Source organism: Triticum aestivum, chromosome 3B (genome assembly GCF_018294505.1).
Source record: "Triticum aestivum cultivar Chinese Spring chromosome 3B, IWGSC CS RefSeq v2.1, whole genome shotgun sequence".
Lineage (NCBI taxonomy): Eukaryota > Viridiplantae > Streptophyta > Magnoliopsida > Poales > Poaceae > Triticum > Triticum aestivum.
In genome coordinates, this window is record NC_057801.1 from 109810701 (window position 1) to 109882789 (window position 72089).

At 44.9% G+C, this 72089-nt stretch overlaps 1 protein-coding gene across 1 annotated transcript; it reads left to right on the plus strand.

Annotated features, from left to right (window-relative positions):
• The first annotated feature begins 26708 nt into the window (after positions 1-26708).
• Positions 26709-33988, plus strand: LOC123068894 (uncharacterized). Its single transcript, XM_044491577.1, has 9 exons — positions 26709-27438; positions 27816-28322; positions 28418-29500; positions 29601-29910; positions 29997-30240; positions 30329-30512; positions 31090-31171; positions 31273-31526; positions 33498-33988. The coding sequence occupies exons 1-9, from the start codon at positions 26722-26724 to the stop codon at positions 33900-33902; spliced, it is 3786 nt and encodes a 1261-aa protein (XP_044347512.1). The 5' UTR covers positions 26709-26721; the 3' UTR covers positions 33903-33988.
• Positions 33989-72089: the final 38101 nt, after the last annotated feature.

Consider the following 72089-nt stretch of genomic DNA (forward strand, 5'->3'; position numbering starts at 1 on the left):
AAAGAAATACACCAGGGGGCCCAAGGCCTGTCCACGAGACAGGGGGGCGCGCCCCCCCTGTAGGGCGCGCCCCCTATCTCGGCCCCCTGGACCTCCACCGACCTCAACTCCAACTCCATATATTCACGTTCGGGGAGAAAAAAAGCAGAGAGAAAGTTTCATCGCGTTTTACGACACGGAGCCACCGTCAAGCCCTAATCTCTCTCGGGAGGGCTGATCTGGAGTCCGTTCGGGGCTCCGGAGAGGGGGATTCGTCGCCGTCGTCATCATCAACCATCATCCATCACCAATTTCATGATGCTCACCGCCGTGCGTGAGTAATTCCATCGTAGGCTTGCTGGACAGTGATGGGTTGGATGAGATTTACCATGTAATCAAGTTAGTTTTGTTAGGGTTTGATCCCTAGTATCCACTATGTTCTGGGATTGATGTTGCTATGACTTTGCTATGCTTAATGCTTGTCACTAGGGCCCGAGTGCCATGATTTCAGATCTAAAGCTATTATGTTTTCATGAATATATGTGTGTTCTTGATCCTATCTTGCAAGTCTATAGTCACCTATTATGTGTTATGATCCGACAACCTCGAAGTGATAATAATCGGGATACTTCTTGGTGATGACCGTAGTTTGAGGAGTTCATGTATTCACTATGTGCTAATGCTTTGTTCCGGTTCTCTATTAAAAGGAGGCCTTAATATCCCTTAGTTTCCGTAAGGATCCCGCTGCCACGGGAGGGTAGGACAAAAGATGTCATGCAAGTTATTTTCCATAAGCACGTATGACTATTTATGGAATACATGCCTACATTACATTGATGAACCGGAGCTAGTTCTGTGTCACCCTATGTTATAACTATTGCATGAGGAATCGCATCCGGCATAATTATCCATCACTGATCCATTGCCTACGAGCTTTTCACATATTGTTCTTCGCTTATTTACTTTTCCGTTGCTACTGTTACAACTACTACAAAAACCCAAAAACATTTATCTTTACTTTTGCTACCTTTACCTTTATTATCATACCACTTTTGCTACTAAATACTTTGCTGCAGATACTAAGTTATCCAAGTGTGGTTGAATTGACAACTCAACTGCTAATACTCAAGAGTATTCTTTGGCTCCCCTTGTGTCGAATCAATAAATTTGGTTTGAATACTATACCCTCGAAAGCTGTTGCGATCCCCTACACTTGTGGGTTATCAAGTATATATTCCAAATTACCATGAGATCATGCAACTTCTGGAGACCGGAGGAATACCTTGTGTGCTATCAAATGTCACTTCGTAACTGGGTGATCATAAAGATGCTTTACAGGTATCTCCGAAGGTGTCTGTTGGGTTGGCATCGATCAAGACTGGGATTTGTCACTCCGTGTGACGGGAAGATATCTCTAGGCCCTCTCGGTATTACAACATCGTAAAGAGCTTGCAAGCAATGTGGCTAATGAGTTAATCACAAGATCTTGTATTACAGAGTGAGTAAAGAGGCTTGTTGGTAATGAGATTGAACTAGGTATGGAGATACCGATGATCGAATCTCGGGCAAGTAACATATCGTCGGACAAATGCTATTGCATACGAGATTAGCCAAATCCTTGACATTGTAGTTCAACCGATAAAAGATCTTCGTGGAATATATTGGAACCAATATGGGCATCCAGGTTCCGCTATTGGTTATTGACCAGAGAGGTGTCTCAGTCATGTCTACATGATTCTCGAACCCGTAGGGTCCGCACGCTTAACGTTTGGTGACGCTAGAGTATAATATTGGGATATGCATGTTGGTGACCGAATGTTGTTGTTCAGAGTCTCGGATGAGATCCCAGATGTCGTGAGGAGCTCCAGAGGTAAAGATTTATATATGGAAATGTCACGACCGGTTTTCCAATAAAAATATTTATTGAAAAGCCAATCTTTTAAGTCCAGTATGAGAGAAATCCTCCACACTGGCAGACAAATTCTTGATACAATAAGCCAGTAGCATAAAATATATTACAGGGTCAAACTACGGTTGCTCAACCAAATTATTACAAGTACGCCAATAATCATACATAATGGCGGACAGAACACAGTGGTGTGGAGACATACTACTGACTCAAGGATAGGCTGGTGGTGGAAAAACACAGCGGGGAGAGAAAGACAAGACTCTACGTCTGTCATCTCATCGAACGTCGAGGAGAGGCTCGATGAATTTATTTGGTAGCGGAAGCGGATATAAAACAGTGGCCAAATCCAGGGTCGCACAAGACTGACTGGGACTCCTCTAAGTGTCGGGCTCGCTATCGAACTCTTCATCCATGAGATCGCCTTCGTCAGCATCTGGCCAAATCAACAAGCCAGTGAGTACTTTGAAAGTACTCGCAAGACAGTTCGGACGTAAGATATAACAAATGCATGCATGGATGCAACAAGATTAATTCCTTAATGCACAATAAACAAAACTGGCATAACGGTTAAGTAAAAAGGGAAAACGGCGGTAGTCCACCTAAAATTCCACAGAACATAAATAAGGACCGATCGGGTGTCTGAAGCGACGCCTCGAAAGGTGAACAAATAAAAATAAGGAAAATGATGCCACAGTCGGGCATCTTAGCGACACCACATAAAGGGCTTTTAAAAGAAATGCCACGGTCGGACGTCTGAGCGACATCGCAGAAAGGGCTTTAAAAGAAATGCCACAGTCGGACGTCTGAGCGACATCACATAAAGGGCTTTAAAAGAAATGCCACAGTCGGACGTCTGAGCGACATCACATAAAGGGCTTTTATTCACAAGTAAATAATACTCATAATAAACATTCAATTCATGAAAACAAACGGGTTAGTCCATCCACAGGAGTGATCATTTAACCGGACTTAGCACTCATGCGATTCACCGGAGTCTCTGTCATCAAAGCTGACAATTGATTAGGATAAGAAGGAACGAAACTTGACATGGAAGAGATGATTTGGAGGAATATATGACTCTGCAGAGTTTGTACAAATTTTTTCCCACAGTCAACGGATTTCCGTAGTCTCGAAGGACTAGTTCCGTTTACGGTATTTCAGAAGAAAACACAGCTAACCGGTACACACCCATCCTACCTCTCGATGCTAGGAATCACCCTAGTCATCGTCCAAGAAAAACTTTTGAGACGGGGAGATCACAATCTCGAATAGCATGGGATCAAATTTATATACGCGCGCTCTAAGGGGTGCCCCCCTCTCGGTCCCAACCGGAAACACCCATGCCCCCTGACCGGATGACTGGCTTTAATCCAGGGCCATGGAACCATCATCACGGCCTCTCCTCTTTGGTGTGTACCATGAAAGCGGTTTGGAACTTACTAAACCATATTCCTTGCGGAAAACATGTGGTAGTACAAGGAAGGAAATGATAGGTACTGGACCGATATGGTCTGACACTGAAGTCACATAGTCTGGCGTAAGACTGGCGTGCTACAACACTGCCGTCGTACCCATCCTCATGCCAACACATGGCCATTCATATTCACATTCATCCACGTATGGATCATCGAACTCACTTACCTCATTATCACATAAAATAACGTTCATCGGTATACTCACCGGTATGCCATGAAACTAACTAAATGCAAAACATGCCAAGACACTCATCATATCAAAAGTTCAAACATGCTTGCCTGGTTCAGAGTAGTCGGAGCCTAGCTCGGTGAAGTTCGCGGCTCCGTCACCTCCTTCGGTATCTACGTTTAAAGAAGATATATGCGCTAACGTAAATACCAAGGAGAGCACAGAAGGTAAACCAAATATTTTTCAAATAAATCTGATAAAAAACTAGACAAAATTTTAAAGAGAACAGAAAAAGAATCAATCAAAAATACTTTTCTGATTAAAAGTTATAAGGGTTTTTGTCTAGGGACTTATCTGTAATGAAACAGAAAATTTCCAGGGGCTAGTTTATAAAAGCAGAAAACGCTTCGGTAGCGATTACGCCAGCCCGAAGAGAAAACGTATTTGGCAGAGAGCGTTTTCAGATAACGCTTCGTTTAGAAAGGACAGAGAGGCTGACAGCGGGTCCCACTTGTCATGTTTAAATTTCAAATGGGAGGGACGAGGCTCGTCGGCGCCCGAGAGCTGCTGTGGTCGCCGGCGGCGATCCACGGCGAGGCATGGGGATCAGAGGTTACCAATGTGCTCATCGTGTCCTTCCGCAACGGTGGGTGGTGGTGTTGGTCACCGGTGAGCAGCACGTCGACGGCGGTCTCAACTCCGGCGGACGGTGGTTCGGGCGTGGATGGAGCTCGTCGGAGAGGGCTGCAAAGATTAAATTGAGGTGGGGGTTAGACTACTGGGTGCAAAAGAGGGCTACGGACGAGGTTTGGGCGCCGGAGGTGGCCTCACCGAAGTGAATCGAGCTGGAGGCCGAGGCGAGGCGAGGTGGCCGGAGCCGGGGAAGGAGACCTCCTCGAGGTCCTCCCAGTGGCCTGGCGGGGTGTTGGTGAGTAGTGGAGGTGCTGCGTGCACGAGAGTGAGCTCGGGACCCCTTTATATAGGCGGTCCGAGGCGGTTGCCGTGAATGAGGATCACCGGCGAGCGATTACGGTGGCGCAGTGCTCGGTCGGGGTGGTTAGGGGGTCGAGCGTCATCACGGAGGTTCAACGGGTCCATTTTTGTGCTAAGCTGGCCGGGGTTTGGGCGTTTGGGTCGAGCTCGACGGAACGGGGTGGCGCGGGCCCGTCGGCGGCAGAGAGCGCTCTCCGTGCGTGCCGCGCCACGGTGACGGTGCCGCATGCGTGCGCTGGTACGGAGAAGGCCACGCGGAGCCACCAGAAGATTTGGGCGGTGCCGAACGGCGTTGCGCCGCCGTTCTCCTCCCTGTCGGCCGTTACGGGGAGCCGGCCGCCGCAAGACACGCTGGCGCAGGCGGGCCAGGGCGCCACCGACGCCAGGGTCGCGCCAAGTGCGCGTGTGAAGCTTCGGACAAGCAAACGAGGCCGCGAGCAACGTGCCAAGTGCACTGTGGCCGCGTGACTGAAACTGTCGAAACTGAAGATGACACTGAACTGAATTTCTGAACATTGAACAGTAACAGTGCCCACAAGGTGTTCGACCGAATGAAATTGGCCTATGGTGATTTTTCCTTGAGCTGATTTTTGGTGGGGTGGCTTCTCCTTGCTCCAATAGGCTGCCTGAATTTTGGTGGAATTTTTGGAGGAGTGTAGATATGAATTTCACCAAATTTGGCAAATCTGGTCCAAACTTGCAGAGACTGAATTTTGAAAAATTTGAAAAGAGGAGGAGTGGATCAAGATGGTTCTGGGTTGTGGGTTCAAAGGACAATCCAGGAGAATTGGTTTGAGGTCAAAACTCAAATGCAATAGGGCACTTGCTTTGAAAATCTCTCAGGCTCCAAATAAGTTTCAGAATTGAATTGAGGGAAAAATAATTGGAATAAAAATCCAAAACCAGTTTGGATTAGTTGGGACAGAGAATTTAGGTTGATCACAAGTTGTAGGGGAGGTTTTGGAGGGGTTTTACCACATGGGCAAGAATGCCAAGTCATGGTGGTTCCAAGATATGAAAATCCCAAATTTCATGGAGTTTCTTTTTTTTAACGAAAAAGATTAAACTCCCAAAAATAATTTAGAGAGAGAACCAACAGAGAAGAAGTTTCAAAAGGTCAAACACCAAAGTTTGAAGCCAGAATAAAAACCTTGCCAAAGAAAAGAAAGTCTCTTAAGAGGAAGGTTTTCTGGAAAATTTTAAATGGCCTCTTTTCAAAAACCACAAAGTTTTTGCTGAAAACCAAAGTAAAATTTTTGGAGTGTCACAACACCTACCCCCTTAGGAAAAATCTCGTCCCCGAGATTTCAGCTGATCCTTAAATAAGTGTGGATGCTCTGTCCGAAGAAAATCCTCGCTTTCCCAGGTTGCTTCACTGTCGGTGTGATTGCTCCACTGGACTTTGAAAAACTTGATGGTTTTCTGTCGGGTCCTCCTTTCAGACTCCTCTAATATTCTTATGGGACGTTCTCGATAAGTGAGGTCTGGCTGTATGTCAATGTTCTCATGAGATACTTGTTTCTCTGGGTTGCTTACGCACTTCCTTAATTGAGAGACGTGGAACACGTCGTGAATGTCGGACAAGTCTTCGGGTAAGTCTAGCTGGTAGGCTACAGTGCCTCTTCGTGCCACTATGCAAAATGGTCCAATGAATCTTGGTGCTAATTTTCCTTTAATCTTAAACCGTTGCAATCCTCTCATCGGTGATACTCTCAAGTATATGAATTCACCGGGTTCGAAGCTGACCCTACGATGTTTCTGATCATAATAACTTTTCTGTCGACTTTGAGCGGTCTTAAGTCGGTCCCTGATTAGCTTGACTTTTTCCTCGGCTTCTCTGAGCATATCTGGTCCGAAGATGCGGCTGTCTCCGGTCTCTGACCAATTTAACGGGGTACGACATCTCCTTCCGTATAGGGCTTCGAAAGGAGCCATTTGCAGGCTGGCCTGGTAACTGTTGTTGTATGCGAACTCGGCATATGGCAGGCTGTCCTCCCAACTGGTTCCATAGGTGAGGACACATGCTCTCAGCATGTCTTCTAAAACTTGGTTTACGCGTTCTGTTTGTCCATCAGTCTGAGGATGGTATGCGGTACTGAAGGCTAGTTGGGTTCCCAGAGCCTGTTGTAATTGCTCCCAAAATCTTGAGACGAACTGAGTGCCTCTGTCGGAAATTATAGTCTTCGGGACACCGTGCAGACATACTATGCGGGAAAGATAAATTCTGGCAAGCCTCTGAGTGATGTAGGTTGTCTTCACTAGAATAAAGTGTGCTACTTTGGTCAACCTGTCAGTGATGACCCATATGGCATCATTCCCGTGTCGTGACCGAGGTAATCCGACAATAAAATCCATCCCTATTTCATCCCATTTCCACTCAGGTATTTTGTTAGGTTGTAGTAGTCCGGCTGGTCTCTGATGTTCAGCTTTTATGCGTTGACACGAGTCGCAGCATGCAATGAAAGCGGATATGTCCCTCTTCATACCGTGCCACCAAAATCTTTCCTGAATATCCTTATACATTTTGGTTCCTCCAGGGTGGATCGTATATGGGTGGTGTGTGCTTCAGTTAAAACTTGCTGTTTAAGGTCTTCTATGTTTGGCACGCATAGCCTTTCTCCGTACCATAATATTCCTTCATTGTCTATGACGAATTCCGAGGCCTTGCCCATACTCAACTTCCTTTTAATTCCTTCAATGCTGGGGTGACCGGACTGAGCCTCTTTAATTTTCTCCACAAGGTGTGGTTGTATTTCCAAGTTTGATATGGTGCCTTCTGCTACCATTATCAAGTTGAGCTTGACAAATTCTTGATGGAATTCGGGCCTCAAGCTGTGCAGATAGTTCCCGTCGGAGCTGGGGTTCCGACTCAGGGCATCGGCCACTACGTTTGCTTTCCTTGGATGGTAATGGATACCAACATCATAATCCTTTACCAATTCTAACCAGCGGCGTTGCCGTAAATTTAGTTCCGGCTGCGTAAAAATGTATTTGAGGCTTTTGTGATCCATATATATCTCACATCGATTCCCAAGTAGAAAATGCCTCCATTCCTTGAGTGCATGAATAACTGCTGCCATTTCTAAATCATGAGTGGGATAATTTTCCTCGTGTTTGCGAAGTTGCCTTGAAGCATAGGCGACAACCTTGCCTTCTTGCATCAACACGCATCCGAGACCCTTTCTGGATGCGTCACAAAATTCTTCAAAATTCTTGTGTATATCGGGTACAATTAATACTGGTGCTGTTGTTAATTTCCGCTTTAGCTCTTGGAAGCTTTTCTCGCAGGCTTCTGTCCATTCAAACTTCTTATCTTTCTTGAGTAACTGTGTCATAGGCTTGGATATGGTGGAAAATCCTTCAATAAATCTGCGGTAATACCCTGCCATTCTCAAGAAACTTCGTATGTCTGTTACGCTGGCTGGTGACTTCCAGTCGAGTACGGCCTTGACTTTCTCTGGGTCCACTGCTATACCGTCTTGAGTCAGCACGTGGCCTAGAAAACCTACTTGTCTTAGCCAAAATTCGCACTTGCTGAACTTGGCATACAATTGGTGTTTCCTTAGCTCTCCTAGTACAATCCTGAGATGTTCTGCGTGCTCTTCTGGTGTTTTGGAGTATACCAGAATATCGTCGATGAATACTACGACGAATTTGTCCATAAACTTCATAAATACTTTGTTCATGAGGTGAACAAAATATGCCGGGGTGTTAGTTAATCCAAATGGCATCACTGTGAACTCGTACAGTCCATATCTGGAGGTGAAGGCTGTTTTGGGGATATCTTCCATTCGTACCTTCAATTGATGGTATCCTGACCTTAAGTCAATCTTTGAGAATACCTTGGCCTGAGCAAGTTGATCAAACAAATCATTTATCCTTGGCATCGGGTATTTGTTTTTGACTGTGACCATGTTAAGTGCTCGATAGTCGATACACAATCTCAGCGTTCCATCCTTCTTCTTGGCAAATAAAATTGGTGATCCCCAAGGTGAGGAGCTGGCCCGAATGTACCCTTTATCCAGTAATTCCTTTATCTGCTTCTTCAATTCGATCAACTCGGATGGTGCCATTCTGTATGGTTTCTTGTATATGGGGGTGGTTCCTGGTGCTAGCTCAATGCGGAATTCTATTTCTCGATCTGGTGGCATGCCTGGCAGCTCTTCAGGGAATACATCTGGAAATTCACACACTACTGGAACCTTGTTTAGCTCAGAAACGTCCACCTTATTTAATCTCGGTTGCCGGGGTCTTTTTCCTTCCTTGGCTGATACTCTTATTGTCTTCCCTTGGTGGTGTGTGAGAATCACGGTCCTGTTGAAACAGTCTATAAAACCTTTATTGGTGGTTAGCCAATCCATCCCTAGGATGACATCCAGCCCTTTATTTTCCAATACAATAAGATTTGCGTAAAACTCCAATCCTTCAAACTCAATGACCACATTCTGACAGTAATTCTGAGAAACTTGCTGAATCCCGGGGGACTTGATTATTATGGATTTCTCCAAAGGAAGCATCGAAAAATTATTTTGCAAAGCAAAACTTTTCGAGATGAAAGAGTGAGAAGCTCCAGAATCAAACAAAACCATTGCAGGTATTGTGTTGACAGGAAACGTACCGAGTACGATATCCGAAGCATTTTGTGCCTCCTCTTTGGTTACGTGGTTCAGATGACCCTTCCTGTGGTTATTGTTGGGATTGAAATTGTTTCGTTTGGGCGTTGAATAATTGCTGTCGTTGTTCGGCTTTGGGGTTGAGTTCCTTGGCTTGGGGCACTGTTTGGCATAGTGCCCTTCTTCTCCACAAGCGTAACAAGTAATGCCGGGGCGATAGGTGAATTCCTTGTCCCTTGCATGAAAATTCTTGATTGGGCGTGAGACATTGGATGAGAATTTGGGTGCCCCACCCTTTTTAAAATCTATCTTGCTTCGGTGATTGCGGGTGTGGTTAGTCTAGTCCCTTTTTCGCTTGCGGATATCTTCCAGACCGCGTCTCTCATTTTCCAGAGTAATGGCCTTGTCCACCAGCGTTTTAAAATCAGGAAAAGTGTGCACGACCAGTTGGCATTTAAGTGCGGGCGCCAGACCGTCAAGGAATTTTTCCATCTTCTTGATTTCAGTCATACGCTCCTCATTGGCGTAGCGGGATAATAGGGTAAATTGACTGTTGTAATCTGACACTGTCATGTTTCTTTGTTTGAGGTCATCAAATTCTCTCTTCTTGATTTTCATAATACTCTTAGGAATATGTGCACCACGGAAACCTTCCTTGAAATCATCCCAGGTTATGTCATTTTCGTTGGGATGCATGTGCAGAAAATTCTCCCACCACGATGCGGCTGCTCCTGTGAGATAGTGTGGAGCATATAGTACTTTCTCGAGATCTGAACACTTTGCAATAATTAATTTCCTCTCCATATCTCGAAGCCAGTCCTCGGCTTCAAGAGGCTTGTCAGTGTGAGAAAATGTTTGAGGACGTGTCTTCTGTAGCTCAGATAACTTGGAATGTTGCTGATACTGTCCATGGTGATTTCCCATGTTGATGACTTGGTTCATTATTTCACGATGTTGTTGCTGACTCTGTTCATAAAGGCGGCACATTTGTGAAAGTGCCGATTCATTTCCCGGTTGGCTTGACTGTCCCTGAGTGAACTCGTTGCTGGGTTGTGCATCATAATTTTCCTCTGATGGAATTGGCATGGAGCGAGTCCAAGGACGAGACATTTTTCACTCTGGGGATATATTTTGTAAAACCCATAAGAAAAGCGGAAAGAGTCGCAAAAAACAAAACCATAAAATGCATAAAGCTGGCAAATAGAATTAAATAACTCAGCTTACTTAAGAAAAAAAAATAAAACGACTTGCGCACGGAGAAGGACTGCTCATTACACATCTTACACGCGGGTGGTAATTATACAGTACATCACTCAGGATATACGTACCTAATCCTGACATGTTATTAAGGCTAGTGCACTTCTCCAGATCCTACATGATGCGAAAACAGGCTACTTCTCCCAGCCTATGCACATATCTTATAAAGCGGTACAACACACGGCAGCTAAGCGTACTCAGGCAGAAATGTTGACGACCTCCCTTGCCCTGCCGAGGGCGAGGCGTAGCGAGGTTGGGGACTCGACCTCCTCCTCGCTAATGGGCTCCATACGTGTAGTGTTGCGCAGAGCGGGCGGAGCGGTCGCCAGGGGCGGAGCAACACGTACAGGAGTGGGCGCGAAGGTTGGTGTAGTACGCGCCGGAGTGGGTGCAATGACTTGGTTAAATTCTTCGGTAGAAGGCAGGCGACGAGTAGGCGTAAAAGATGCTGATGACGAGACAAAAGTCGGTGGTGGAGCGATGGGTAGGAGCTCCCTCCTGTTGGCAGCACAGCCATGGACTGAGTCCATGCGGGTAGCTACGAAGTCGTCCACCAGGTTGTCGAAGGCTGCCTCCAGGGCCCGGAGATACTCAATGAGCATCTCAAAAGCCTCGTCTCGTTCTCCTCTGGGGCAGGAATATGCGTAGTGACAGGTGTAAGGCACATGGCACGGAAGATAACGGTAACGACGAGTCTTCATCACAGGAAGGACATCCCTGAGACGAGCTATCGCCTCGCGGGCTGCCATCTGCATAGCATGCCTCTACGTAGGCATGGCTCTTCCCACGAACCGGAAGCGGCATAACTCACCACGCCCTCCCCTGAACTGCACCGCGGCCTGGTGCATGGTCAGACTGTCGTTGACTCGGTGCTGGTAGAGTGTGAAGACTGGGCGCACGGATGGCCCCATCGCGACCTGAACGATGGAAGAAAGAAGCTTGACGAACCCATCGGGTACGTTGGCGAAGGTCTGAGAGTCACAGCTGACGTCGGCCATCTACAAAAGTAGGCAAAATTCTGCAGGGTCAGATCATAAATTTATGCTGACTAACAGAAAATGACTACCATTGCAAAAATATAAATTAGCTCTATCAGGCTAATAACCAATTAGCGATCGCACCTAGCGGCTTCCTACAGTCAGCCTGGCTCTGGTACCAAGCTTGTCACGGCCGGTTTTCCAATAAAAATATTTATTGAAAAGCCAATCTTTTAAGTCCAGTATGAGAGAAATCCTCCACACTGGCAGACAAATTCTTGATACAATAAGCCAGTAGCATAAAATATATTACAGGGTCGAACTACGGTTGCTCAACCAAATTATTACAAGTACGCCAATAATCATACATAATGGCGGACAGAACACAGTGGTGTGGAGACATACTACTGACTCAAGGATAGGCTGGTGGTGGAAAAACACAGCGGGGAGAGAAAGACAAGACTCTACGTCTGTCATCTCATCGAACGTCGAGGAGAGGCTCGATGAATTTATTTGGTAGCGGAAGCGGATATAAAACAGTGGCCAAATCTAGGGTCGCACAAGACTGACTGGGACTCCTCTAAGTGTCGGGCTCGCTATCGAACTCTTCATCCATGAGATCGCCTTCGTCAGCATCTGGCCAAATCAACAAGCCAGTGAGTACTTTGAAAGTACTCGCAAGACAGTTCGGACGTAAGATATAACAAATGCATGCATGGATGCAACAAGATTAATTCCTTAATGCACAATAAACAAAACTGGCATAACGGTTAAGTAAAAAGGGAAAACGGCGGTAGTCCGCCTGAAATTCCACAGAACATAAATAAGGACCGATCGGGTGTCTGAAGCGACGCCTCGAAAGGTGAACAAATAAAAATAAGGAAAATGATGCCACAGTCGGGCATCTTAGCGACACCACATAAAGGGCTTTTAAAAGAAATGCCACGGTCAGACGTCTGAGCGACATCGCAGAAAGGGCTTTAAAAGAAATGCCACAGTCGGACGTCCGAGCGACATCGCAGAAAGGGCTTTAAAAGAAATGCCACAGTCAGACGTCTGAGCGACATTGCAGAAAGGGCTTTAAAAGAAATGCCACAGTCGAACGTCTGAGCGACATCGCAGAAAGGGCTTTAAAAGAAATGCCACAGTCGGACGTCTGAGCGACATCACATAAAGGGCTTTAAAAGAAATGCCACAGTCGGACGTCTGAGCGACATCGCAGAAAGGGCTTTAAAAGAAATGCCACAGTCGGACGTCTGAGCGACATCGCAGAAAGGGCTTTAAAAGAAATGTCACAGTCGGACGTCTGAGCGACATCGCAAAAAGGGCTTTAAAAGAAATGCCACAGTCGGACGTCTGAGCGACATCACATAAAGGGCTTTAAAAGAAATGCCACAGTCGGACGTCTGAGCGACATCGCAGAAAGGGCTTTAAAAGAAATGCCACAGTCGGACGTCTGAGCGACATCGCAGAAAGGGCTTTAAAAGAAATGCCACAGTCGGACGTCTGAGCGACATCGCAGAAAGGGCTTTTATTCACAAGTAAATACTACTCATAATAAACATTCAATTCATGAAAACAAACGGGTTAGTCCATCCACAGGAGTGATCATTTAACCGGACTTAGCACTCATGCGATTCACCGGAGTCTCTGTCATCAAAGCTGACAATTGATTAGGATGAGAAGGAACGAAACTTGACATGGAAGAGATGATTTGGAGGAATATATGACTCTGCAGAGTTTGTACAAAATTTTTCCCACAGTCAACGGATTTCCGTAGTCTCGAAGGACTAGTTCCGTTTACGGTATTTCAGAAGAAAACACAGCTAACCGGTACACACCCATCCTACCTCTCGATGCTAGGAATCACCCTAGTCATCGTCCAAGAAAAACTTTTGAGACGGGGAGATCACAATCTCGAATAGCATGGGATCAAATTTATATACGCGCGCTCTAAGGGGTGCCCCCCTCTCGGTCCCAACCGGAAACACCCATGCCCCCTGACCGGATGACTGGCTTTAATCCAGGGCCATGGAACCATCATCACGGCCTCTCCTCTTTGGTGTGTACCATGAAAGCGGTTTGGAACTTACTAAACCATATTCCTTGCGGAAAACATGTGGTAGTACAAGGAAGGAAATGATAGGTACTGGACCGATATGGTCTGACACTGAAGTCACATAGTCTGGCGTAAGACTGGCGTGCTACAACACTGCCGTCGTACCCATCCTCATGCCAACACATGGCCATTCATATTCACATTCATCCACGTATGGATCATCGAACTCACTTACCTCATTATCACATAAAATAACGTTCATCGGTATACTCACCGGTATGCCATGAAACTAACTAAATGCAAAACATGCCAAGACACTCATCATATCAAAAGTTCAAACATGCTTGCCTGGTTCAGAGTAGTCGGAGCCTAGCTCGGTGAAGTTCGCGGCTCCGTCACCTCCTTCGGTATCTACGTTTAAAGAAGATATATGCGCTAACGTAAATACCAAGGAGAGCACAGAAGGTAAACCAAATATTTTTCAAATAAATCTGATAAAAAACTAGACAAAATTTTAAAGAGAACAGAAAAAGAATCAATCAAAAATACTTTTCTGATTAAAAGTTATAAGGGTTTTTGTCCAGGGACTTATCTGTAATGAAACAGAAAATTTCCAGGGGCTAGTTTATAAAAGTAGAAAACGCTTCGGTAGCGATTACGCCAGCCCGAAGAGAAAACGTATTTGGCAGAGAGCGTTTTCAGATAACGCTTCGTTTAGAAAGGACAGAGAGGCTGACAGCGGGTCCCACTTGTCATGTTTAAATTTCAATTGGGAGGGACGAGGCTCGTCGGCGCCCGAGAGCTGCTGTGGTTGCCGGCGGCGATCCACGGCGAGGCATGGGGATCGGAGGTTACCAATGTGCTCACCGTGTCCTTCCGCAACGGTGGGTGGTGGTGTTGGTCGCCGGTGAGCAGCACGTCGACGGCGGTCTCAACTCCGGCGGACGGTGGTTCGGGCGTGGATGGAGCTCGTCGGAGAGGGCTGCAAAGATTAAATTGAGGTGGGGGTTAGACTACTGGGTGCAAGAGAGGGCTACGGACGAGGTTTGGGCGCCGGAGGTGGCCTCACCGAAGTGAATCGAGCTGGAGGCCGAGGCGGGGCGAGGTGGCCGGAGCCGGGGAAGGAGACCTCCTCGAGGTCCTCCCAGTGGCCTGGCGGGGTGTTGGTGAGTAGTGGAGGTGCTGCGTGCACGAGAGTGAGCTCGGGACCCCTTTATATAGGCGGTCCGAGGCGGTTGCCGTGAACGAGGATCACCGGCGAGCGATTACGGTGGCGCAGTGCTCGGTCGGGGTGGTTAGGGGGTCGAGCGTCATCACGGAGATTCAACGGGTCCATTTTTGTGCTAAGCTGGCCGGGGTTTGGGCGTTTGGGTCGAGCTCGACGGAACGGGGTGGCGCGGGCCCGTCGGCGGCAGAGAGCGCTCTCCGTGCGTGCTGCGCCACGGCGACGGTGCCGCATGCGTGCGCTGGCACCACGCGGAGCCACCAGAAGATTTGGGCGGTGCCGAACGGCGTTGCGCCGCCGTTCTCCTCCCTGTCGGCCGTTACGGGGAGCCGGCCGCCGCAAGACACGCTGGCGCAGGCGGGCCAGGGCGCCACCGACGCCAGGGTCGCGCCAAGTGCGCGTGTGAAGCTTCGGACAAGCAAACGAGGCCGCGAGCAACGTGCCAAGTGCACTGTGGCCGCGTGACTGAAACTGTCGAAACTGAAGATGACACTGAACTGAATTTCTGAACATTGAACAGTAACAGTGCCCACAAGGTGTTCGACCGAATGAAATTGGCCTATGGTGATTTTTCCTTGAGCTGATTTTTGGTGGGGTGGCTTCTCCTTGCTCCAATAGGCTGCCTGAATTTTGGTGGAATTTTTGGAGGAGTGTAGATATGAATTTCACCAAATTTGGCAAATCTGGTCCAAACTTGCAGAGACTGAATTTTGAAAAATTTGAAAAGAGGAGGAGTGGATCAAGATGGTTCTGGGTTGTGGGTTCAAAGGACAATCCAGGAGAATTGGTTTGATGTCAAAACTCAAATGCAATAGGGCACTTGCTTTGAAAATCTCTCAGGCTCCAAATAAGTTTCAAAATTGAATTGAGGGAAAAATAATTGGAATAAAAATCCAAAACCAGTTTGGATTAGTTGGGACAGAGAATTTAGGTTGATCACAAGTTGTAGGGGAGGTTTTGGAGGGGTTTTACCACATGGGCAAGAATGCCAAGTCATGGTGGTTCCAAGATATGAAAATCCCAAATTTCATGGAGTTTCTTTTTTTTTAAAGAAAAAGATTAAACTCCCAAAAATAATTTAGAGAGAGAACCAACAGAGAAGAAGTTTCAAAAGGTCAAACACCAAAGTTTGAAGCCAGAATAAAAACCTTGCCAAAGAAAAGAAAGTCTCTTAAGAGGAAGGTTTTCTGGAAAATTTTAAATGGCCTCTTTTCAAAAACCACAAAGTTTTTGCTGAAAACCAAAGTAAAAATTTTGGAGTGTCACAGGAAAGTTGCTTTCACCGTTCTGGAAAAAAGTTCAGTTTTTTCGGTATTGTACCGGGAAGCTTACAGAAGGTTTTGGAAACTTCCGGAGGATTCTGAAAGTCAACCATGGGTTCCACCATGTCCCAAGTGCCATCATGGGCTGAGGAGAGGCACCCTGGCCTTATTGGGCCAGGTGCACAAGGCCCTCAAGGCCCATGTGGCTTGGGAGAAGTGGAAAGTCCACCTGTGTATGGAAAAGAAGGGAATTGGACTAGTAGTCCAACTTATCCCCCTTGGTGCGTCCCTAGGGCTTGAAGGGCTGGCTACCATGCCCCTCCACCTATATATAGAGGGGAGGGGGCGCCCCCAAGAGGATACACAAGCCCTTGGCCCTCCTCTCTCTCCCGTTACTTCATAACTCCTCCGTCTTCATTGTTTCGGTAGCGCTCGGCGTAGCCCTGCTGGAATCACTCCACCACCATCACCGTCACGCCATCGTGCTGCCAGTGATCCCATCTACTTCTCCTCCCTCGCTTGCTAGATCAAGGAGGAGGAGACGTCATTGAGCCATACGTGCGCTGAACGCGTAGGTGCCGTCCGTTCGGTACTTCATCAGTTTGGATCGCGATTGGATCGTGACGAGAATGACTACATCAACCGCGTGATATACACTTCCGCTTAACAGTATACGAGGGTACATAGACACACTCTCCCCTCTCATTGCTATGCTTCTCCTAGATAGATCTTGGGTGTTCGCGGATATTATTTTTGATTTTCATGCTTCGTTCCCCATTAGAATTCAGACATAGAGTCCTAATAGACCTCGAGGGATCATCTCGACACATCTATATAAGTGGAGGGACGAGACTATGAGAAGGGTTATACAGTCGCATGACTTGGCCGACTCCACTTTCACGACCACGTCGTGTGATCGGATCTAGTAGTGGGTGGTATGACCTTCCTCCCTGTATGTACGGATGCCTCGAGGGCGTTGCACCTGTGATACATGGACGAACCGTTCGTGGGAACTAAAAGGAACTATTCAAGGGATTTGCTAGGAGACAATAGACACGCTTCACTAACTCTTCTTCCAATGTCGTGAGTGTGCTTCTAATAGTAAAACCCGAAGCCGTGATCTCTAACCATAACATGTTTCTAGTTCACGCTGTAATTTTGTTTTTGCACTAATGTAGCATACCACACGTACCCCAACATTCACGGTGAAATTAAAAGACATGCCAGCCAGGAAGTCCTAGTCGTTGAGGAAATAATCGTTGTTGGGGAAGCAGTGTCCCGTAGCCACATGAGACAAGATGATAACAGTCGTGCTAGAGTGCTCCCCAAAAATATAATTGCTAATCACCCGTAGAGGATCACAAGAGGTGGGGTTCCAGAGCCCTGATGCTCCACTTTACGGTGCAAAAGAGGAAGAGGAATGAGAAAGACAAAGTCAACAATCCTCCATCAGATCCCAAGGGCACACGGAGTTTGCCAGGTGTTCCAAATCATTGTATGAATAGGTATTTCGGTGGAGCCTGTTAAATTCAACTCTCTACTAGGACTCCATGTTGCGTTTATTTGCAACTTGGACAGTGAACTATGACTTAATGTGTAATTTTTTGTGCCAAAAATCTTCATGCAAAGCCTTGACCTATACTAGGCCACAAAAAAGTACTACGAGGCCTCTTCATCATTTTACTAGAGAGTACCTACCTCTCATAGACTGTGAGGTTAGAAGTCAAACTCACATAGGTGTGTTCTTTTAAGGTACTCCGTAGGATATCATCTCCCCTTAAACAAGCCACTCATAAAACATAAAAAGATAAAAAGGAAATCTGCTATAGATTAGGAGAGAATTGCATCTTTGTAGACTGAGTTTATATAAAAGAAATATTCTCCTCTCAGTTAACCAATAACTTGTCTCGCTAATTATATTTCATGGGATCTTCGATCACGCAGAATGTGTTGCCACTATGAATGAATTTATACCCATCTCCCTCGATGCATTGCCTATCATATTTCATGATAAACCCTTTGTGAAGGGATCTGCCAGATTCTTAGATGTTTGGATACAGTCTAACGTTATAATTCCAAAGTTCATCATTAGTATGACAGATTTCAATCACCTCGTCACGTATCTTGGTGATAGCAAATTATTCTTGAAATTGTTTACCTTCAAAATCAAAGTTTGATTATTACAGTTCATAAGAATAACCGGTATGGTTTTTGCAACCATCGACAAGTCCATCAAGAATTCACGAAGTCAATCTGCTTCAATAGTCGTTGTGTCTAATGGTGTGAGGTTATGCTTTCGTTATTGACCTCATTAATTAAGATGGTTTGCTTACAAGAATTTCAAGAAACAACGTCACCAACAAGTGTAACCTTAAGCTCATTAGCATCACATGTATGTCCAGTTGAATCAATATAGCCCTCCAGTCCTTAAGCTCATTAGCATCACGTGTATATCCAGTTGAATCAACATAGCCCTCCAGTACCCTTGGGTACCCGACATTGTGAACCCCATAACTTGCAGTGCCTCTTAGATAGGGCACTAATCTCTCAAGAGAATGCCAATGACCCACTCCGGTCAAGGGTGATACTATCATCATAGGCGGGCCAGTCGACCGGTCAGTGATGTCTTATAACAATGACAGTCCAGCCGAACTGTGATGATTATCTCGAGGGCCTATATGAGCAATACATCATTGAACGATCCATCGTCTGATGCCAGCCAGTGATGTTTGGTTGGCGATTGGCCACCTAGCTTGTTGCACTTCTACCAGCCCCCGTCTCACTACACCATTCACATTTATATACGTATATATTTGCATACCATAAATGTAAGAAATTAACATAATCACTACATAGGTTCCATATAAACACATACATGCATATATGATAGATCAACATTGCACACATCGGTACCTACATTAATTAATGACATAGGCAGAAAGTATACCTTTGTACCCTTATCGGTCTCATGGAACAACTTTCCCAAGATTAGAAGGTACGCCATCCTGCAAATTTCATTGAAGTAAACCACATTTATTACTAAATGACAATATAAGACATCAACACAAGTTATGCATTATCCACTAACTACAAAGTATTCTTATTGTTAAGATAGGTCTAGCGTGTCGTGTACACGTATCCTGTACGTATGTAATTGTTTATGCTGATTATTATATAAAGGAAGACGTGAAGAGGCTTTGCCCCACGAAAAACCCTAAACCCTATTCTCAACTTGGTATCAGAGCCTACCCTAGCCGTCGCCGCCTCTCCTCACCACCGCCGCAGCTTCCTCGCGGCCGCCGCGATGTCCACTGCACCGGCATCCGCGATGACCCCCTCCTCTGCGCTCACGCTCACCACCCCCTCCGCGCTCGTCCCGATCGACCCAGTCATCGCCCCGCCCTCCACGACGTCTCCCACACCCGTCCTTCCTCCCATCGCGGTCTCGCTTGACCGCAGTAACTTCATGCTCTGGAGGGCACTTGCCCTCCCCAACTTCGCCGGAGTGCGCCTCCACGGCTTCCTCGACGGCTCGGCCACCGCGCCGGCGCCGACCATGACGACAGGCACCGGCGAGGCCGCCCCCACCATGTCCAACACCGACTACGAGCAATGGTGGACGCTGGATCAAAAGGTTCTCGGGCATTTCCTCAGTTCGATGAGCGTGGAGATCTCCGCGCAGCTCATTGGCTGCAGGTCGGCTGCCGCCGCCTGGGCGGCCGTGCACACCATGTTCGCCGCCGAGAACAGCGCCGGCGTGCGCAACCTCCGGCGCCAGATTCAGGCACTGCGCAAGGGAGATCGTCCCACCGGCGAGTATATGCAGAAGGTCAAGGCCCTTGCTGACTCGATGGCCACCGCCGGCTCTCCTCTTCGCGATGATGAGATCATCGACTACATGCTGACCGGGCTCGGCTCGGCGTTCAACCCCATCGCTGCCTCCATGAACTTCGCGGGCGTGCCAATCGCGTTCCCCGCATTCTACTCGAACGTACTCCACTACGAGGCCCTTCAGCAGCATCAGTCCGAGCACGAGGATTGGCAGTCCTCCACCAACGCCGCGTCTTGGCCGGTCTACAACAACACTTCCGGCCGAGCCTCCGACTCTGGCCGCCCGAGCGGCGGCCGCCCCTTTGTCGGTTCCCTCCCGCCCAGCTCGGGCGGCTATGGCAACAGCCAGGGCAACGCTCCTGGTCGTAACAACAACGGCGGCAATAGCCGCAATGGAGGAGGAAACGGAGGTGGCAACAGGGGTGGTCGCAACCGCCGCTGGCGTCCCCGGTGCCAGATATGCAAGAATTGGGGTCATGAGGCCGGCGACTATCGCGGCCACTATGATCATGACCACCGCGCCGCCAACTCCGCGTCCACATCCTCCTCCCATGAGCCGCCGCACTGGATTCTGGACACCGGTGCAACGGACCACCTGACGGATGATCTTGATCGTCTGCACTTCCACGAGCGCTACGGCGGGAAGGATCAAGTGCAAGTGGCAAACGGTGCAGGTTTGTCTATTTCACATATTGGTCATTCCATTATACCCGGTTCATCCCTTCGTTTACGCAATATTCTTCGTCTACCACATATTCATCAACATCTCCTATCCGTTTACCGTCTTGTCCTTGACAATGATGTTTTTGTGGAATTTCACTGTTTCTTTTTCCTTGTTAAGGACACGACCACGAAGAAAATCCTTCTTCACGGTAGATGTCATGGAGGACTCTACCCCATCCTGTTTAGTCGCGCGTCATCATACTCCACCCGCCAAGCATCTCCCAGCGTCAAGACCCCCCCCCCCCCGTCCGAGTGGCACCAGCATCTCGGTCATCCTTCGAATAATATTGTTCAAACCATTGTTAGGAATAATGATTTAGTGTGTTCTTCTGAACGTTAGACTTCAGTGTGTGATGCTTGTCAGCGTGCTAAGAGTCGACAATTGCCATATAATTTATCTCATCATGTTTCCACTATGCCTCTTGAGTTAATTCATTCTGATGTTTGGACGCCAGCTATTGCCTCATCTGGAGGTTATAAGTATTATGTGAGCTTTGTTGACGATTATACACGTTTCTCTTGGATTTATCTCCTAAAACACAAGTCTGACGTCGAGCAAGTGTTTTATGCTTTTCAGGCTCATGTTGAGCGTCTTCTCCACACTAAAATCATAGCCGTTCAGTCGGACTGGGGTGGCGAGTACCACCGACTGCACCGATATTTTCAACGCACTGGGATCTCTCATCATGTGTCTTGCCCGCACACCTCTCAGCAGAATGGGATTGTTGAACGCAAACACCGTCATCTTGTCGAAACAGGTCTTGCCTTGCTCGCTCATTCTTCTCTCCCATTGCGTTTTTGGGATGAAGCGTTTCTTACTGCGTGCTACCTCATTAACCGCATGCCTACACCTGTTCTTCAACACGATACACCCATCTATCGTCTCCTTAAGGTGCAACCCGATTGCAAGTTTCTTCGCACTTTTGGGCGCGCTTGCTGGCCCAGTTTGCGCAAATATAATGCACACAAGCTTGCCTTCCGTTCCACCATGTGTGTTTTCTTGGGCTATAGTCAGATGCATAAGGGTTACAAGTGTCTTGATCGTTCCACGGGACGTATCTACATCTCTCATGATGTTGTTTTCGACGAGTCTGTTTTCCCTTATGCCACCCCTGGGGTCACCATCGATGTCTCCTCTTTGGCTGATGTTCTCTCTTTTCTTGCCAATGAACCGGCTACGGGTGACCATATGCGCAAATATGACCTGTCCTATTTGTCTACTAACACGCCCGTTTCAGACCATGTTGCTCCTGTGCAAGAACCTTCGGCGGCTCCATCTCCGGCGGTAGCGGTGCATGGCGCATGCACGCCTCCTGCCCGCCGCCCCCACGTGGCCGACGCGCCGCTCTCCCTGGCGCCCGACGTGCATGGGACATGCACGTCTCCTAGCCCTTCGGCTGCCGCGCCGCCCGGCCCACTTGGCCTGACGGCTGCCGAGTCGCCCGGACCGACTGGCCCATCTTCGACCCCGTCGGCTGCTTCACCCGGTTCCTCGACGGTTTCTTCACCGCGCGCTGACACGCCCTCATCTGCTGGGGTGATCGAGGATGCTGCTCCATCATCACCGCCACAGCTCGCGTCGCCTTCTGTCGAGGGCAGTCCTGCCCCCTCGACCGCGACGCCTCCAGCTGCTCCGGCACACACCATGGTCACGCGCACCTGCGATCATACTCGTCATGCTCTTGTCCCTACCGATGGGACCATCCGATATGATCCCGTCGTCGTGCGTTCCATGCGGTGCCTGTCTCTCATCGTGATGCTCTCCGTGAGACTGCCTGGCGTACAATGATGATTGATGAGCTTGCTGCCCTTCACCACAATAAGACTTGGGTTCTTGTGCCCCGACCGCGCGGCGTCAATGTTGTTGGGAGCAAGTGGATATTCAAGACCAAGCACCGTCCAGGTGGCTCTGTTGATAAGTACAAGGCTCGACTGGTCGCTCGTGGTTTCACCCAGCAGCTTGGCATTGACTATGGTGATACGTTCAGTCCGGTTGTCAAGCCAGCCACCGTTCGACTGGTTCTTGCATTGGCTGTGTCTCATGGTTGGAGTCTTCGGCAGATTGATGTCAACAACGCTTTTCTTCATGGGTATCTCTCCGAGGACGTCTATATGCAACAACCACCTGGCTTTGAGGATGCCCGGTTTCCCTCTCATGTGTGCATGCTTCAGCACTCTCTCTATGGACTCAAACAGTCACCTCGTGCATGGTATGCTCGGCTCAGTGCTCGTCTTTTACAGCTGGGTTTCGTCTCCTCCAAAGCAGATACATCCCTATTTTTCTTCCGCTATCGTGATGTTCAGATCTATATGCTTGTCTATGTGGATGATATCGTCATTGCCGGATCCTCACCACGAGTTGTTGATGGTCTTGTTCACTCCCTTGCGGCCAGTTTTCCTATCAAGGACCTTGGGCCGTTGGAGTACTTTCTTGGTCTGGAAGCGTCCTACAATTCAGGGGGGATGACATTGACTCAACAGAAGTATGCCTTGGATCTTTTGCACCGTGTGAGTATGGAGAATTGTAAGCCTACTTCCACACCGTTGTCTACTTCCGATCAGCTTGCACGAGTGTCTGGACAACCTCTTAGTACCGATGATTTTTTCCGGTATCACAGTGTTGTTGGTGGGCTGCAGTATTTAACTCTCACTCGTCCAGATATCTCGTTCGCAGTGAACAAGGTGTGCCAGTTTCTCTCACAGCCCACCGATGTTCATTGGGAAGCTGTTAAGCGGATTTTGCGCTATGTCAAAGGAATGTTGCACACAGGGCTGAAGTTTCACAAGGCTGTTTCCACTACCATTAGTATTTTCACTGATGCAGATTGGGCAGGATGCCCTGATGATCGTCGATCCACTGGAGGCTTTGCCATCTTTGTTGGACCGAACCTCATTTCTTGGAGTTCGAAGAAACAACCAACAATATCGAGATCCAGTACAGAAGCCGAGTACAAAGCCTTGGCGAATGGAGCTGCTGAGGCCATCTGGGTAGAGTCACTACTCAAGGAGCTTGGAGTATCTCAGCAGCGAGTTCCTGTTCTATGGTGTGATAATTTGGGGGCCACATACCTGACTGCCAACCCAGTCTTCCATGCGCGTACTAAGTACATCGAGATTGATTTTCACTTTGTGCGCGAGCGTGTCGCTTCTGGAGCTCTTGAGGTCAGGTTCATTTCTTCTAATGATCAGCTGACTGATGTGTTTACTAAACCAGCCACCCGACAGATGCTAGACCATTTTAGTACCAATCTAAATCTTGTACAGAGTAAAAGTTTAGATTGAGGGGGAGTGTTAAGATAGGTCTAGCGTGTCGTGTACACGTATCGTGTACGTATGTAATTGTTTATGCTGATTATTATATAAAGGAAGACGTGGAGAGGCTTTGCCCCACGGAAAACCCTAAACCCTATTCTCAACTCTTATGAGTATTCACAATACACACTATCTTTGAGCTTATAGGGAGATTATTGCTAATTCGCCATGTAATCCACATTTGTAATAGATGGCTCCCTCAATGAAGAAGATGGCTTATTCCGAGCAGATGAATATTTGGCCGGACAAGATGGGCCCTTTGCCGGCTAAGATATAGTTGGTGTGTGCCACATTTGTATAGGGCCACCATAAAATGTACTATCTCCGTCCAGAAATGCTTGTCATCAATATTGATAAAAATGGGATGTATCTAGGACGGAGGGAGTACATGCTGGGCGCATCAACGCATTGTAAATGAAATGAGCCACAAGCTCTCTAATGCGGGCATGGTATTCATCATATTTGTGCAACATCAATCCCATATTCTTTTTGAAATGATCCTGACTCTTCTCTAAGTTGTAGCCATGGACTAACTCGTCCACACCGGCATACACGTAAAACCCAGACATTGCGCTTCCCGATGGTGGTTGGTATCCTTTTCCTTTCGGATATTGTGTTAGACACATGGCGGGCATGATCCTCGCTGGCGGCAGAGAACACGTCGACACGATCGGGGGTGAAGGAGGCATCGGAGTGGGCCACGGCAGCGACCTCTTTTTCTTCAATGTTCGCCTCGTCGAGCGCCTTGCCTGCCGGCGTCGGCTTCCTCTTCTGCCTGCGGTCGGCCAAGCAACGAGGTAGACGCTCACATGCACTCACCCATATAAAAGTGTGCATACACACACTTTACCCCTATGAGCGCCTTCGAGATACCAAGCCAATACAACATCTTAAGACTAAGGAGGTCATCATAGACGCCTTTGTAGTTGACGGAAATGTCTTCTCCCATTAAATGAACGTTGTCAGAAAACCTGAAATAAATATTTAAAGTGCAAGCACCAAGAGGGCGGCCGATCTTCCTGGACAAGGCAAAATTGTAGCAAGTCAAAGCAGAAAATAAAGATCAAAACCACAACCGGTTGATAATAAGATTATATGGCACAAACAACTTATTTATTGACACTCCAGCAAACCGGTTGAATTACCATCTCCAAACGCCTATATCCAAAGGCCATGTGGTCTTTAGCGTTCATACGTTGAAATACTGACCACGTGGAGATCCGGTAGCCGTCAAGTAACTATGCTTATTATTTTTTTTGCAAATCCACATAGTAGCCATGAAATAAAGTCCGAACCACGCGGATCCGGACATGTTCTGTCATCCAACACGTCTTTGTATCGGTCCACCGAGCGGTACAGACACACTTTTTCCTGCAAAGTGGAAGCAAATTGGGGGGGGGGGGGGGGGGGCAGCCACGCAGGACTCCGACATCCCCGGCCCTCTAAATCCCCCTTTCGGTCACATTTTCTTCCAATCCGCCCCTTCTCCCTCCTACTTTGCATCCCCACCCTTTTCGCCCGCCGTCGGCGTTGTACCTCTGCGGCCGCCACACAGGCATAGCCGGGCCTTCGCAACCAGCACCGATGCGCCCACTCGCCTTTTACGACGGCATCGTCCGCTCAGGACCTGTCCATAGCCAGGTACACTCCTCCCCTGTCGATGACGTCCATGGCAGACACCATGCCGTGTTCAGTCAAATGACAGTGAGCTAACTTTCGAATGCCATGCCATTTTTTTAGAGTACAAAAGATGGCGGGGTACACGAGCATAAAGGTGAGTTGTTCTGCGATGTGTGGTTGGCCGTACTCACGAATTTTGTAGGCAGGAACATAAGGGGGCTCTTTTAGCAGCGTGTGCATGATTCGTTTCTCGTGCGGCACATTGCGCCCTACGACATGCACATTATCCAACAATGCAATGTGAGGTCATTATCGTATCGATTGTATGCCATCCAGACCACTGTCACAAAGTTTTGTGGTGCGGTTGCTAGGCTAGAGACAAGGTGGCCATTGCGCGCGGCAGCAGAGAAGAGCGTAAGTTTTTTTTTTTTGCTCAACTTGTGATTGAATCATTCATTCACTCAATGTTTCTCTACACATTGTGTAGATCGTACGCGCTTCCGCGATGTATGATAGAGAGACGATCATTTAGGTGCATACACTATTGGATGAAACTCATTAGGTGCATACACTATTGGATGAAGCTGAAGGGACAATATGTGTAGGACAACATTATCCGTTTAACATCCGATTAATCTCGTTGAATTTGAACTATTGTTGTAATAGACTTATTTGCATGCTATGTATGGATGATTTGTCCTATTTTATATCCGAACTTTCACGAATTCCGTCGGGTTTTCACGAATTTCGTACGATCTGTTGAAATGACGTTTCAATTGTATGCGGGTAGCGTTGGATGGCTAGCTCCCGCATCCGTGTCCGCAGACTGGCCCCCTATCACTAGACAAATGCGAGAGCAAATTTACAGGTCAACGTTGGGATGCCCTAATGACACTTATTTTTGAAACAGAGGGAGCAGCAATTTAAAAAAAAATTGTTTGATTACTCCTATCTTTTTCCTAGAATAATCTACTCCTATCAAAGAAACAGTCATTACAAGTGTGTATTTCGATAAAATAGCACATACACTCATAGGCAGAAACTCCACTCTCGAGCGTCAGCAAAAATACAAGTGTCAACAAAAATACATGCTCTTATTCATCCAAGCTTTCCGGGTTTATTTATTTTTTGTCCAGATACAAGTTTATTAATAAACTGGGCTGCCATAAAATATCTGGTGCACAAAAAGGTAAGCTTAGCATTCTCAGTGAATACAAGAAACTTATAGGGGGAAACTGCATTTTGACCCAAGGGAAATGCTTCATAGCTCTCGGCTGGAAAGAAAGGGAAGCAGGCAAAAAGAAACCAGGTGACAGAATGGACAGGCATGTTGGAGAGGGAGGTGGCCGGCGAGGAGGGGTTGGCCGGAGAAGAAAAAGTGGCCGGGGAGGACGGAATGCCCGGGAGGCCCAGCGGAGGGGAGAGGGAGGTAGGTCCGGCGTGGACTCCCATGTGGGTGGTCCGGGTGGAGGAGAGGAAGGTGGAGGTGATGGCGGTGGAAGCAAAGGCGGGGACTTGTCTGGCGGCGAGCAACGCCAGATGAACCCATCCAGCAGCGAGGACGCTGCAGGCAAGCCCCAAGGCGGCGGAGGAGGAGTGGAGGGAAGCAAAGGCGGGGACTTGCCCGGCGGCGAGCAACGCCAGATGAATCCATCCAGCAGCGAGGACGCTGCAGCCAAGCCCCAAGGCGGCGGAGGAGGAGTGGAGGGAAGCAAAGGCGGGGACTTGCCCGGCGGCGAGCAACGCCAGATGAACCCATCCAGCAGCGAGGAGGCTGCGGCCAAGCCCCAAGGCGGCGGAGGAGGAGTGGAGGGAGGCAAAGGCGGGGATTTGCCCGGCGGCGGCGAGCAATGCCAGACGATCCCATCCAGCAGCGAGGAGGCTGCTGGCAAGCCCCAAGGCGGTGGAAGAGGACTGGATGGAAGCCAAGGCGGGAGCTTTACAGGCGGCGGCCAAAGCATGAACTCGCCTGCATCTCTCAAGGAAACCATCCTTGGTTGGGACGTCGATGACATCCTGGCTGATAATCAAACGGTACATCTTCTTGTCCTCGATCCCTGCGCATTCCACTTGTGCGCCTTCCCCTCCTGCCTGTCCCCCGCTGCTACCGGTGGCCGCTCGGGCTGGCCCCTCACGATCTAGTATGTACTAGTAGGAGTAGCACCGGCTTTAATCCATCAACGATTTGATTCTATGTAGTGTACTACTACTTCGCGTTAAAATAGTTTCCTGATTTGGGCACCACACTAATTTAAGTGCGTAACTGAATGCAGATGAGTAAAGTGACTACTTTTTGTTTTTCTTAGGTTATCTTTGTAGATTTTAGCCTAGAACAGTTTGCAATTTGTGATTTTATTTCTTATTAGTCAGCTCATCGCCTATTATTGAGTTGGTGCCTGATTTTTATGCAGCTTCCAGAGGTACCAGATTTCAGTGACTCTGTCGAAGAATATATGAGTGCATACTCTGCTCTTTTGGTTCAGGAATGTAGGGCTGCTGTCAAGGATGCATTGCAGAACATTCATGAATCATCACTACCTTACATTGTCAAACATATTTTACCCACAAATTCAAAGTCAGAGATTTTCCTTGACGTCGACCTCAACCTAGATGCAAAGGGCAGTTGGCATGTCGCAAGAGAGGGGGATCTTTTTCTGTTTAGTACTTACTCTCCTCAGCAAGAAGAGTTTAAGTATTCATACAAACACAGATCTTTTGGCATTGCCTCTGATATCAGTCCGCACTCCAAATTTCATCGAGGCTTCAAAGCAGATTCTACCAAAAAGTTGAAGAATTTCAGATATGCAACATTTTTGATCAACCTGAATGGTTTTCTCAGTGCTTGGAAAGCAATGCAAGTGCAGGAAAATGGAAATAACTGTGCTGGAATTCGATCAATTATGAAATTGCCAAAATTGGTAATATGCATACCATTCAATATCGACTAGCTACATGTTTATTGTGTTATACTTCCTTCCTAATCTGTTCTCCCATCTTTTTCATCATTTTGCAGCCCAGCACTGATGATCCTTGCTGCCCTCAGTCAGTCTGTTTGAATAACACGGTGTTCGGAAATCTGAGTGGACATCAACGAATCATTGCCAGTTCTGTTGCTCGAGCATTCCAGTGCAAACACGGTAATATTGTAAAGCTTCTTTGGGGCCCTCCAGGGTCTGGAAAGACGCTGGTAATCACCAAGGTTCTCCGCTATTTGCAACAATTGTCTATGAGGATTTTTATATGTGTTCCTTCAGAAGACCATGTCCTTTCATTGCTAATGCTTCTTGAAGAATCAGAATATAAATTCAATGATCTCCTTGTTCTGGATAACTTAGAGGGTAGAGAAATCACCCAAAAAGTTCGTGAAACTTGCTTACAGGATAGGTCACTGGATTTTCTGTGTTGCATCAAAATGTATGGACAATTGGTTCATGAAATGATTTTGCTTCTGAACTTGGAAATGTTCTGTACTAAAAAATGTGATCATAAATCAGTGACTCGATGTGGCAAAACCAGCCTTCCTGTCTTCAAATTGCAGGCCTTTAAGAACAGCTTCAGTACTCTTGTTACTGGTATGCGGCAATGCTTGCTCGAGCTAAAAGGCAGATTCTCAGGAATGTGCTTGACAAATGAAAATGTGGAAAGCATTGGGAATTTGCTCGACACTTTGGAAGTTTTAGATAACCTACTGAACCATAAAATAAAAGATGAGAAGAGCGTGCATCAAGCTTTTGGATTGGTAACCTTGGCACCATCTGCTGCTGGATTTCATGAGTACCCGTTTGCTGAAGAACTAAACAGTGCTAGAGTGGCATGCTTAAGAGCAGTTGAAACTTTGAAACACTCAATTACGCTTCCAAAGCATTTTCGTGAGAGAAGAGATATTGAAAACTATTGTATTCAGAAATGTCAAGTGATTGTTAGTAGCACCTGTTCCAACAATCGTTTGCTTCAGTTGGACACACACCAAATCGATCTGCTGATAGTAGATGGTGCTGCTAATATTAAAGAGTATGATTTGATTGTTCCCTTGAGGCTTCCAATCAGACATGTTTGGATGTCGGGCACTGCGAACAAGCAACCAACAACAAATAAGGTACATTTTCTTTCCATGTTATATTCTATCTATTTGCACAAATTATGCTATCCGAGTCTCTGAGCTAATCTTCACTACTTCTGTTTTATGATATAATTAGGTGGCCCAGGATGATGGGTTCTCCAATAATCTTTTCCAAAGACTATCTCAACTGGGGTTTCCAATGGATAGGCTCACGGAGCAATTTCTAATCAATCCAGCGGTTTTCCAGTTCCCGAATGAGTATTTGTATGAAGGAAAGATTTTAGGTGCTCAAAATGATTGTTCTCCAAGCTACAGTAAAGAATTCGAAAGCCTAATTCTTCAAAATTATTTATTCATGGATGTCGTCAAGACGGGTGCTAATGCTGACAATGACTTAACTGAGGAAAGCGCAATTCTTTACATCTTGCAGCAAGTGCTTTTCAAATGTATGTTCTTCACATAACTATCAAACAGTCTTTCTCAGCAGTGTATAGGCATGTTTTACTGAATTTTTCTTTTCTTACCTAATCAGCTTGGAAAGGTGTTAACAGAAAGCTCAATGTTGCTGTTGTGTGCCTACATAGTAGCCGTGCTGATGCAGTCAAAAGTCGCCTGATAAACAAACATGGCACTCAAGAGAAAATTAATTTACATGTGAAGTGTGCAAGCAGTTTGCAGGGAGAAATGTATGATGTCGTCATTATGTCAGCGCTTTCAACAGATAACAAGAAGTTTGTTCATGACCAGCATATCATCTCAACAATCACCCAAGCAAGGTTTGTGCATAGGATTGTAGTTAAATTTGATCTTGCTATAAATTTTACCACTGTTACTAAGTACTCTGGCCACAATTACATCCTGCAGATATTGCCTATGGACACTGGTTTATCTTCTTGACGCTCCTCGGCATGATGGAGTTTTCACAAAACTTCTTACTGACGCTACTGAGCGGGGGTGTTTTGTAAAATTATCACCTGTGGTCAGTGATCAGTTGGACAAAAAAGTATCTTTTGCTCATCTGTTTGGCGGTAACCCTGCTCCCAGAAAGGTAAACCTTTTATAGTAATGTTATCAGCTAATTTTGAAGTGCCTTTTTTCCTTGAAAGAGGTTGGAAGGAACGAACCAGCAGTTAGGTCCTCGATGGAGCTATTTTAAGCCTGGGAGTAGAATTTTTCTTTACGATGAGAACTCTAAAGACCACTATAGGAATTTCTTTTTTTTTCTTATTTGGACTTTTGAGATGAAATATATATATATATATATATATATATATATATATATATATATATATATATATATATATATATTTATTTTCATTTTGAGCAGCAACTCTAGTTGTGACCTGCAAGTATCAGTTAGTTGCATAGGTAAATAATAAGAATATTGAGTTTGAAGTTGTAGTCATGACCATCACAGAACATTGACAGGACTTGCATTCCCTTATCTTTGGGTTTGTCTATGTGAACTGGGGCATATTTCACACAATATTGTTTGGTATATGTTGTTTGTATTTAGTTGGTATAGCATATTAGCATGTCACATTTGTTTGTCTTTTGTAATGAATCATTGATAAAGATATTGTGCATTGCTAATCTACAGCCTACTATTTTACCCTGTATTTTAGGTTACTATTGAATTCACTTGGAATGGCAGGCCTCACAACAGCAAATATATTTTAGCTGATTTGCGAGATCAGAAAAGTTCTGGTACGCATGACGTATTTTGAAATATTACCTGATCTTGGTTGTCTATTATATCCACAGGGATACTCTATTTGGTTGGATAATCTTACTTTTGTTCCATACAGATACTTGCACGCTTCAATCTGCTTTGGCGGCGATGGAGTCCACGAAAAAATTCCAGTACTCAAAATTTAAACCACCAAAAGATTTTGAGTGGATTTTATCCGATGCTCATTTGAGGTTAGAATACAAGGTTACCACTAAGAAAGACATCGGAGAAGAAGTGGACATGCCTCAAAGGGGCTGCAAACGCCTTGACACTGGTCTACACATTCTCAAAGAGACTGGGGCCATAGCACACAAACCTCAGCAGCCCGAGGTGATATATATGCATTAGTTGTTCTATCATGTGGTTTGTTTCAATGAATGTGATTTACAAGAGGAGGAGGAGGGGGGGGGGGGTAGTTTGCGTATTGCTTCTGTTATATTCCTGCAAAACTTTAAAGTACAACCTCTGTAACTTAATACAAGACAATTGAACTGCAAAAACGTCTTATATAAGTTACGGAGGTAGTATTCTATATCGTAGTAAACGGGAATTTTTTAGTTACATGCCACCAGCCACTACATAAATATGACATTTAGAGATATAAGAACCCCGAAAAGAGCGATCAGTCATATACTGATTGTAATGTTGGGTTCTGTCACTGCCAGATGCTATGACAGATGTCTTGCCATGTGTCTTAGTTGGCACCTATCTTGCATGCACAACAAGCAAATATTCCATCTCCTGACTACTCCCTCCGTCCCGAAATACTTGTCATCAAAATGAATGAAAATGGATGTATCTAGAACTAAAATACATCTAGATACATCTATTTCAATGACAAGTATTTCCGGACGGAGGGAGTACTAATTTCTAATCAATTTTTGCATTGGCTTATTGCTGCATAGGAAATTGATAGTAGTGTTTCAGACTTCAAGGTTGCCCTAGTTAGATTTGGACTTTGAAGTCCCAATAGGATATTTATCTACTATTGCTAATTATCTTTCTAGTCAGTTTGTCTTCCAATAGTACATATTCGTTCCATTGCTGCAACGATAAAAAGTACAATTAGCAGGAACTAAGATCGTAATAAGGGGTACAGGACTGAGGGCGTAGAGCTTCTCTTAGTTCTGAAGCTCTGTCGCTTCTGTCCATGAAACATATGTTTATTAGCATCATGACCATTTCTGTCATTTGTGGTCTAGCACCATTACTGTAGTGGCAGTACATCTGTGCAATCATCTAGGATCTGCTAAGGCTGCATGAGTTCTTGGTATCTCAATAAGGTTACATGGCTACAAAGCTTCAAGCAAACAAGCATGGGTGCCCAGTTAAGTCATGAGTTGTGTTTCTTGGGAGAGGCAAGAGCATAGGAGGAACTTGGAGGAAACACTGAGGATTGTGTTGACTGGTTTGGTTGGGGCATTTTATTTATTTGAAGAATTATGATGATGATGATAAGTAAATCATTATATGGCCATGCATTTTTTGGGTTGAAATAAAGAAGCTTTGTAGTTGTATGTTGGTAGAGCCAAAAGTCCTGTTCCTCCGGGGATATCTGAGGAAGACAAGGTTAAAATTCTAAATATCAGAATAGAAAATAAGCTTATAGTTTTTCTCATGAAGTAAGAATTAGCCCTGTCCAGAAAATAGGCTTTGAATGACCTAGAGTTGCTATAGGAATTTCTTATGCGGTTGGTTCTAAAAATTATAAAAAAAAATCTAGTTGATAATATCGACTAGTCTAGTTGTGAAGAATCATGCTCAAAAGTAGGTGATTTTATAAGGAGTCAAAATAGTTCAGTTTGTAGATTACAGTATTTGTGGAATGATGGTCAAGAGGGAAGTGGGGTTTGGGGTCTGATCTGGGCAGGGCAGGGCAGGGCAGGGCAATGGTACTGGGCAGCACTGGTCATGTTTAGTGGCAGAGTACAAATGCAATCCTGGGTTCTCGAATTGAATGTATGTGGAATGTTTTGAGGATGTATAGGGTTATATATAGATTGTCTGCTACTAAAAGGCCGGATGCCCTGAGGTGAATAGGCATGAGCTATAATATTTTTTGTTTATAGGGTCCTCGAATTGAATGCATTAGTTTTATGTGCATGAGGTATACTATCTTTTTGGAGATAAATTCTCTAGAGAAATCCAATAGTCTTGTGTTATAATTATAGTGTGTTTCCTTTTTGTCCGAGAGATTCATTAATATACATTCATAATTAAGATTCTTCATTGAATCACTGCTTGTTTTTTAATGTATAATTTAACCTTAGCACAAACTCTATTGTGTATCTGCTCTTGCAGCAGGTGAGCCCACGCCGTTTCAAGCTTAAGTCGTATTCAAGACTGGAGATCAATGAAAATGGAGGCATGAGTGTTGCTGCCCGTGCTGTAGTTGATGGAACCTTCTTCTTGATGCATTTTAAAGTTTCGCGAAACTACTTCACATTGAAGCCTGGACAGGTTTATCACTTCGACGCCAACAATGCATACTTAAGCCCCTCATTTTTGATACCAGCATCTCATGCTGTGATGATGATTGGGTCAGGGGATACCCATATATACACAGAATTGCCGAGCGGAGACATACAGCATGAAAAAAGTGTCCATGTGAACTTTCAGAACAGCGCTGGAAAGCTGCTCGGTGATGACGGTTTTGGTAAAATTGGGTCGAGCTCTGTGCGGGGTCTATACCAGCTCACAATCTGAACACGCAGGACATTTTTGATCCCTGGTTTTGTAAAAACAAACTAACAGAGGACACCAACGTTAATTGAAACCCTGAATTTTATGCAGGGGTGAAAGTTTGGATGTTAATTGCCTACTTTCTGGATAACATCTTATACTATTACCAAATACTTTATGCACTGGTCATGTTAATCTTGGATGCTAGCTGCCTACTTATACTATTTGGTAAATATACTGAGAATTTCGGTAGCAAAATGGTACCTGTATGGCTGTATCTCACGGAGGGGTGACGCGCGGCCTGTTCTGGGATTGTACTACGACGTAAGAGATCAAGACCTCGAGGCGGCGCCCCCCGTGTCACCTTTGGCCTTCTCGTCGACGCATTCGCAGCGGCCAGCGGGCGTGCACGGCGTTGTGGTGTGCTACTTGCCGGGAGAGATCGCCCAGATTGCTTTGGCTCCACCTCATGATCCCGCTCTGCCGACCATTTGCACTGCTACGTGTCCAGGTGAGGAGGTGCAGGTGGGAGGTGGCCGGGCGTCGCCCTTCACCGGGGCGCCGGCCGTCGAAGGCCCCGCTTCCTCCGGTGCCGCGTGCCCCGGTCCATCTCGGCGACGCCTTCGACGCAACGGACTGGGGACAAAGGGCCGGCTGTGTTTTGGAAGGTGTCGGAACTGACGATGCGATCGTACGGAGGGACTGGGTACGCGCGTGATTTAGGGCAAGCCGATCCCCTAAAAACCTCCTAAAAACCGGATCCGGCTTGCCTGCTCCCTTCCCATGCTCCCATCCGTGCTCCCACCTTATCCTATAGCTGTCTTTTTCCCTTTTTCCTTTCTAATATAATCATCCCCCCTGATTTTAAGGGGATGGGGCCGGACCTTATTTTGGTCCAATCAAATCAAGCCACGTATGCGGGAGCATGGATGGGCGCACGTGAGGGGAGCAGGCAAGTCTCGTCCCTAAAAACCTTGGGTCCCGATAACTGCCACACGTGTGGTGCATCGGGTAGTTGTGCCACACGCCTCGTGTGGCATGGACAGCAATCAGCCCACACACTTGCGTGTGGGCAAAATAACTAATGCCCACACATATCTTTTTTCCCCTCCCGAACCCTTTCACACACGTGCGTGTGGGCGAAGTTGATAACGCCCACACGCCCGTATGTCAGGCCTCGTACCTTCCTGGTCCCGCACGCGACGCGTGACGCCCACCGCGCGCCCGCAGTTGCCATGGTCCAGACCCTCGTCCATGTTCGTTTAACTGCAGTTGCCATGTCGCTGAACTACGGTTGCCATGTCGGACAACTGCAGTTGCCATGGTTGCTCAACTGCAGTTGCCATGTATGGTCTGATCTGATGTAGTTGCCATGATTTCATAACTTTAGGAGTTGCCACATACTAACACCAGGCAGTTGAGAGAGTTGCCATGTGCTCACAAGTATGCTAGGGCAGTTGCCATGTAAAAAGGAAGAGTTGCCATCTGCTAACGTACACGTTAGGGCAGTTGCCATGTACGTGCACGTTGGGGCAGTTGCCATGTACCGTGCAAAAACACATGGCAACTCGGCAAAAGAGAGTTGCCATCTGCTTACGTGCATACTAGGCAGTTGCCGTGTACCCTACAAAAACACATGACAACTCGGGTAAAAAAGAGAGTTGCCACCTGCTTATAAAGCACACTAGGGGCAGTTGCCATGTACGCTGCAAAAATACATGGCAACTAGCAGCTGGGGTGAGGGAGAGGAGACGGGCGTGTGGACGAGATGACAAATGCCCACACACCAGCCCTTGTGCGTGACTGAAAACTGGTGTGTGGGTGAACTGCTAAACGCCCACACACCGGCCCCTCCATGTGGTAAAACGGATGTGTGGGCGAACTATGTCACACACCACACACGCCTTGTCCTACGTGGCACAGAAAATCAGCCAGATTGTGCCAAGATTCGTGCATATAGTACTGGACGGTAATGGATGCGTGTGGTTCAGATGGTCAACGCCCACACGTGTGGGCGTTAACATTTCCAAAAACCTTTAGTGAGTACTCTCATCTAGATGTGCTATAAGTATTGCACATCTAAGTATATCAGTTTTGCAAAAAAAACATCTAGATGTGCCATAAGTATTGTACATCTAAGTATATCAGTTTTGCTAAAACACGTCTAGATGTGCCATAAGTATTGCACATCTAAGTCTTATGTCATAAATCTAATGCGGAGATTCGTGTGAGTATTTTGTTTTTTCGTTCTTCATTTTCTTGCTATGCTTGATTAAGTCACTTAGAGGTGCGATACCTAAGACACATCTAGATGTGCCTTAAACACACCCGAAGTATATTTACGTTGTTAACATTTGGTCGAATCTAGCTAATCCCCTAAATTTAATGGACTGTAATTTTATTTTCTTTAACTTATCCATTTCTACTAATTTACTGTTGAACTACATATTAGCATACATAGAGATGTTAGCATTGACAACAGAGATGATAACACAGCCGGCCCTTTGATGCCAGTGCACATTGACACTGGAGATGTTAGCACTGAAGAGTTGTGTTCTGATATGAAACACTTTGATGCTGAGATGGAGGAGCAACAATATATGAAACTAAGAGCTATTTTCTCATGAAGAAAAAGTGATAAAATCTGCTCACCAGCACTGAGCTGTGTGAAGCACTCTGTTGGAATAGGTGGGTTGAGAAGAAGAAGGAAAAAGAAAGAAGTCTAAATTTGCTTCTACAGAAAATAGAGTATCTTAGGAAGTTAATTTAATTACATAAAACTTAGATTCAGGAAATAATGAGAGGGATTTTCTGAAATGTAAGAGGATTGGGCCAAGACCATAAGAAGAGATATGTGAGAGAGATGATAAATGGTCATAGATTAGACTTGTGGGGATTTCTGAAACCATTAAACATAACTTTTCTAAAAATGAATTACACAACTTGTGTGGTGGGAGGAACTATGAATGGTGTTGGAATGAACCTAGAGGGATGTATGGGGGGATCTTAATGGGAGTGAATAAAGACAGGTTCAATGTGGAACATACAGAACAAGGGGTGAATTTTCTTAGAATGCTAGTTTATGATAAAAATATCAAGATCTACTGGAATCAGATTACAATGTATGGAGATGCTTAGCTGGAAGGGAAAGCTAGCTTCCTAGCTGAGCTGGCTAGATTATATCATGACAACCCCTTGCCTTGTTTGGTAGGGGGGATTTCAATATTATTAGAAATGAGAAAGATAAAAAAGAACCTGCTCAGACTGAGCAGTGGACTTTTATGTTTAATGCAATTATTGAGCAAGCTGGGCTGAGAGAACTGCCCCTAAATGGAAAACAATTTACTTGGGCTAACAATTTGGCTGATCCTACCTATGAAAAATTAGATAGGGTGTTAATGTGTCTAGCTTGGGAAGAAAATTATCCATTAACTATACAACAAGCCTTTGCTAGGGAGGTATCAGACCACACTCCATTGTTTCTAGACACTGAGGAAGGACAGGCTGATAAACACATTTTCAGATATGAAAATGCATGGGCTTTAAGAGATGGATTTAAAGAATTGGTATATAAAACTTGGAATGAGAGATATAATGGAGATATCTTCGGGAGGTATCAGACCACACTCCATTGTTTCTAGACACTAGGGAAGGACAGACTGATAAACACATTTTCAGATATGAAAATGCATGGGCTTTAAGAGATGGATTTAAAGAATTGGTATATAAAATTTGAAATGAGAGATATAATGAAGATAGAGAGGTGTCAGCTTAGATCAAGGAATTTGAGGAAGAAAACCAAAGGATGGAATAGAAATGTTGATGCATGGTATAAAAGGATTAAAATTGACATTATTAAAAATCTAGATGAGATTGATAAAAAAGCTGAGGTTACAGGATTAACTTTTGCAGATAGAACAAATCAAAAAGAATTAAGAGAGCTGCTGAAAAGAGTGATGATTCAGGAAGAAATGAAGTGGCTTCAGAGATATAAAGATAAGGAAATAACATATGCGGATGGTAACACCAGATATTATCATGCAAAAGTGAATGGGAGAAGGAGAAAGAATATAGTTATTTCCTTAGAACAAGAAGAAGGAATGGTAGAAGGGGAAGAAAACTTAATGAAGTATATTACAAACTTCTATAAAAAATTGTTTGGGCGCCCTGAAGAAACCTAGATTTCCATGAAAGATCTAGAGTTAAAGAACATTACTGAAGAAGAAAAGAAAATTTTAATGGCGCCCTTTTCTCTTAATGAGATTAAAGAGGTGGTTTTTTGGGACGAAGAGAAATAAGAGTCCTGGACCAGATGGGTTCCCGGCTATTTTTTATCATGAGTTTTTGGACTTGGTCAAATGGGACATTAAGGCTTTGGTGGAAGAATTTGCCAAAGGGAATATACTAGACTTAACTATGGTATCATTACCCTAGTCCCAAAAACAGCTGATGCCAAACAAATTCAAAAGTTTAGACCAATCCGTCAAATCTCAAAGGTTCCCCTGATAGGTGGTGTGATTGGGTCATGAAAACAATGAGGGGGGCAGGTGAAGGTTATTGGTGAAGTTGGACCATATTTTGGGACATATAAAGGAATCAAACAGGGAGATGCAATGTCCCCCCTCTTATTTGACTTAGCTATTGATGCCTTGGCTGTACTCACTGGAACATGATTTGGTTGGGGATGAAAGTAATAAAGGGTTTAACATGCTGCAATATGCAGATGATACAGTTTTCCTAATTCAAGATGATATTGAAAGTGTAAAAAACCTTAAGTTTATCCTGGGAGCCTTTGAACAAATGTCAGGACTCAAAATTAATTTTCATAAAAGTGAACTGATGCTCTTTGGGAAAGCCAAGGAGAAGCAGGACATATATCACGAAATCCTTACCTGTAAAATGGGTATGGTGCCTATAAAAATATTTAGGGATGCCAGTATCTGACTCCGGAATTAGAAACACTCACTGGAAGTGTGTGACTGAAAAAATTGAGAAAAGATGTAGCTGTTGGCAAGGGAAATTCTTGGGTTCTATTACAGGAAGAATTACTTTTGTTCATGCTTTCCTAACAAATATACCCCTCTTAATGATGTACTTTTATCCTATGCCTAAAGGGGTGATCAAGAAAGCGGATTTTTACAGACCAGGTTAGTATGGCAAGAAGATGATAATATTAAAAAGTATCATTTAGTGAACTGGAAAACCTGTTGTACTACCGAAAGAGGTAGGGGGCTTGGGGATTTTAAACCTGTAACTAATGAATATTTCCTTATTAGCTAAATGGTTCTAAAAAATGGAAACAGAAGAAGGGCCGTGGCAAGAGATAATTCATAGGAAATATGGAGGAGGGGTTGTTTTCTTTCTTTGGCTAGAAAAAAACCTGGGGACTCCCAGTTTTGGTCCAGTTTGATGGATGCCAAAGAGGTTTTCTACAGATTTGCTAAAAAGAAGCTGGGAGATGGGGAAAATACTAGGTTTTGGGAAGATATATGGGTAGATGACAAAACACTGAAAGAAGCCTATCCCAGATTATATGACCTATGTTTTGAACCACAACATAACAATGGCAGAATCCATTCAGAAAGGATGGCAGGGGTTTAGGTTCAGAAGAACACTTTATGGGGATACTCTGAGGCTATGGAATAGTCTAAAGAGTAGGTGTGAGGAAATTGAAATGTGAGAGGAGAGAGATAAGATAATCTGGACCCTTATTGCTGACAATTTTTTCCTATTAAATCCTTATATAGATGACCGGTGGCTGTTGATCTCAACTTCCCACAAAGTTCTTGTGGAAAGTCAAGGTTCCAGCTAAAATTAAGGTCTTCCTATGGCTAGTCAGTAGGAAGAGCATACTTACTAGAGACTCCCTCCTAAAGAGATGATGGAAAGGAGAAAAGAATTGTGTGTTTTGTAGAAAAAATGAATCGGTAGATCACTTCTTTTTTACATGTTCGGCTGCATCTGTGATATGGAGCTTGGTTAAATGCTCATTTGGGTTGGAAAAAACTCGTACATCAATTCAGGAATGCTTGGGGGCGGTTGCTAATAAATTTAGGAGAAATGATAAGAAACTGGTTCTAGTGGGTATCTCTGCCTTATTTTGGGCTGTGTGGAAATGTAGGAACGGAATAATCTTTGATAATAAGAGAACTACCGATCCTATGAGTCTGATCAAACTAATGAGCCATTAGATGATGGATTTGTCAATTTTTCAGATAAAGGAGCAGGAAAAAAGGTGCTGGAGTTGGGAGCAAAATTACTAGAGCGAGTAGAAAGTGAGGTCTATGCAGCTTCGTAGGGGTGGAGAATCAACGTGGAGTGACTGGAAGGATGAAGAAAAAAAGCCTCCTCGTGCTGTAGCCGATAGTCTTCGTTTGGTTACTTGCTGTCTAGCGGTATATCTTTTGGAGTTTGATGGTCTTAGAATGGATGAATGTATTATAAGACTATGATGTGATAGCTGGTTGTTGACTCGCTTAACTCTAAACATTTCCCATCGGGGATGTGGCAGAGCGAGGGGGGAGGGGGGATCCGTCGCTCTCTTTAATTCTATAGTTTGGAATGCTATGGTTTTATTTAATGAAAATCGGAAGGGGAGAGCCCTTGCTTTATAAAAAAACATATTAGCACACATATAAAAACTAACCATAAATATGAAGGTTTAAGCAAATCATGAATAGAGTATTACAAACTGAATTATTAAAATTCAAACACACCGAATGGTTCAAATGTAGCAAATAGCCTGAGAAAGCACAACTAGGATGTCCTATGAAGTTGCTAGTGATGCTCAATAAGATTTTCTTGGAGCTGAGTATGAACTTGTCGGTTCTCGATCCCATGATGCTCTTCAAGGAATGCCTGGAACCTATTCGGATGATACTCTTGCTCAACATGAGTCACGTTGGTGATGTACTAAAAGTTCTCGGGTCTATCCTAATACGTCTCCAACGTATCTATAATTTATGAAGTATTCATGCTGTTATATTATCATTCCTGGATGTTTTACAATCATTTTATAGCAACTTTATATCATTTTTGGGACTAACCTATTGACATAGTGCCCAGTGCCAGTTGTTGTTTTTTGCTTGTTTTTACATCGCAGAAAATCAATACCAAACGGAGAATGCAACAAAACTTTTTGGAGAATTTTTATGGACCAGAAGACACAATTTGGGCCAAAGAAGTACCAGAGGGGTGCCCCGAGGGGGGCACAACCCACCTAGGTGTGCCTAGGGGGCCAGGAACGCCCTGGTGGGTTGTGCCCACCTCGGTGGCCTCCCGCACCGCCTCTTCACCCTATAAATTCCCAAATATTCCAAAAACCCTAGGGGAGTCGATAGATCAGAAGTTCCGCCGTCGCAAGCCTCTGTAGCCACGAAAAACAAATCTAGACCCCGTTCGGCACTCTGCCGGAGGGGAAAATCATCACCGGTGGCCATCTTCATCATCTCGGAAGCCACCATGATGAGGAGGGAGTAGTGCACCCTCGGAGCCGAGGGTTTGTACCAGTAGCTATGTGTTTAATCTCTCTCTCTCTCTTGTGTTCTTGAGATGTCACGATCTTGATGTATCACGGGGTTTGTTAATATAATTAGATCATATGGTGTTTCCCCCTCTCTATCTTGTGATGAATTGAGTTTTCCCTTTGAGATTTCACTTTTATCGGATTGAATAATTTTATGGATTTGAGAACACTTAATGTATGTCTTGCTATGAATACCCGTGGTGACAACGGGGTATCATCTTGATTTCACTTGATATGTCTTTTGGCACTCAACTCACGGATTCCCGAGGCGACATTAGGGTAATCTATGCATAGGGGTTGATGCACATTCTCGTCTTTGTTTCTCTAGTAGAAATCTTGGGGCACTCTTTGAGGTTCTTTGTGTTGGATTGAGTATTATGAATCTAAAATTGTTTGATGCATATCGTATAATCAACTCACAGATACTCGCGGTGACATTGGAGTATCTAGGTGACATTAGAGTTTGTTGATGTGTATCATATGGTGTTATTTTAGTACAAACTCTTGGATAGATCGACCAGAAAGAATAGCTTGGTGTTATTTTAGTACAAACTCTAGGATAGATTGATCAGAAAGAATAACTTTGAGGTGGTTCCTTACCCTACAAACAATTTCTTATTATGTTCTCCGCTAGATAAGAACTTTGGAGTGATTCTTCATCGCACGTTGAGGGATGGTTATATGATCCAATTATATTAGCATTGTTGAGAGATTGCACTAGCAAAAGTACGGACCCTAGGCCTCATTTTCAAGCATTGCAATACCGTTTGTGCTCTGTTTTATCAATTGCTACCTTGCTTTTTTTTATTGTTCCTATTACAAAAATCAATATCTATTATCACTACTACGCTTGTATCACCATCTCTTCACCGAACTACTCTACGATACAAATTTACATTGTATTTGGTGTGTTGGGGACACAAGAGAATTTTTATTATTTGGTTGCACAGTTATTTGAGAGAGACCATCTTCATCCTACGCCTCCCATGTATTGATAAACCTTAGGTCATCCACTTGAGGGAAAATTGCTACTGTCCTACAAAAATCTGCGCTTGGAGGCACAACACAAGTCTACAAGAATAACTTGTGTAGTAGACATCAAGCTCTCTTCTTGCGCCATTGTCGAGGAGGTGAGTGCTTGAAGGTAATATCTTTAGATCTTGCAATTGAATCTTTTAGTTTCTTGTTTTATCACTAGTTTGATTTATAAAAGAAAACAAAAAATGGAATTGAGGTGGCCTAATATTATTCGTCTTTATCATGTCTTTCTTGAAAATGATGGAAAGAAAAATTATGCTCAATTGATATAAGAAGAATTCTATAAAATGTTTAACAAAAAATCTTTGAATGATGAGCATGATTACAATGTTGTTGATATGAACTCTTTGAATATCCATGATGCTAACGATATGCAAAGCTACAAGCTTGGGGATGCTATGTTCGATGAAGATGATATTTCTTGTTCCCCAAGTTTTGATGAGAAAATTTATTATGATGATAGCATGCCTCCTATTTATGATGATTATAGTGATGAAAGTGTATTTATAGAGACCATGACTTTAGTTAGTGATGAATGCACTATTTTGAAAGATGTTTCAATTGACTATGATAAAAAGTTCCTATCTATGATGATTATGGTGATGACATGTATGCTATAAAGAATAATGATAACCATGAAACTTGTCATCATGATTTTAATTTTCAATTGAATTATGCCAATCAAGTATCACATTATAGTTATTTTGTTGAATTTGCTCCCACTACTATTCATGAGAAGAAATTTGCTTATGTGGAGAGTAATAAAATTTCTATGCTTGTGGATCATGAAAAGAATGCTTTATTTGATAGTTATATTGTTGAATTCATTCATGATGCTACTGAAAATTATTATGAGAAGGAAACATATGCTTTCATATATTGCAATAATATCAAGTTTCCTCTCTATGTGTTGAAAATCTTGAAGTTTTGCTTGTTTTGCCGTCCTATGCGAGTTGATTCTTGTTCCCATAAGTTGTTTGCTCACAAAATCCCTATGCATAGGAAGTGGGTTAGACTTAAATGTGCTAGTCATATGCTTCATGATGCTCTCTTTGTGTTTCAATTCTTATGCGAGCATCATTGAAATCATCATGCCTAGCTAAAAGGGCATTAAAGAAAAGTGCTTGTTGGGAGACAACCCAACATTTACCACTACTATTTTTGTGTGTTCACTTGACTAAGATACCGTACTAATCATGTTTAATAACTTTTGTTTCAATAAAGTACCAAGTAAAGCCTTTGGGATAGTGGGGATGATAGTTGATTTGATCCTATTGAAAAACAGAAACTTTTGCGTCCAGTAGCAAAATTTCTAAAATTTACTGGAGGTGATAAAATTCTGAGTTTTTGACACATGATTGATATAAAAATTTCCTACATTGTTCTAATTTTTCAGAATGTTTGGAGGAACATAAGTATGGTAGTTGTCCAGATCATTACAGACTGTTCTGTTTTTGACAGATTCTGTTTTCAATGCATTGTTTGCTTGCTTTCTAGTTTCTATGGCTTATATTGCTCAATATAAATTGTGTAAATGATAAGGTAAAGTAGGAATTGTCTGAGAACAATTATGAATCTTGTCTTTGACAGTACCAAAGTGAATGATTTGCTCTTCATCATACTAACTGAACTCACGAAGTTCCGTTAAGTTTTGTGTGATTGAAGTTTTCAAGTTTTTGGTGAGATATCGATATGAGGAGAATAAGGGGTGACAAGAGCCTAAAATTGGGGATTCCCAAGGCACCCCAAAGGTAAAATTCAAGGAATACCCAAGCAACTAAGCTTGGGGATGTCCCGGAAGGCATCCCCTCTTTCGTCTCCAACATTATCGGTAACCTCACTGGGAGCTATATTTTCATTCGTCACATGATATGAGTTTTGCTTGGAGAGTAATTTTATTTTGTTAGGATTTTCTTTTTGTTATTTAGAATAATGTTTTGCATCTTTCATTTCAATAAAAGTGGCAAGGATATCCCTCACCATGCTTAGTTTGCAAGTATATGAGTTGTTGTTTGAAAACTAAAAGTTTATCGCTATTGAAAAAATTCCCGAGAAAAGTAAAAATGTGATAAAATGTTGAATTTTCTTGAACAATAATCTATGATAAATTTTCTATAGTGTGGTAAGTTTTTAGAATTTTTTGAGTTACAGAAGTATGGATCTTCTTGCATCCTTTACAGATCGTCCTGTTTTGGCAGATTGCTGTTATGTTTGCATTGTTTGCATGTGTTTGCTTGTTTAATGATTCTATTTGAGGATATGAGTATTAAATATGTAGATGCATTTAGTATGAAATGTTGAATAATAATTTTTGTGATTTTCTACAGTAGAGAAATGATAAGGTTATTGCATTGATTTAGACTATCTTATCTCACGAGTTCTTGTTGAGTTTTGTGTGGATGAAGTTTTTAAGATTTAGGGAAACCGTGATATAAAAGGAATGAAGGAGATGCAAAAGATGAAGCTTGGGGATTCCCAATGCATCCCAAGATAATATTTCAAGAATTCTCATGCATCTAAGCTTGGGGATGCCCCGGTAGGCATCCCGCCTTTCTTCGTCAACAATTATCGGTTAGCCTCGGTTGAGCCTAAGGTTTTGCTTCTTCACATGGTGTGTGCTATTCTTGGAATGCCATTTTATTTTTTCCTTTGATGTTTTAATAAATACTTAGATCTGAAAGTTTTAAATAAGAGAGAGTCCTCAATTAGCTACGCATCTACTTAAGTACTCGCTTGATCTTCACTTTTATCTTCTTGGAGTAGTTTCTCTTTTACTCTTGTGCTTCACTTATATCCTATGAGTAAATTGTTGAATGAATTGAATAACATGAAGTTGAAATTATATGTTCATATTATGCCTAGTAGTAGCTTCAGATTTGGTTTAGAAAGTGAAATCTTTTTAAGCTTGACAATCACAATATTGGTCATACAAGCAATTCCTGAATGATTAGTATAAGGAAGAGAACTTTCACATGCAAATATATTATCTTGGAAATCTTCTATGATTGTGAATGCCCATTAACTATTTTCAAACTTGAGAAAATTAGTTGAAGTTGGATAGGAAGACAATGCAATGAGTTATGGTTGTGTATATTTGCATAGAAGTTATATTGTCATGGATCATCCAACATGTGGTGTTTGCCTAGGATCTTTTGCTAGCTAAAAATTCGTACTAAGTAGATATACTACCTGTGCATCCGAAAAACATTAAACCATGTTTCTTGCCATGAGTGTCCACTATACCTACCTATGGATTGAATAAGATCCTTCAAGTAAGTTGTCGTCGGTGCATAAAGCAATAAAAATTGCTCCTAAATATGTTTGATTTTTATTGTAAGGGAAAATTAAGCGTTGTACGAACTTGTGATGGCAAAGTAATAAAAGCGACAGACTTCATAATAAAGGGTGCTATCATAAGGGGCAATATAACGTGACGTTCCTTTGCATTAAGAGTTTGGGCATCCACATAAATAGCGCATGACAACCTCTGCTTCCCTCTGCGAAGGGCCTATCTTTTACTTTTCAATATTTACTTTTATGCAAGAGTCAATAGTATGCTGTATGCATTCTCATTTCAACTTCAATTATCCTCTAGTTGGCAAGCATCATGTGGTGGGGAAAGATCTAGGCACGTATGGCCAATCAAATATATTTGATCATGATTTATTATTGTTGACATTTATCTCTATGATAAATGAGTTGGGAGGCGAAACATTAAGCCCCCATCTTTCTTTGTGTTCGATGGATGGCATTTGTTCTAAGAATATGATTTGAGTACTAGCAATCATGGAAGACTATATGATGATTGAGTATGTGGAGCTCTTACTTAGATTGAATAAGTTGAATTGCAATTGTTTGGTGACTAACAATATAGGTTGTTGAGTTTCAAGAGAATTCATTGTTTGAACCTTAACATGTGAATTGGTTGCTACTTTGTCATGATGAGTTTTATGAGAAATAGTTGCTGTTATGATGCTAGGAAAAGTCATTTAAATTATCATTGATCAAACTTATGCGCTTTTCTAGCATTCACACTTCATAAATTATTTCTTATTACCATTTACCTACTCGAGGACGAGTAGGAATTAAGCTTGGGGATGCTGATATGTCTCCAATGTATCTATAATTTATGAAGTATTCATGTTGTTATATTATCATTCCTGGATGTTTTACAGTAATTTATTAGCAACTTTATATCATCTTTGGGACTAACCTACTAACATAGTGCCCAGTGCTAGTTGTTGTTTTTGCTTGTTTTTTACATCGTAGAAAATCAATACCAAATGGAGTCCAAATGTAGCAAAACTTTTTGGAGAATTTTTATGGACCAGAAGACACAACTTGGGCCAAAGAAGTACCAGACGGGTGCTCTGAGGGGGGCACAACCCACCTGAGCGCGCCTGGGGACACAACCCACCCAGACGCGCCCTGATGGGTTGTGCCCACGTCGGTGGCCTCTCGCACCGCCTCTTCGCCCTATAAATTCCTAAATATTCCAAAAACCTTAGGGGAGTCGACAGATCAGAAGTTCCGCCGCCGCAAGCTTCTGTAGCAATGAAAACCAATCTAGACCCCATTCCGGCACTCTGCCTAAGGGGGTAATCATCACGGGCGGCCATCTTCATCATCCCGGTGACCACCATGATGATGAGGGAGTAGTCCACCCTTAGGGCTAAGGGTTTGTACCAGTAGCTATGTGTTTAATCTCTCTCTCTCTCGTGTTCTTGAGATGTCACAATCTTGATGTATCACGTGCTTTGTTAATATAGTTGGATCATATGGTGTTTTCCCCTCTCTATCTTGTGATGAATTGAGTTTTCTGATGCGGCTTGAACTACGTCGGTATTTCCCCAAAGAGTAAGAGATGATGCAACACAACTACGGTAGGTATTTCCCTCATTTATGAAATCAAGGTATCAATCCAGTAGGAGAACCAAGCAACACTATGTAAACGGTACCCGCACACAAATAACAAATACTTGCAACCCGACGCTTATAAGGGGTTGCAATCCCTTCTTCGGGCAACGACGCCAGAAATTGTCAAGTTGACGGGATAAAATTGTGATAGATTGGATAAATAGATCTCGAATAAACGCGAAATAAAAGCTGCAGCAAGCACTGGTACCATAAGGTGCTATACAAACGGTTTTTAACCCCTTTCCGCGACAGCATTTGGAACCGTGACCAAGTGAGTGTGGGCGATAGGGGGAGGTCCTTCCCACATGACCCAGAAACCATTGGGGATGGGCGAGCGGCTACTGACGATTGCCATAGAATAAACGTATGAGAAGCCACCCCAATCCCACACGTTACATCTCGATGTTACGTTTCTGATCAGAGATACATGCCAAATGATTACGCTGCTATAGTCGTGTGAAAAAGGTGGACATCAACGTTTAATATGTTGATATGTTTGTGATAGGTACGTTATCGCACATGGTTCAAGAATGTAAAATGTGTGCGGTGCCTCTACTAACGCCAACGTGTCCATTTTGATAACTGTGTGTGATTGGTATTCCTATCACACACGCACACTGGTTAGAAACGTTTGCCATAATACCATGAATCACACACGCATATGAGACAAAACTATGTGTGCGTCCGTCGGGCATCGCAAATATTTCACGTCAAAGAACCGTCTGCTCTTTTTTTTCATCACACACACTATTTTCTTTCTAACCGTGTGCGCATTATTTTATTTGCTCCTGTATATTTTTATTTTTGCCTGTCATTTATTACTCGAATTGAAAATTTTGAAATATGAAACGTGCAATTCAAATTCTCAGCACAATGGTTCAACAAAGAATCCATAAATAAAATTGTCAGTACAATATGTTCAGTAATTACATGATTTGTCGGGGATTTACAAGTGATATGAATATAATGGAGTTCTACATCTTCAAGCTGGCTGCAAATCAGATGAGTATTTCATGACCAATGTTTTTGATTATGAAGCTAGTCTATTGACCCAGATTTATAGAAGAAGGAAATACAAAGGAATTAAGGATGATCAGGTGCCGGCTTACAAGAGCTTTTAACCCGGAGCATAATCTGTCAAAATTGTTCTTGTGTTTGTATTACAGGATCAGTTTAACATGGATGAATCCAAATTAAACTGGGGGCTAATGTCGGGGATATACCCAGCGGCATGACTCGGCCGGAGATATGACCCGGCTGGGATTGGATGTTTCATTGGTAACCCGGCAGACACAGTCATATAACCCGGCAGACATAGTCATGTAACCCGGCAGACACAGTCATGTAAGCCGGCAGACACAGTCATGTAAGACGGAATGTTAAGCCGGCAGACGGTAAGTCAGATCGTAAGCCAGACGGTAAGCCAGATGGTAAGCCAGATCGTAAGCCAGACCGTAAGTCAGATTGTAAGCCAGATTGTAAGAAGCCCAAGATGTTAAAGAAGCCCATGGAGAGAAGCCCGTGACGAGAAGTCAGAATAGTTTAAGTCTTAGTCCGAGATGGACTCTACATGTAACCCACCCCTTCAGCTTATATAAGGAGGGGCAGGGCTCCCCAAAGAGGGACAAGCATCAAGAAACAATCCCTAGGGCTAGACAAAAGGGGGAGCCGGCTTATACGGCGACTCTCCCATGAGCATAATGAGATCTAGCCACAAACATCATGTAGGGTTATTACCGGATGATGTTTCCCGGGGCCCGAAGCTGTCTAAACTCTTGTCTTGTGTTGCGTCTCTCGATTCCGCTCAACCCCTCTCAAGCTACCACATAGATGCGTTGGCCTCACGATTAAGTCCTCACACTAGGACATTTGACGTGACAATTCCACGACAGGATTAGACAGCAATTAACTATGATGAACCACAATATTTAAAGGCGGTAAAGGTGAAGAGACAAGCACAAATCATTTTGACTGCCGATGGTGTTGAAGAAGCGGAATGCCCATAATGTGCCTTCCTGCATGCCATAGGCACGAACAACTTTTGTCCAACCCCTTGTGATGATCGCCCACCCATCTTTCACCGCCTTCAGGAAGACTTCTAGAGCATTATCATGGTAGCATGAATTATATACTTTAACCTTAGTTGCCTCCACTCCGGTCATGTAGTTTGCAAGGTAATCATCAGTAAATAGATTCGGAAACCACTGTAAAGAGAAAAACATCAGATACTGAGGTCTAATAGAGTAACTTGTTGTGGGCAGGGGGAAAAGGCAACACATTACTTACCATCCTAAAGTTCATTGTTGTCTTGGACAAAGTGAAAATAAAGAGCTTAATTCCCATCACCCATTTCTTTCGCCTAACAATCCTTATTAGTTTCCTCACTTGATACTTGTTCATGAATATCTCATTGCCCCATACGCAAAAGCGATCGAAGCGTGGATCAGTACCGCTCATATATGTACCTACAAGCAACCAGTAAATGTTAGAAGCTAAACTGAGATTGCACAAATGATGTAAACCTACGTTCCTAAGTCCAAGTATTTTTAGAGATTTCAATATGAACTACATACGGATGTATATAGAATTACATATATAGTTTATATTAGAATCTAGATTCACTCATTTTTCTCATTATGTAGTCTATATTGGAATCTTTAAAAATACTTATATTTAGGAATAGATGGTGTATAAGACATGGGATGCAGCTAACCTCGACGGAAAACAACAACATCGCCCACTGTAGCCCTATGTAAGTACATGGAAAGCCAATGTTAACTACAACAGGGTTAACATCCACTAAACATAGCAAATGGTAATAAAACGATAGCATCTGTAGTGATATCTTCATTGCGAAAGAGTAGCATGGTAGCAAAGGGACATATTAAAAATGGATACAACTGTTAATTGCAACATGCTTAACATCATCCTAATTCATGTTTTGTAAGTTTGTAGACATTGAAATACAACTGTTTAAAAATGGATACAATTGTTAATTGCAACAGGCTTAATGGCCATTGAAATTGGTATTGATAAAAATGCAATTGGCAGAGTTAAACATCACAAGGCAGGTACTGCCAGAGCAGATAATTGCCCAGTTGTCTATAAAAAGGTAGGGAAAATAGCTAAAATGTGTTAGGCATGTTTACTACAACATGCTTAATACATTGACAGTACAAAACATAGCCATTAATTGCAACTGGTATTGGTAAGATTGAACTGGTGAGTACATACTTGGTAAGTCCTGAGAGGTAGTTGCTGGGGAACTTCATCTTGGCCAGAGCCTGCCCAAAGTCAGTGGCGGGGGAGGCGAGCTATTCCTCCGGGTCAAAGCGTGGATCAGTGGCACTGACATGTGTACCAGAGGCAACCAGTAAATGGTAGAAGTTAAACTGCAATTGCACAAATGATGTGAAATACTGTAAGACATGGGATGCATCTAACCTCGACGGCAAACAACAGCATCGGCCATTACGACCCTGCGTAAGTACATGGACAAGCATGTTAAGTACAACATGGTTAGCATCCACCAAAAATAGCAAATGGGTAGCATCTCTAGTATATCCATTGCGGAGAGTAGCATGGTAGCAAAGGGACAGATTAAAAAATGGATACAACTATTAATTGCAACAGGATTAACAGCATCCTAAGTCATGTTTTGTAAGTTTGTAGCCATTGAAATACAACTGTTTAAAAATGGATTCAACTGTTAATTGCAACATGCTTAATAGCCATTGAAACCGGTACTGATAAAAATGCAATTGGCAGAGTTAAACATCACAAGGCAGGTGCTGCCAGAGCAGAGAATGTCCCAGTTGTCTATAAAAAGGTAGGGAAAGTAGATAAAATGTGTTAGGCACATTTTCTAGAACATGCTTAATACATCAACCGTACAGAACATAGCCATTAATTGCAACTGGTATTGGTAAGATTGAACTGGTGAGTACATAGTTGGTAAGTCCTGAGAGGCAGTTTCTGACGCACTTCATCTTGGCCAGAGCTCGCCCAAAGTCAGGGCGGCGGAGGCGAGCTGTTCCTTCGGGTCGAAGCATGGATCAGTGCCACTGACATGTGTACCTACGGGCAACCAGTAAATGGTATAAGTTAAACTGCAATTGCACAAATGATGTGAAATACTGTAAGACATGGGATGCAGCTAACCTCGACGGTAAACAACAACATAGGCCGTGACCCTGCGTAAGTACATGGACAGGCATGCTAAGTACAATAGGGTTAGCATCCACCAAAAATAGCCAATGGGCAGCATCTCTAGTGATATCCTGAGTCATGTATTGTAAGTTTGTTGCTGGTATTGGTGAAATTGAGCTGGACAGTTAATACTTGAACATCACACAGTGTGTAGTACTGAAAATAAACAAGGCACAAACATGCTTAATACATCATCTGTACAAAACATAGCCAGTGCAAGTGGTATTGGTAATATTTAGCTGGTTAGATCATACCTGTTAAGTCCTGGGGGGTAGTCGATGGGGCACTTCATCTGGGCTAGAGCCTCCACCATGTCATCGGCGGTGGAGGCGAGGTGTTACTCCGGGTCAACACGCACATCGGCCATCGCGCCATGGATTGCCATCAGCTCCTCGACCTCCATGTGATATGTGGTTGAGCTTGCGCGGTGATGCTCTGGAGGTAGGTGAGGGAGTCCTGGATTAGGGGGTACTCGGGTGTTCGGTCTATTTGATATGGGCCAGACTGATGGGCCGTGAAGATACAAGCAGAAGACCTTCCCCCCGTGTCCGGGTAGGACTCCCATATGCGTGGATGGCAAGATTAGTGTCCGGATATGTTATTTACTTCCTCTACAAACCAACTCTGTACAACCCTAGGCCCCTCCGATGTGTATATAAATCGGAGGGTTTACTCTGTAGAGGCAATCAGAATTCCCATAGGCTAGAAAACTAGGGTTTAGCCATTAAGATCTCGTGGTAGATCAACTCTTGTAACCCCTATACTCATTGAATACAATCAAGCAAGACGTAGGGTTTTACCTCCTTTAAGAGGGCCCGAACCTGGGTAAACATTGTGTCCCCATTGTCCCTTGTTACCATTGATCCTCAGACGCACAGTTTGGGACCCCCTACCCGAGATTTGCCGGTTTTGACACTGACATTGGTGCTTTCATTGAGAGTTCCATTGTGTCATCGAAAGAAGGATCGATGGCTCAGCTCATCATTAGCCGCCGGCGTCCTGGACTTGGAGATTTCCAGTCCTGCCTGCCCGCAGCCCACCATGTGGCTCCATCGATGGCCTGGTACGGCCCAGCTTCAACACCAACGCAGCAAGACCCTCGCGAGGGGCCAAGCCTCACGAGGAAGACGGCGCCAAGACCCCTGAAGGAGTTGGCCTCCTCAGGAGGGCTCCTGAGGGGCAGAGAGTTCTATGCATCTACCTCATGAGGCTCATGTGACGTGAGCCGTGACGACCAAGGTCAGGCGAGCGCCAGGCAGGTGCAGAGCGCAGGTTTCCTCTTCGGTGCAAGCGGGGAAAGCCTCAGGCACGGAATCCCGAGGAACCAACCAAAGGTTTCCATTATGGTGCAACAAGACCAAGACCGCCAAGATGGCAGGACAGAGGTCATCACCGAGCCCACTACAGCGTCACGTCCAGAGGCTTTTCGCAGGCGAAGACTAGTTTTGTCAGGATAGACTGTACTACTTGTCCCCTTTCAAATCCCGACGTTGTGGAATCCCTTCTCGCTCATATTTGGGAGGAGGACCAAGGCCACTATATATAGGACTTAGCCACCACCATAGTGGGGGGGAGAGATCCATTCCATCCCGAGCATCACACCAGCTCAAGAACACCTCACCTCCTGAGGCTTGTTCATCCTTTGTACTAGTTCACCCATAGCCCCTCGAGGCAATCCACCACACCACACTGGAGTAGGGTATTACACCACAACGGTGGCCCGAACCAGTATAAATCTCTGTGTCTGTGTGTCTCTGTGAGCTCGACGTGGTAGGCTAGGGAGGATCGCGAGTAGGCAGGCTGGGCAGGTTGAGATCTCCGCACGCACCCCAGAGTTCGAACCTCTCAAGGGTTGCCGGATCCCGAAATCCGACATTTGGCGCACCAGGTAGGGGTGCATCGGAATCTTCTTCCTCGACCTCCAGATCATGCCACCGACCCATATGGCAGGCGCTCCTCTGTCGGCCTCGTCAACGCGCGTTCCTAGAGAAGCACCGGGGCTGCACTTCTTCGCCCCCACCCTGCGGCAGGTGCAGTGGCCGCCCAAGTTCCGACCGGAGATGCCGCCGCGCTACGATGGTGCGGCAGATCCAGCCCCTTTCTTCAGTCATACGAGGAGGCAGTTTGGGCAGCTGGCGGAGACGACAAGGTGAAGTCCAACTGGTTCCCCATGGCCCTCGTAGGCGCGCCACGCGCTTGGCTGCTCAACCTGCCTCCGTCTTCTGTGGCCTCCTGGGAGGAGCTACGCGACCTCTTCCTCGCCCACTACGTGGAGCCGGCGCCCCCGGTCATCGCAGCTCTCCTGGGCGGCTCACATGAGCCACCCTCTGACCGCCACGTCAAGTAGTTCTACCGACAGGTAGGCAACACTCAGGCGGGCTCAAGGGCTCCCCCCGGGCTGGGTGGCGCCCCAAGCTGGCCTCGCCTTTGGCCCTGAGGATCACCCTGTCGCCACAACGGGAGCAGGCGCGCTCCCGATGCTCTGCACCCCCACCGTCTGCCACGTGGCGATCACCAAGACCCTCATCGACGGCGGAGCAGGTGTCGGTGTCAAAACCGATGGATCTCGGGTAGGGGGTCCCGAACTGTGTGTCTAAGGCTAATGGTAACAGGAGGCAGGGGACACAATGTTTACCCAGGTTCGGGCCCTCTTGATGGAGGTAATACCCTACTTCCTGCTTGATTGATCTTGATGATATTAGTATTACAAGAGTTGATCTACCACGAGATCGAAGAGGCTAAACCCTAGAAGTTAGCCTATGGTTGTGACTGTTATTGTCCTACGGACTAAACCCTCCGGTTTATATAGATATCGGAGGGGGCTAGGGTTACACAGAGTCGGTTATAGAGAAAGGAATCTTCATATCCGAATCGCCAAGCTTGCCTTCCATGCAAAGGAGAGTCCTATCTGGACACAGGACAAAGTCTTCTATTTTGTATCTTCATAGTCCAACAGTCCGGCTGTCCGAGGACCCCTTAATCCAGGACCCCCTCAGTAGCCCCTGAACCAGGCTTCAATGACGATGAGTCCGGCGTGCAGATTGTCTTCGGCATTGCAAGGCGGGTTCCTTCTCCGATTACTCCAAAGTAGATCTTGAACATAAGAATCATGTCAGGCTCTGCAAAACAAATTCCATGTACCACCATGGAGAGCATAATGTTTTCACGAGTCTAATCCACTGGTAACTTTTACAACACGACATTACGTCATCGTCCAGCCATTATTTCGAATCGTTTTTCCGGCCTGCTGCTCCACGCTTCGCGAGGCGGTTTTATTGGCACGTTTTGTCGAAGTGGAGATCGTGTCCCCCTATTACGGGATTCTTATCAACACGGGCGTGGGTAACCCAACCATCCCATTGGTATGATTCCTTGGGAATAGGCATGTTTTAAGGCCACGTAGGGGACGTTTGATATTCGTCATCTTTATAAGGAGGCCGAGACCCGCCTTTCCCCTCTATGCTACTCCCTCCTACTCTGACCACGAGTTCTAATACGCAAGGCTTAACCAGTCACTTCGAACCTCAGTCCATGTCTGGATCCAGCTTTCAAGGCCGGTGGACGGCTTCCTCTGTCACCGAGGAGGATATCATGAAGCTCAGGGAGGCGAGGTACTTGACCGCGGAAATCCTTCACAAGTTTCCTGCACCAGGGCAGGTTATCCCTACTCCTAGGCCTAATGAGAGGGTCGTATTTATCCCTCACTTCCTTCGGGGGCTAGGTTTCTCCCTCCATCCCTTCGTTCAAGGGCTCATGTTTTACTACAGACAGATTTCCATGATCTAGCTCTGGACTCACTCCTTCACATCTCATAATTTATTATCGTATGTGAGGCTTTCCTCCGTATCTCTACACACTTCGGCTTGTGGCTCAAGACCTTCGATGTAAGGCCGAGGATAATAGACGGGAGACACGCAGAGTGCGGAGGTGCTCTAATAAGAAAATCAGCCGACGTCATCTGGCCAAAGGGTTCCTTCACCACAACTTCTGGCCTATGGCAATGGGAGTGGTTTTATATCATGGAGCCCTGCGGTACCAAGTGGGTGGCTTCACCCACCTTCCAATCTGGTCCTCCGTCACAGCTTGCATCATGGATCAATAAGGGGCTGGATTGGGGATCGCTAGATGAAGTTCAAATACTGCAAAGCCGCATTCGAGACCTTATTAAGAAGGACATCTACCTCGCCAAGGTAATCCAAGTGATGTTAGTCCGTCGAGCCTTGCCATGTCAGCGCCGACCTCTCTGTACGTGGGAATTCAATCCGGAAGGACCGTGAACCATTCAACGCTTCTTTGGCACAACGCTTGAAGTGATGTATGAATTAGTCTTCGGGTCACGAAAAAGGTGTCCGGACACCACAGATGACGCATGCCTCGACTGCAACCATCCGGATTCCCCGGCAAGTACTCAATTTCCGAACGCGTTTTTAGTTTAAGTTTCTCATGACAAATACGAGGAAACCATACTCTACCAGGGCTGGGTAAAGAAGGGGGAGAGGATCAGATCTTCGGCCCCTCTTCCCAAAAACTCAGCGGACCCAGTGTTAACCAGGATGCTGGCTTCGGCACCCTATCAAGTGCCGTTGAGGGAAGAAAAGGAGAGGAGTGGAGAGGCCCAAAGCGGTCTTCATATCGGAGGTGCGCCACGCACCATATCCGGGGAAATTAGAACTCCCGTGTCGGAGGGTGAACAGTGAGGAGAATCTAACATTCCCTCCCCCCACAAGAAGAAAAGAGCCGCTCCCGTAGACCTGAAGGCAGAGGCTTCCAAGCGAGGGAAGAAATCCCTATCAGGGGGCCCGAATTCTGGAGGCGATATTGTCGCACAATGCCCACAAGGGGGCCAGCCTTTAGCCGAACCTTAAGTGAACAAAGGTGTTTCATAAGCATACTCCATTCTTTTCCCATTTGTGAGGGTAATATTTTGAAACGTATGTTTTACAGTTCGGCCTATAGCCTCCCTCAACAATCTTCGTCCTCGGGGGATCTTCTTCCGGAGATGATGGAGAGCAAAACGCCGCCTCATACTTCCCTGCCCCATAAGGCGGACGACTCCGAGGTGTCGTCCCGGAGGATTTATCCCAACCCACGAAGGAGCGCCAGTCCAGAAGATGACTCTTCGGCCGCCCGAGGTCCGGGGTGTTCGGCTCCTAGAGAGACCAACAACAAAAGTCCCGGGCCATCCGATATACAGCCGGACATATGGACGGGTCTTCTGCGGCAAGCGCCTATCTCAGAGGAACATCGTACCTTAATGGGTACGGTGATTGAGAGAATTTCGTCCGCAAAAAGTGGATTGAATGAAGCTTTTACGAGCTTGCTAAGAGGCTTTGAGGTACGTAATGTAGCCTCTTGTTTTGTACCATAAACTCAATGTGCACTGTGTATAGATAGTAGCCCCTGAGACTCTGGTTGCCCACCGACTAGTGACGATCAGAGGATCAAAAGATAGATATGCTCAGGTAATAATTTTGCTAATTTGTACACAGGCGGCTGCAGCCCCGGCCACTGCCCGGGCTGCCCAATTTGCCGAACTGAAGCGGCAACTTGATGTGGCGGATGATGACATCACGCTCGTGAACAAGCGGCTTGATGAGGGCAAGGTATGTATTTTGGGCGGTCAGTGAGTATAAATAGGAGCATGATGCTAGAATTTATAGTATGCTTGAATGCAGATGGTGCCGCCGCCGTGGAGACCCTTCGGGCTGAGCTTGCCCGGGCCAAGGAGCAAGCCAGGATAAGCAACGCGGCTGCCGAGAAGGCAGTTGGTGAATTAAAAGCCGAACAGGCTGCTCATCGCCTGAGTGAGGAGAAAATATCCAACATGGCGCTTGAGCTAAGGGATGCCGCTAGCCAATATGCACTTCTCGAGAAAGAGACCAAAGAAAAAGCGGCTGACCTTGAGAAGGCCTTACAAGCGGCAAAGGAAACCCGACCAGATGCCAGAGTGGCACGGGAGGAGATCCGACAAGCCGGGGAGATCGTGGCTGGGAAGCCCTTTTTATTATGAACTAAGTTCAGCGATCCGAAGTATGCCCCTCTTGATCAAATGTGGAGTTCTCCGGATGAATTTTTGGACTTGTCGAAGAGTGCTTTTGATGCGACGCAGTTTTTCCAGGCCCAAGAAGGCCATGAAGCGGAACGACTTTTCTGGTCGCAGTTTAGCATGCCAAGGCATCCACTGCTGTTGAATGAGCAGATGGCCGAATGGGCCGAGCTCCACAGGATTTCCGGACTTGCCATGAAGGCTGTCGTGGACCAGCTGTGGCCTGGGGGATTGACTGTGAATAGTTATTTTGGTTTAGTGCTGGAACTTGTTTGTGGGGTGTCGCATATCAACACTGTCAAGCGGTCAACGTGCATAGAAGGTGCATGGATGGCCCTTGCCCGTGTGAAGATGTATTGGGCGAAGATGAAGGTCGCCGATATTGCAACAGGGGGTCCGCCCGGGGGTAAGGACACACCAGATTAATATTTTGAAGAAGTATTAGAGGGTGCCCGCTTGATAGAGGGTTAGTGCTCGAAGAATATTATGTTCGAGTAACATGTATCCGAATTGTAAAAACAATGCTTACGATAATGAAGGCCGTGTTTATACTTTTTCCCTGAAAGTATTTTAGTGCCTCTTGTGCGGCCGTTTATGTATATATGTATATAACCTGAAAGTTTGCAGTCGTCAGCTTCAGCCCCCTCGCGTATAATGCGGGGGTGTTCGAAAAAGCACTTGATCACACTTGACCCAACGTCTTTGTCCGTTAAGGAGGTGTTAGTGCGGTGAACTAGGCAATCAGACTATAGAGCTTTAACACTTTCACTTAGCCATAGGAGTTTGACGGTGGGGCTACTATATAGCCCCTGGTATGTCCGCGTTTATCCGAATACTGTGCGTTTACATACATGACCAGGAAACCGGTCCTTCATTAATGCGGAGGAATCACGAAGATTTCGGTGTGTCATCGAGTGGTTGACCAGCTCTCGCCTTATCATGACAGTCAGTTTTCAGCTTTCTCTACTGAGGTGCTCGTCCGGATGAACCTGGGCACAATCGCAGTAGTTCTCCCTTGGCCGCCTTAGCCGATAGAACGAAGTGTAAGGTAGCAAGCACAGGAGCCGGGCAAACCCAACTATTGACCCAAGACATGATTCGGAGCTGATGCATATAAGGCCAAAATTCGCGACGCCGAACACTCCCGAAGGTATTCGGACTTTTCAATATATACCGGGCTGGGTACAGCCCCCGGTAATGAAACCTGAATTCAAGGCACGTGCTACGACCCGGCATGAGGAGAGAGCGCCTGTGGTGAGAATATAGTTCTCAAAGCACACTACTGGCTGCTTCTATAACATCCATTTTAGTACGGCGAATCGTAAGTTCGTAAGTACTGCCGATATCTTTCCAGGGCGTTTTATATGCCAGGAGGGTATGAAACAACAAGAGATAATAATAAGAAAAAAGGTTTATGCAGGGTCTTAATCTAAATAGAAACCTTCAAACGGGGCCCTGCCGCATGTCTGCGCCTTTGTCTCCGTTGTGAAGTGTCCTGGAAGGGTATATCATGATGGCCTATCTATAAAAAAGAAAGAACCAGGTGAAAGAATCTGGTACGGCCGTGGGTATAGTTTGTTGGCTTTGATGAACCGTGAACTATAGCTTTGCGAGTCCAAATAGGGCCAAGCCAAACTATAGATTTCTTCCGTGCAGGGTGCCCCCAGCGCTACCCAAGGAATTTTGAGTGTCTATTTATGTATACAGGAAAACATGTACAGTCTTCTTATGGGGCGATCTATGGGGGCAGGGCTGCTAAACAAGCACAGGTTTATCTGAGTTTTTACACGTAGGTGTGCACTGAGCACGCTTGGCTGTATCCGCGTCTTGAGGACCGATGAGCTGTTCAGTTTAAAAAGGCCGCTTCGTGCTTCGGCTACTAGAGCCGCCGCGTATTCTTCTGTATGAAGAGAATGCTCTGTGCTTCCGCTCACCGTGATAATGCCACATGGTCCAGGCATCTTCAGCTTAAGATAAGCATAGTGTAGGACTGCATTGAAACGGGCAAAGGCCGTTCGTCCTAGTAGTGCGTGATAGCCACATCGGAATGGAGCAATGTCGAAGATTAGCTCCTCGCTTCGTAAGTTGTCGGGAGAGCCGAAGACGACGTCCAATGTTAGGGTGCCCATGCAGCGGGCTTCTACACCTGGTATTACTCTTTTAAAGGTATTGCTGCTTTGCTTGATTCTTGACGGGTCTATCCCCATCTTACGGACAGTGTCCTGATATATCAAATTGAGACTACTACCGCCGTCCATGAGGACTCGGGTGAGGTGGTATCCGTAAATTATTGGGTCGAGCACTAAGGCAGCCGAGCCCCCGTGACGGATACTAGTCGGATGATCCCTGTGATCGAAGGTGATCGGACAGGCCGACCATGGATTGAATTTGGGGGCAACAGGCTCTATAGCATACACATCTAGAAGTGCGTGTTTGCGCTCCCTCTTTGGGATATGAGTGACATAAATCATGTTCACTGTTTTGACCTCCGGTGGAAATTTCTTTTGTCCCCCCCATATTTGGCTGGCGAGATTCGTCCTGGTCTTCGCTTTGTGGTCCCTTCCCCTTGTGTTCGGCGTTGAGCTTGCCAGCCTGCTTGAAGACCCAACACTCTCTATTGGTATGATTAGCTGGTTTGTCGGGGGTGCCATGAACCTGGCAGGACCTTTCGAGAATTTTATCTAGGCTAGTCAGACCATCTCTGCCGCCTTTAAGTGACTTTCTCCGTTGACCGGGTCTGGAGCCCCTGAATCCGGCGTTTACCGCTGTTTTGTCCGGGCTTTCTCCGTTCTACCGACATTTGTTATTATTTTGTCATGGCTTTCCATTGCCATCCCTGACTTCAGATGTGCCAGGGTCGTTGGTGCTGCTACGGGCCAACCAACTGTCCTCTCCCGCGCAAAAGCAGGTAATTAGTGTAGTTAAGGCTGCCATTGTCCTTGGCTTTCCCTGGCCTAGGTGTTTGTCCATCCATTCGTCCCGAACACTGTGTTTGAAAGCTGCTAAGGCTTCGGTGTCCGGATAGTCGATGATTTGGTTCTTCTTAGTGAGAAATCGGTTCCAAAGCTTACAGGCTGACTCTCTGGGTTGTTGGGTTATGTGACTTAGATCGTCTACATCCGAAGGTCGGACATAGGTCCCTTGGAAATTGGCCCTGAAAGCGTCCTCAAGTTCTTCCCAGCTTCCAATGGAATTTTCGGGGAGGATTTTCAGCCAGTGCCGAGCTGGTCCTTTTAGCTTGAGGGGTAGGTATTTGATGGCGTGGAGATCGTCTCCGCGAGCCATGTGTATGTGAAGAATAAATTCTTCTATCCAGACCACAGGGTCTATTGTTCCGTCGTATGCCTCGATATTCACGGGTTTAAACCCTTCTGGAAATTCATGATCCAACACCTCATCGGTGAAGCACGAGGGGTGTGCAACACCCCTGTATTTGGCTGTGTCGCAGCACGGTCCCGACGGTTGCAGTGTTCGGTGTTGGTTCTGAACTGGTAAGTTACCTACATATTTGGTTTGATGGCCCTGATCCTGTGCGGGAACGTGTTCCCTGGATCCATAAATTGACCTGGTTCTGCCTGCCCTTTTGTCCAGGTCTTCACGTAAATCGTGTTTCTAGTTCTGGGTTGCGACCTCCTTTCCTTTATGGGTAGGGGGTGTGGTTTTGTGTGCGGTGTTGTTAGCCCCTCTATCTTAACTACGAGTTGGTTGGCTTGGTTGATCGGCCGTATTGTTATTCGGCGGTATGGGCGCAATACATCATCGTCGAATTCGGGCAACAGTTTGCATTTGGGGTAGCTATTTGTTTGGCGATTACCAGCGTATTTTTTTCAGTGTCGAGGACTTCGTTCCATTTATTATTGAGCGTATCCTATGCGGCTTTAAGCCGTTGCTTTTGCGTCTTCAAGCTCCTCGCGATGGCGATAAGTCTCTGGTGGAGGTTCTCTTGTTCCAATTGTTCTTCTGGGATGATGAATGCATCGTCATCCCGACTGCTCTCCTCTTCGGAGACAGGTTGATAATTGGAGTCTTCGGCATCGCTATGATTGGACAGGGGTCCGGACTATGTTCGCCATCACCTTGCTCGTCCTACTCAATTGCTAGGTCCGCGGTTTCTTCATTGTCTTCGGCGTCATCCAGGGTGTTATTCCCTCTTGTGCCGGTATCGCTATTTTTACCATGGCGTGGTTTCGTGCGGCGCCCCGACGTCAGCGCATTGGCTGCTTTCCAGGAGTTTTATCCTCAACTGGATCCTTTTTTTCATCACCATTGTCTTCCTTGGGTGTATCCACCATGTATATATCGTATGAGGAGGTGGCTGTCGAGCACCCTATGGGCGGTGGTTCCTGTTCTTCTCCGGCATCGTCGTCCATACCGTCGATGTCTTCAGAGTCGAAATCAAGCATGTTGGTCAAATCATCAACAGTGGCTATCAAGTGGGTGGTGGGTGGGCAATGAAGCTCTTCGTCGTCCACTTCCCATTCAAGCCAGACATAGTTCGGCCAAGAATCTCCTGACAAGGAGAGGGACTTTAATGAGTTTAACACATTGCCTAAGGGTGAGTGTTGGAAGATGTCCGTGGAGCTGAACTCTAATATTGGCGCCCGGTCGGATTCGATGGGTGTGGATACACGCGGTTCGGAGCCTATGGTCGGAGGCGAGTCCGAGGTTCCGATGACACATGCCTCGTTGGAGGTTAGATCTGTGTTCGGCTCTCGCGCCGCTGAGTGCGCAGCTTCCGTGGCGAGGTTGAGCCTCCTGTCCTCGGATGGCGTGCTCTGCTCTGGATCTAGGGCCAGTGCGATTACAGGCGCAATCTCCTGCACAAAGTCCGATGACAGATTTAGGTCATGTTCATCGTGGCGGCAGGGTGCGGCTGTCATGGGCTCGAATCTGTCGAAGATCAAGTCTCCGCGGATGTCGGCGGTGTAGTTCAACCTTCCAAACCTGACATGACGGCCAGGGGCATAGTTGTCGATCTGCTCCAGATGGCCAAATGAGTTGGCCCGCAGTGCGAAGCCGCCGAATACGAAGATCTGTCCGGGGAGAAAAACTTTGCCCTGGACTGCATCGTTGATGATTGAAGGAGCCATCAAGCCTTGTGGTGATGACACATTGGAACTCTCAATGAAAGCACCAATGTCGGTGTCAAAACCGGTGGATCTCGGGTAGGGGGTCCCGAACTGTGCGTCTAAGGCTAATGGTAACAGGAGGCGGGGGACACAATGTTTACCCAGGTTCGGGCCTCTCGATGGAGGTAATACCCTACTTCCTGCTTGATTGATCTTGATGATATGAGTATTACAAGAGTTGATCTACCACGAGATCGAAGAGGCTAAACCCTAGAAGCTGGCCTATGGTTCTGATTGTTCTTGTCCTACAGACTAAACCCTCCAGTTTATATAGACACCGGAGGGGGCTAGGGTTACACAGAGTCGGTTACAGAGAAAGAATCTTCATATCCGAATCGCCAAGCTTGCCTTCCACACAAAGGAGAGTCCCATCTGGACAGGGTACGAAGTCTTCTATCTTGTATCTTCATAGTGCAACAGTCCGGCATATGCATATAGTCCGGTGCTACGTCTTGAGCTTGCGTTCATTTTCCTTGAAGAAGAAAGGATGATGCAGCAATAGTAGCGTAAGTATTTCCCTCAGTTTTTGAAAACCAAGGTATCAATCCAGTAGGAGGCTCCTCAAAAGTCCCACACACCTACACAAACAAACAAAGAACTCGCAACCAACGCAATAAAGGGGTTGTCAATCCCTTCACGGCCACTTGCGAAAGTGAGATCTGATAGAGATAGTATGATAAGATAAATATATTTTTGGTATTTTATAATATAGATGCAAAAAGTAAAGATGCAAATAAAAGTAGATTGAAAACTTATATGATAAAAGATAGACCCGGGGGCCATAGGTTTCACTAGTGGCTTCTCTCAAGATAGCATAAGTATTACGGTAGGTGAACAAATTACTGTCGAGCAATTGATAGAAAAGCGAATAATTATGAGATTATCTAGGCATGATCATGTATATAGGCATCACGTCCGTAACAAGTAGACTGACTCCTGCCTGCATCTACTACTATTACTCCACACATCGACCGACTCCTGCCTGCATCTAGAGAATGAAGTTCATAAAGAACAGAGTAATGCATTAAGCAAGATGACATGATGTAGAGGGATAAACTCAAGCAATATGATATAAACCCCATCTTTTTATCCTCGATGGCAACAATACAATACGTGCCTTGCTGCCCCTGCTGTCACTGGGAAAGGACACCTCAAGATTGAACCCAAAGCTAAGCACTTCTCCCATGGCAAGAAAGATCAATCTAGTAGGAAAAACCAAACTGATAATTCGAAGAGACTTGCAAAGATAACTCAATCATACATAAAAGAATCCAGAGGAGATTCAAATATTTCTCATAGATAAGATCATAAACCCACAATTCATCAGATCTCGACAAACACACTGCAAAAAGAGTTTACATCGAATAGATCTCCACAAGAGAGGGGGAGAACATTTTATTGAGATCCAAAAAGAGAGAAGAAGCCATCTAGCTAATAACTATGGACCCGAAGGTCTGTGGTAAACTACTCACAACTCATCAGAAGGGCTATGGTGTTGATGTAGAAGCCCTCTATGGTCGACTCCCCCTTCGGCGGAGCGCCGACGAAGGCTCCAAGATGGGATCTCGCGGATACAGAAGGTTACGACGGTGGAAATTGTGTTTCGTTGGCTCCCTGGATGTTTTCGGGGTACGTAGGTATATATAGGAGGAAGGAGTACATCGGTGGCCGCCTGTGGGGCCGAGGAGATAGTGGGGCGCGCCCAAAGGGGGTGGGCACGCCCTCCTGTCTCCTGGCCGCCTCGCAAGCTTCTTGACTTGCACTCCAAGTTCTCCGGATCACGTTCATTCCAAAAATCACGCTCCCAAAGGTTTCATTCCGTTTGGACTCCGTTTGATATTCCTTTTCTTCGAAATACTGAAATAGGCAAAAAAACAGCAATACGGGCTGGGCCTCCGGTTAGTAGGTTAGTCCCAAAAATGATATAAATGTTTGAAATAAAGCCCATAAACATCCAAAAGGGGTAATATAATAGCATGGAATAATCAAAAATTATAGATACGGTTGAGACGTTTCAAGCATCCCCAAGCTTAATTCCTGCTCGTCCTCGAGTAGGTAAATGATGAAAACAGATTTTTTGATGTGGAATGCTACCTAGCGTAATTCTCAATGTAATTTTATTTATTGTGGCATTAATGTTCAGATCCAAATGATTCAAGATAAAAGCTTATAAAACATAAAAATAATAATACTTCAAAGCACACTAACAAATAATCATGTCCTATCAAAATAGCATAGCCAAAGAAAGCTTATCCCTACAAAATCGTATAGTTAGGCCATGCTTCATTTTCATTACACAAAATACTCCCATCATGCACAACCCTGGTTTCAGCCAAGCAATTGGTTCATACTTTTTAACGCGCTTTAGCTTTTTCAACTCTTACACAATACATGAGCGCAAGCCATGGACATAGCACTATGGTGGTATAAGGTGGTGGTTGTGAGGACAAAAAGAGGGAGAAGATAGTCTCACATCAACTAGGCGTATCAACAGGCTATGGAGATGCCCATCAATAGATATCAATGTGAGTGAGTAGGGATTGCCATGCAACGGATGCACTAGAGCTATAAATATATGAAAGCTCAACAAAAGAAACTAAGTGGGTGTGCATCCAATCAGGAAGACCTAGGGCATTTTGAGGAAGCCCATCATTGGAATATACAAGCCAAGTTCTATAATGAAAAAATTCCCACTAGTATATCAAAGTGACAACATAGGAGACTCTCTATCATGAAGATCATGGTGCTACTTTGAAGCACAAGTATGGAAAAAGAGATAGTAGCATTGTCCCTTCTCTCTTTTTCTCTCATTTTATTTATTTTTTCTTTGTTTCCCTTTTTTTCTTTTCTTTTTTTCTTTGTCCTCCTTTTTCTTTTTGTCCTTTCTCTCTCTTTTTATTTTTTTATTTTAAAGTCCAAAGTCTCATCCTGACTTGTGGGAGAATCATAGTCTTCATCATCCTTTCCTCACGGAGACAATGCTCTAATAATGAAGATCATCACACTTTTATTGATTTACAACTAAAAAATTACAACTCAAAGCTAGAACAAGATATGACTCTATATGAATGCCTCCGGCGGTGTACCGGGTTATGCAATGAATCAAGAGCGACATGTATGAAAATGATGAAGGTGGCCTTGCCACAAATACGATGTCAACTACATGATCATGCAAAGAGCAATATGACACTGATGAAGTGTGTCATAATAAACAGAACGGTGGAAAGTTGCATGGCAATATATCTTGGGATGGCTATGGAAATGCCATAATAGGTAGGTATGGTGGCTGTTTTGAGGAAGGTAAATAATGGGTGCAATACCGGCGAAAGTTGCGCGGTATAATAGAGGCTAGAAAAGTGGAAGGATGAGTGTGCGTATATCCATGGACTCACATTAGTCATAAAGAACTCATATACTTATTGCAAAAGTCTACTTGCCCTCGAAGCAAAGTACTACTACGCATGCTCCTAGGGGAAGGGTTGGTAGGAGTTAACCATCGCGCGATCCCGACCTCCACTCATAAGGAAGACAATCAAAAGAGCACCTCATGCAACAAATTTGTCACACAACTTTTACCATACGTGCATGCTACGGGACTTGCCAACTTAAACACAAGTATTTATCAATTTCATAATTATCCACTAGCATGACTCTAACATTACTACCTCTATATCTCAAAACAATTATCAAGCATCAAATTGATCATAGCATCCAATTCACTTCCTATGATAGTTTTTATTATACCCAGCTTGGATGCTCATCATTCTAGGACCAAATTTGTAACCATAGAAAATACCACGCTGTTCTAAAATACTCTCAAAATAATATAAGTGAAGCATGAGAGACTAGCAATTTCTTCAAAATTAAGCCACCACCGTGCTCTAAAAGATATAACTGATGCACTAGAGCAAAAACTATCAAGCTCAAAAGGTATAAGTGAAGCACATAGAGTATTCTAGCAAATTATATTCAAGTGGGCTTCTCCCAAAAGGTGTGTACATCAAGGATGATTGTAGTAAACTAAAAAGCAAAGGCTAATATAATACACGACGCTCCAAGCAAAACACATATCATGTGGCGAATAAAAAATAGCTCCAAGTAAAGTTACCAATGAACGAAGACGAAAGAGGGGATGCCTTCCCGGGGCATCCCCAAGCTTAGGCTTTTGGATATTATTGAATATCTTGGGGTTCCAAGGGCATCCCCAAGCTTAGGCTCTTGCCACTCCTTATTCCATAGTCCATCAAAGCTTTACCCAAAACTTGAAAACTTCACAACACAAAACTCAACAGGAAATCTTATAAGCTCCGTTAGTGAAAGAAAACAAAACCACCACATAAGGTACTGTAATGAACTCATTCTTTATTTATTTTGGTGTTAAACCTACTTTATTCCAACTTCTCTATGGTTTATAAACTATTTTACTAGCCATAGATGCATCAAAATAAGCAAACAACACACGAAAAATAGAATCTGTCAAAAACAGAACAGTTTGTAGAAATCTGTAACTAACGCAAACTTCTGTAACTCCAAAATTCATAGAAAAATAGGAAGTCATGGAAAATTTGTGTATTGATCATCAGCAAAAATAATCAACGCAAATCACGTTTTTGTGATTTCACAAAACTAATTTCGTGCGCGCAAAGTTTCTGTTTTTCAGCAGAATCAAATCAACTATCATCATAGGTTATCCTATAGGTTCTACTTGGCACAAACACTAATTAAAAGATAAAAACACATCTAAATGGAAGGTAGATGCAAAATTTATTACTAAACAGAAACAAAAACAAAAAAAAACACAAAGAAAATTGGGTTGCCTCCCAACTAGCGCTATCGTTTAACGCCCCTAGCTAGGCATAAAAGCGAAGATAGATCTAAGTAGTGCCATCTTTGGCACTCATATTTTTAATGGAGTTATGCTCAAGTCCGGGAGGCTCTTTGCGCTTCCCTTCATGCTCAGAGATCCTTTGATCTAAGGCATCCAACCGCTTATTGTAAAGTGTGATCAAATTATTCATGCGGTCGATACTCCCAACAATATTCTTAAATGGTTCAAGAAGTTTTTGCAATTCAAGTAATTTCTCTAAAATTTGGGTTCCTTCAAGAGAGAAGGGTGATCCTTTTTGTCGAGGAAGTACTCCTACTATCCCCTCTATAATTCCATAAGCGGAACTAGGATCAATTTTAATAAATTCCCCTTTTGCGGCGAAATCAAGGAGTTGTTTGTGGGGTGAGGTTAACCCAACATAAAAATTGCGAATTAAAATCTTGAAATCTCCTTCTAAAGCGCAACTACGATAAGATTCTAACATCCTAAACCAAGCATCTTTTAAATTTTCTCCTTGTCTTTGCTTGAATTGGAGAACTTCAAAGTCAGGAGACGAAGGGGTAAAGACTGAGCTAGCCATAACTGAAAGTGTGTTATGTCGACTAGAGGGGGGGGGGGTGAATTGGCGATTTTTATGAATTCTTCACTGAGGAATTTGCCGGTGAGGAAATTCCTTAACGAAGAACTATTAGCAGCGGAATAAGTACTCAGAAGTAAGCATAACAGAATACAAGCATGGTCATCATGATGAAATGAAGACTAGCACAGAGTACAGAAAGCGTAATCACAGGATAACACAAGATGAAGACAAACTGACTGAAGAAATTGAATTGAGGAAATTGAGAAAGTCTTCAGTCAAAGTCTTCAAACACAGATATGAACAAACACTCAACACAATAATGAGGAAATGAAAGGGTTGAGGAAGTAGAACCAGTTAGGTTGGTGAAGACAATGATTTGGTAGACCAGTTCCAACTGCTGTCTCAGTTGTACGTCTGGTTGGAGCGGCTGAGTATTTAAACTCGAGGACACACAGTCCCGGACACCCAGTCACTGAGCACGCAGCTCAGGACACCCAGTCCTCACCGTATTCTCCTTGAACTAAGGTCACGCAGACCTCTTCCAATCACTCGTGGTAAGTCTTCAGGCGACTTCCAAACCTTCACAGACTTGGTCACTCGGCGATCCACAATTCCTCTTGGATGCTCTAGACCTTGACGCCTAACCGTCTGGAAGAAGCACAGTCTTCAAAGGTAACAAGCGTCGGATCCACGCAGGATGAATTTCTTCAGTGATGCTCAATCACTTTGGGTTTGTAGGGGTTTGGTTTTGGGTTTTCCTCACTCGATGATTTTCGCTCAAAGTCCTCGGAGGATGGGTTGCTCTCAAATGACAAGTGTCAAGTTCTCTCGGAGCAGCCAACCAGCTAGTGGTTGTAGGGGGCGGCTATTTATAGCCTAGGGAGCAGCCCGACATGATAAGACATAAATGCCCCTCAATGATATGACCGTTAGGTGGATAAGATATTTTGGGACAGCTGGCGCGCAGCACAGCAACGGTCGGAAATTTGACTCTCAAATTCCTCAGGGCTATCATGTTCCTCACTGTGTAGGTAATTCGCACTGACGAATTCCTAACTCCTCAGTCAGAACAAATTCATCAGCGACCAGAAGAACTTCGTCTCTGTCACTGAAGAAAGTGACTGAACTGTATGAGATTTCCAAAGGCTTCACTCGAAGGGATTGGTAGGTGTAGGATTTTGAGTTGAGCATCACATGGAAATTTTTCCTTAGTATTTCCTCGACCCCCTTTAACAGTACGGTGTTTCCTATGACTCAAGAAAGAGAAAATGAAACTACGAAAACAAAAGTCTTCACGCTTCATGTTCCACAAATGAATACCAAGTCTTCAAGGTCACACCAGTTTCTTCACTTTCAAAGTCTTCAGAAAGTCTTCAGAATATCAAAGTCTTCAGTTGAAGAACTTCATTTTTAGGGGTCGACTTTCTCTGTAAATATCAAACTCCTCATAGACTTATAGACCTGTGTATACTCACAAACGCATTAGTCCCTTAACCTATAAGTCTTCAATACACCAAAATCACTAAGGGGCACTAGATGCACTTACAATCTCCCCCTTTTTGGTGATTGATGACAACATAGGTTAAGTTTTCAACGGGGATAAACATATGAAGTGTATACACTGATATTGGGGAATTTGATTACAAGATATAGTAGAACTCCCCCTGAAGATGTGCATAGTGAGGAATTTGCTTTTGAGGCAATGCACATTTGAAGAGTTGAATCATGGAGATCTCCCCCTATATCTTGTAATTCATACACGCATTTGATATATAATATGAAGAATTTGAAATGCATGATGAAATATGGTGCCTGATGAGATTCAGCATGCGTGCAATGTCATTAACGAGGAATAAGCATGCAAAGCATAATGCAACAAAAGTATCAGCGCACCATCGGGTTTAAGATTACAACTCGATCCAAATAAAAGTTTCAGAAGAACGAGAGTTGTAACTTAAAAAAATGCCCTTAATATAGACCCGCTTGAAGACTAACTCAGATTTCTCCCCCTTTGTCATCAAATGACCAAAAGGATTGAAACTGAGGACTAACGCCCCTGAAGAATATCAAGTTGATGGAGGAGCGCCAGCGTTGTTGGGGTTGTTTGTTGTAGCAGGGCCTGCCGCAGTGTCGTCCAAATCTTCATACTCATCAGTGTCACGCGATGAAGAATAAGAGCTGGCCACCAAGGAAGGAACTTTGACCTTCTTGAATTTCTTCGGTGGAGGTGCAGACCAGTCAAATTCTTCCTTGAGACCCATATTCTTCAGATCTGTAGCGCTGTAGACATGAGAGAGAACAGCCCAGGTACGGTTGAAGGTTTCATGGAGGTAGTATTGGTTTTTCTTCACTGCACTGTGTGTTGAGGTCATGTTGTGAAGAATTGAACCAAACTGACGCTTTACCAATTTATGATTGTGATCAACCTTCTGATGAAGACTGAGGAGTAACTCACGGTCAGTCATCACTCTGGGTGCTGTGGCTTGAGGATTTTGCTTGGCTGAGGTATTTGCGGCAGAGTCATGTGTGGCAGAATCGTCATTGGTAGAGTAAGATGCAGCCTTGCGAAATTGACCATCCAATGGACGAATGCCTTCATCGATCACAGCAGCGGCCTTGCCTTTATCATCAGCTGATGAAACTGTCCGTTTGAGGACTTCAATGGGAGGCAAGTAGCTACCATGGTTCAGAGTGTCAGCTTTGTAATTCAGTGAAGATCTTGCCCTGATGAATCTCATAATCCAAGGAGCATAGGGCTTCAGCTCGAATGGTGACATAGCAATATTGGCTAGAGTCCTCATGAAGAAATCATGGAAGTTGACGGGAACGCCATGAATGATGTTGAAAAGCATATTCTTCATGATGCCAATCGACTTCTTCATCATTTGAGTCGTGGCCTTTGATGGGACTCATTGTCTTCGTCAGAATTCGATAGACAGTCCGAGGCACATACAGTAATTCCTTGACGAGGAATTTGGTTCGTGGGGCCTGCCTTGGCTTCAAAGGCTTCATCAGCACTTGCATATAGTGATTTGAAAGTTCTGGTTCGTTGTAGATACAACGAGCACCATCAAGTGGAGGACTGAGTGGTAGAGCACGAAGCAATTCAGTTGCTGGTGCCTTGTAGTGAGTATTTTCAGACATCCAGTCTAATACCCATGAGTTCACGTCATCAGCGTCTCCGGTGATGTGCAGAGTTGCATAGAATTGAAGAATGAGTTCTTCATTCCAGTCACAGATATCAATGCAGAAATTCAGAAGTCCTGCATCGTGAAGAACACTGAGGACTGGCTCAAAGCCGGGCAGAGACTCCATGTCCACATGAGGAATATGTGCATGATCGAAGACTTTGTCTTTGTTGAAGAGCACTGAGGAATAGAAATTGGCTTGGCTGGCAGTCCAGAAACGCCTCTTCCTTATGCGAGCAGAATCATATGGATTATAATCAGTGAAGAATACGTGCTCGGCAAAGAAATCTTCAGCCTTGAACTTCTGTTTGCTTGAGAACGGATTCTTTGGCTTTGGCAGAGGGGTGTCAGTGAGTTGAATCACCACCTCAGGAATCGCGAGCTCAGGTTCTTCAGGCTGAGGAATTTCTTGTTCCTCAACAGGTGCAGTCTGAGGATCAGCAGTAGCAGGTTCATCAACACTAGTGGCTGGAATTTCTTCATGGACAGATGAAGTGGGATGAGTTTCTTCAGATCCCATTTGAATAGTTGGAGCAGGGGATTGAGGTATCTGTTGGAGTGGGGTGAAGAGTGGAGAATTTGGATGTTGACTTTCCCAAAAGTCATCGTTCATCACTGGCGTTGTGCTTCCAATATCCACATCTTCTTCAAGTTACTCAACACCGGCCTGTTCAGCTGTGAACTGAGGCATAGGCGAGGAAATGATTGGGGTTGAATGGATTGCTTCCACTTCAATTTCTTCATCAATCTG

Excerpts from the sequence above, each read along its gene's own strand:
- LOC123068894 (XM_044491577.1), top strand. The coding sequence starts at position 26,722 with ATGGACAGGCATGTTGGAGAGGGAGGTGGCCGGCGAGGAGGGGTTGGC. Across the intron at positions 30,241-30,328 it reads TCAACAATCACCCAAGCAAG|ATATTGCCTATGGACACTGG; the intron begins GTTTGTGCATAG and ends TACATCCTGCAG. Across the intron at positions 31,527-33,497 it reads ACAAACCTCAGCAGCCCGAG|CAGGTGAGCCCACGCCGTTT; the intron begins GTGATATATATG and ends CTGCTCTTGCAG.